This window comes from Triticum aestivum, chromosome 7D (genome assembly GCF_018294505.1).
Source record: "Triticum aestivum cultivar Chinese Spring chromosome 7D, IWGSC CS RefSeq v2.1, whole genome shotgun sequence".
Taxonomy (NCBI): domain Eukaryota; kingdom Viridiplantae; phylum Streptophyta; class Magnoliopsida; order Poales; family Poaceae; genus Triticum; species Triticum aestivum.
The window spans coordinates 633,916,263-633,988,351 of record NC_057814.1 but is presented as its reverse complement, the minus strand read 5'-3'; the positions used below and the strand labels follow the sequence as shown (position 1 = coordinate 633,988,351).

General features: G+C 49.0%; 1 protein-coding gene and 1 pseudogene across 1 annotated transcript; one reads left to right on the top strand and one right to left on the bottom strand.

Annotated features, from left to right (window-relative positions):
• Positions 1 to 35,129: 35,129 nt before the first annotated feature.
• LOC123171486 (histidine-containing phosphotransfer protein 2-like) lies at positions 35,130 to 37,727 on the top strand (annotated as a pseudogene).
• A 15,547-nt stretch (positions 37,728 to 53,274) lies between these two features.
• LOC123168309 (transcriptional regulatory protein AlgP) lies at positions 53,275 to 56,564 on the bottom strand. The gene is made up of 5 exons (XM_044586179.1): positions 55,988 to 56,564; positions 55,781 to 55,876; positions 55,638 to 55,686; positions 55,397 to 55,520; positions 53,275 to 53,559 (listed from the first exon to the last, which is right to left on the bottom strand). The coding sequence occupies exons 1-4, from the start codon at positions 56,489 to 56,491 to the stop codon at positions 55,426 to 55,428; spliced, it is 744 nt and encodes a 247-aa protein (XP_044442114.1). The 5' UTR covers positions 56,492 to 56,564; the 3' UTR covers positions 53,275 to 53,559; positions 55,397 to 55,425.
• Positions 56,565 to 72,089: the final 15,525 nt, after the last annotated feature.

Below are 72,089 nucleotides of genomic sequence, written 5' to 3'. Positions count from 1 at the left end.
ACACAAGAGTATTCCGGCGCACGTACGCCACCCGCCGCACCAACGGTGTTCTCTTTTTCTCCTGAGCACGTACTCAGCACACCAGACTACAACATGCGGGGTCAATACTTACACACGGGCACACGCACACGCACTAAGCTAGATGACCTTCCATCTAACAAACTTATGCATGCATGCAGCTGGACGCAGCTAGCGCCCACGCAACGCCCGCCCGCCGAGCTCCACGCGCGCATACACGATCTCCTGGTGACTCGGCGCGAGCCGCTGCTCTTCCGCTGCTTTCGCCCAGTCCTGACACCCACTGCGCCACGCCCCGTGCTCCTCAGCTCCTGCGCCCGTCGCGCACGCACGCCAACGGGACGCAACTGGTTCCAGCGCCCGGCACGGCCACACCCCGCGTGTCCGTCTTAGCAACCCACACACCAGGTCACGTACGCACGCGACCCAGGCTGCCACGGGCCGAGCCCGACGCGTTCACCACGCGCACCGCGTCCTGGGCTCGCCAACACTCCCCCTAAGGCGTGGCCTAGAGGAGTCCGTCGTCGTCGACGTAGCCGTTCACCAGCAGCGCCTGCTCCGCCACTGGCGCCTTCCTCAGCTTGGGGCAGTCCCTCTTGAAGTGGCCGCGCTCGCCACACTTGTACCAGCGCCCACGCTGGTTCCCGCCGCTGCTCGACGCCACGCTCTTGTTGTCATCGTCGTCCCGAGCACCGCCGTGTCAACGCTCGCGCGCTGCCCACTGTGCCGCCGTCATGAGGAGCTGCTCACCCCCATGCTCACCGCCGTCTTGTCCACGGCGCCGAACCCGCTCCTTGAACGCGCGCAGCCGCCCGAGCGCCTCGTCGAACGCCATCGTCGTCACGTCGTGGAACTGCTCGATGCCGGCGACAACGGGGAACAGCCGATCCGAAATGGTGTCCAGCAGCTTCTTCACGAGCGCCGCGTCGCCCAGCGTCTCCCCTAGGTTCGCGTACCTCGCCGTCATCCCGGCAAGCCTCCCGGCGTACGCGTCTAGCGCCTCGCCGTCCGCCATCTTCAGGCGGTCGAACTCCCCACGCAGCGTCGCCAGCCTCGCCGCGCGGACCCGATCGGCGCCGACGAACCTCACCTTCAGGGAGTCCCATACCTCCCTGGCGGTGGGCTTTGTCGCCACCGAGAGCAGCACGTCCTCCGGCAACGCTCCGAGCAGCAACGCGCGCTCCGTCTTGTCCTTCCTCGCGTTCACCGCCGCATCGCCCGGCGCCACCTCCTCCCACACGGTGTGCACGTCGAGGATGGTCTGCGCCTTGATCGCCCAGACGGTGTAGTTGTCCACCGTGAGCATCGGCATCACCATCGACGCTGATCCGCCCGCGCCTCCGCCATGAGGGACGAGCGCCATGGTCGCCGGTGATCGCCCGAACCGAAGCTCTGTATACCAATTGTTGTTGCCGCGCCCTTCTCCCTCCCTCACCGGAGCACTACTTCTCTCTCTCTCTCTCTCTATGCACTCGGGGAAGAAGAGGACTGGAGGAAGAAGAAGGATACAGGGACACAAGAGTATTCCGGCGCACGTACGCCACCCGCCGCACCAACGGCGTTCTCTTTTTCTCCTGAGCACGTACTCAGCACACCAGACTACAACATGCTGGGTCAATACTTATACAGGGGCACACACACACGCACTAAGCTAGCTGACCTAATCCATCTAACAAACTCATGCATGCATGGAGCTGGACGCAGCTAGCGCCCACGCAACGCCCGCCCGCCGAGCTCCACGCGCGCATACACGATCTCCTGGTGACTCGGCGCGAGCCGCTGCTCTTCCGCTGCTTTCGCCCAGCCCTGACACCCACTGCGCCACGCCCCGTGCTCCTCAGCTCCTGCGCCCGTCGCGCACGCACGCCAACGGGATGCAACTGGTTCCAGCGCCCGGCACGGCCACACCCCGCGTGTCCGTCTTAGCAACCCACACACCAGGTCACGTACGCACGCGACCCAGGCTGCCACGGGCCGAGCCCGACGCGTTCACCACGCGCACCGCGTCCCGGGCTCGCCGACACTCCCCCTAAGCCGTGGCCTAGAGGAGTCCGTCGTCGTCGACGTTGCCGTTCACCAGCAGCGCCTGCTCCGCCACTGGCGCCTTCCTCAGCTTGGGGCAGTCCCTCTTGAAGTGGCCGCGCTCGCCAAACTTGTACAAGCGCCCGCGCCAGTTCCCGCCGCTGCTCGACGCCACGCTCTTGTTGTCGTCGTCGTCCCGAGCACCGCCGTGTCGACGCTCGCGCGCTGCCCACTGTGCCGCCGTCATGAGGAGCTGCTCACCCCCGTGCTCGCCGCCGTCTTGTCCACGGCGCCGAACCCGCTCGTCGAACGCGCGCAGCCGCCCGAGCGCCTCGTCGAACGCCATCGTCGTCACGTCGTGGAACTGCTCGATGCCGGCGACGACGGGGAACAGCCAATCCGAGACGGTGTCCAGCAGCTTCTTCACGAGCGCCGCGTCGCCCAGCGTCTCCCCGAGGTTCGCGTACCTCGCCGTCATCCCGGCCAGCCTCCCGGCGTACGCGTCCAGCGCCTCGCCGTCCGCCATCTTCAGGCGGTTGAACTCCCCACGCAGTGTCGCCAGCCTCGCCGCGCGGACCCGATCGGCGCCGACGAACCTCACCTTCAGGGAGTCCCATACCTCCCTGGCGGTGGGCTTTGTCGCAACAGAGAGCAGCATGTCCTCCGGCAACGCTCCGAGCAGCATCGCGCGCGCCGTCTTGTCCTTCCTCGCGTTCACCGCCGCATCGCCCGGCGCCACCTCCTCCCACACGATGTGGACGTCGAGGATGGCCTGCGCCTTGATCGCCCGGACGGTATAGTTGTCCACCGTGAGCATCGGCACCACAATCAACGCTGATCCGCCCGCGCCTCCGCCATGAGGGACGAGCGCTATGGTCGCCGGTGATCGCCCGAACCGAAGCTCTGTATACCAATTGTTGTTGCCGCGCCCTTCTCCCTCCCTCACTTCAGCACTACCTCTCTCTCTCTATGCACTCGAGGAAGAAGAGGACTGGAGGAAGAAGAAGGACACAGGGACACAAGAGTATTCTGGCGCACGTACGCCACCCGCCGCACCAACGGCGTTCTCTTTTTCTCCAGAGCACGTACTCAGCACACAAGACTACAACATGCGGGGTCAATACTTATACACGGCACACACAGACGCACTAAGCTTGCTGACCTGATCCATCTAACAAACTCATGCATGCATGCAGCTGGACGCAGCTAGCGCCCACGCAACGCCCGCCCGCCGAGCTCCACGCGCGCGTACACGATCTCCTGGAGAATCGGCGCGAGCCGCTGCTCTTCCGCTGCTTTCGCCCAGCCCTGACACCCACTGCGCCACGCCCCGCGCTCCTCAGCTCATGCGCTCGTCGCGCACGCACGCCAACGGGACGCAACTGGTTCCAGCGCCCGGCACGGCCACACCCCGCGTGTCCATCTTAGCAACCCACACACCAGGTCACGTACGCACGCGACCCATGCTGGCACGGCCGAGCGCAATGCGTTCACCACGCGCACCGAGTCCCGGGCTCGCCAACACTCCCCCTAAACCGTGGCCTAGAAGAGTCCGTCGTCGTCGACGTTGCCGTTCACCAGCAGCGCCTACTCCGCCACTGGCGCCTTCCTCAGCTTGGGGCAGTCCCTCTTGAAGTGGCCGCGCTCGCCACACTTGTACCAGCGCCCGTGCCGGTTACCGCCGCTGCTCGACGCCACGCTCTTGTTGTCATCGTCATCCCGAGCACCGCCGTGTCGACGCTCGTGTGCTGCCCACCGTGCCGCCGTCATGAGGAGCTGCTCACCACCGCGCTCACCGCCGTCTTGTCCACGGCGCCGAACCCGCTCCTCGAACGCGCGCAGCCGCCCGAGCGCCTCGTCGAACGCCATCGTCGTCACGTCGTGGAACTGCTCGATGCCGGCGACGACGGGGAACAGCCGATCCGGAATGGTGTCCAGCAGCTTCTTCACGAGCGCCGCGTCGCCCAGCGTCTCCCCGAGGTTCGCGTACCTCGCCGTCATCCCGGCAAGCCTCCCGGCATACGCGTCTAGCGACTCGCCGTCCGCCGTCTTCAGGCGGTCAAACTCCCCACGCAGCGTCGCCAGCCTCGCCGCGCGGACCCGATCGGCGCCGATGAACCTCACCTTCAGGGAGTCCCATACCTCCCTGGCGGTGGGCTTTGTCGCCACCGAGAGCAGCACGTCCTCCGGCAACGCTCCGAGCAGCAACGCGCGCGCCGTCTTGTCCTTCCTCGCGTTCACCGCCGCATCGCCCGGCGCCACCTCCTCCCAGACGGTGTGCACATCGAGGATGGTCTGCGCCTTGATCGCCCAGACGGTGTAGTTGTCCACCGTGAGCATCGGCATCACCATCGACGCTGATCCGCCCGCGCCTCCGCCATGAGGGACGAGCGCCATGGTCGGCGGTGATCGCCCGAACCGAAGCTCTGTATACCAATTGTTGTTGCCGCGCCCTTCTCCCTCCCTCACCGGAGCACTACCTCTCTCTCTCTATGCACTCGAGGAACAAGAGGACTGGAGGAAGAAGAAGGACACAGGGACACAAGAGTATTCCGGCGCACGTACGCCACCCGCTGCACCAACGGTGTTCTCTCTTTCTCCTGAGCACGTACTCAGCACACCAGACTACAACATGCGGGGCTTACACACGGGCACACGCACATGCACTATGCTAGCTGACCTGATCCATCTAACAAACTCATGCATGCATGCAGCTGGACGCAGTTAGCGCCCAGGCAACGCCCGCCCGCCGAACTCCACGCGCGCATACACGATCTCCTGGTGACTCGGCGCGAGCCGCTTTTCTTCCGCTGCTTTCGCCCAGCCCTGACACCCACTGCGCCACGCCCCGCGCTCCTCAGCTCCTGCGCCCGTCGCGCACGCACGCCAACGGGACGCAACTGGTTCCAGCGCCCGGCACGGCCACACCCCGCGTGTCCCTCTTAGCAACCCACACACCAAGTCACGTACGCACACGACCCAGGCTACCACGGGCCGAGCCCGACGCGTTCACCACGCGCACCGCGTCCCGGGCTCACCAACACTCCCCCTAAGCCGTGGCCTAGAGGAGTCCGTCGTCGTCGGCGTTGCCGTTCACCAGCAGCGCCTGCTCCGCCACTGGCGCCTTCCTCAGCTTGGGGCAGTCCCTCTTGAAGTGGCCGCGCTCGCCACACTTGTACCAGCGCCCGCGCCGGTTCCCGCCGCTGCTCGACGCCACGCTCTTGTTGTCATCGTCGTCCCGAGCACCGTTGTGTCAACGCTCGCGCGCTGCCCACTGTGCCGCCGTCATGAGGAGCTGCTCACCCCCGCGCTCACCGCCATCTTGTCCACGGCGCCGAACCCGCTCCTCGAACGCGCGCAGCCGCCCGAGCGCCTCGTCGAACGCCATCGTCGTCACGTCGTGGAACTGCTCGATGCCGGCGACAACGGGGAACAGCCGATCCGGAATGGTGTCCAGCAGCTTCTTCACGAGCGCCGCGTCGCCCAGCGTCTCCCCGAGGTTCGCGTACCTCGCCGTCATCCCGGCAAGCCTCCCGGCGTTCGCATCTAGCGCCTCGCCGTCCGCCATCTTCAGGCGGTCGAACTCCCCACGCAGCGTCGCCAGCCTCGCCGCGCGGACCCGATCGGCGCCGACGAACCTCACCTTCAGGGAGTCCCATACCTCCCTGGCGGTGGGCTTTGTCGCCACCAAGAGCAGCACGTCCTCCGGCAACGCTCCGAGCAACAACGCGCGCGCCGTCTTGTCCTTCCTCGCGTTCACCGCCGCATCGCCCGGTGCCACCTCCTCCCACACGGTGTGCACGTCGAGGATGGTCTGCGCCTTGATCGCCCAGACGGTGTAGTTGTCCACCGTGAGCATCGGCATCACCATCGACACTGATCCGCCTGCGCCTCCGCCATGAGGGACGAGCGCCATGGTCGTCGGTGATCGCCCGAACCGAATCTCTGTATACCAATTGTTGTTGCCGCGCCCTTCTCCCTCCCTCACCAGAGCACTACCTCTCTCTCTCTGTATGCACTCGAGGAAGAAGAGGACTGGAGGAAGAAGAAGGACACAGGGACACAAGAGTATTCCGGCGCACGTACGCCACCCGCCGCACCAACGGTGTTCTCTTTTTCTCCTGAGCACGTACTCAGCACACCAGACTACAACATGCGGGGTCAATACTTACACACGGGCACACGCACACGCACTAAGCTAGATGACCTAATCCATCTAACAAACTTATGCATGCATGCAGCTGGACGCAGCTAGCGCACACATAACGCCCGCCCGCCGAGCTCCACGCGCGCATACACGATCTCCTGGTGACTCAGCGCGAGCCGCTGCTCTTCCGCTGCTTTCGCCCAGCCCTGACACCCACTGCGCCACGCCCCGCGCTCCTCAGCTCCTGCGCCCGTCGCGCACGCACGCCAACGGGACGCAACTGGTTCCAGCGCCCGGCACGGCCACACCCCGCGTGTCCGTCTTAGCAACCCACACACCAGGTCACGTACGCACGCGACCCAGGCTGCCACGGGCCGAGCCCGACGCGTTCACCACGCGCACCGCGTCCCGGGCTCGCCGACACTCCCCCTAAGCCGTGGCCTAGAGGAGTCCGTCGTCGTCGACGTTGCCGTTCACCAGCAGCGCCTGCTCCGCCACTGGTGCCTTCCTCAGCTTGGGGCAGTCCCTCTTGAAGTGGCCGCGCTCGCCAAACTTGTACCAGCGCCCGCGCCAGTTCCCGCCGCTGCTCGACGCCACGCTCTTGTTGTCGTCGTCGTCCCGAGCACCGCCGTGTCGACGCTCGCGCGCTGCCCACTGTGCCGCCGTCATGAGGAGCTGCTCACCCCCGTGCTCGCCGCCGTCTTGTCCACGGAGCCGAACCCACTCGTCGAACGCGCGCAGCCGCCCGAGCGCCTCGTCGAACGCCATCGTCGTCACGTCGTGGAACTGCTCGATGCCGGCGACGACGGGGAACAGCCAATCCGGGACGGTGTCCAGCAGCTTCTTCACGAGCGCCGCGTCGCCCAGCGTCTCCCCGAGGTTCGCGTACCTCGCCGTCATCCCGGCCAGCCTACCGGCGTACGCGTCCAGCGCCTCGCCGTCCGCCATCTTCAGGCGGTCGAACTCCCCACGCAGCGTCGCCAGCCTCGCCGCGCGGACCCGATCGGCGCCGGCGAACCTCACCTTCGGGAGTCCCATACCTCCCTGGCGGTGGGCTTTGTCGCCACAGAGAGCAGCATGTCCTCCGGCAACGCTCCGAGCAGCAACGCGCGCGCCGTCTTGTCCTTCCTCGCGTTCACCGCCGCATCACCCGACGCCACCTCCTCCCACACGGTGTGCACGTCGAGGATGGCCTGCGCCTTGATCGCCCAGACGGTGTAGTTGTCCACCGTGAGCATCGGCATCACCATCAACGCTGATCCGCCCGCGCCTCCGCCATGAGGGACGAGCGCCATGGTCGCCGGTGATCGCCCGAACCGAAGCTCTGTATACCAATTGTTGTTGCCGCGCCCTTCTCCCTCCCTCACTGCAGCACTACCTCTCTCTCTCTATGCACTCGAGGAAGAAGTGGACTGGAGGAAGAAGAAGGACACGGGGACACAAGAGTATTCTGGCGCACGTACGCCACCCGCCGCACCAACGGCGTTCTCTTTTTCTCCTGAGCACGGACTCAGCACACCAGACTACAACATGCGGGGTCAATACTTATACACGGGCACACACACACGCACTAAGTTTGCTGACCTGATCCATCTAACAAACTCATGCATGCATGCAGCTGGACGCAGCTAGCGCCCACGCAACGCCCGCCCGCCAAGCTCCACGCGCGCGTACACGATCTCCTGGAGACTCGGCGCGAGCCGCTGCTTTTGCCCAGCCCTGACACCCACTGCGCCACGCCCCGCGCTCCTGAGCTCCTGCGCTCGTCGCGCACGCACGCCAACGGGACGCAACTGGTTCCAGCGCCCGGCATGGCCACACCCCGCGTGTCCATCTTAGCAACCCACACACCAGGTCACGTACGCACGCGACCCATGCTGGCACGGCCGAGCCCGATGCGTTCACCACGCGCACCGCGTCCCGGGCTCGCCAACACTCCCCCTAAACCGTGGCCTAGAGGAGTCCGTCGTCGTCGACGTTGCCGTTCACCAGCAGCGCCTGCTCCGCCACTGGCGCCTTCCTCAGCTTGGGGCAGTCCCTCTTGAAGTGGCCGCGCTCGCCACACTTGTACCAGCGCCCGCGCCGGTTCCCGCCGCTGCTCGACGCCACGCTCTTGTTGTCATCGTCGTCCCGAGCACCGCCGTGTCGACGCTTGCGCGCTGCCCACTGTGCCGCCGTCATGAGGAGCTGCTCACCCCCGCGTCGCCGCCGTCTTGTCCACGGCGCCGAACCCGCTCCTCGAACGCGCGCAGCCGCCCGAGCGCCTCGTCGAACGCCATCGTCGTCACGTCGTGGAACTGCTCGATGCCGGCGATGACGAGGAACACCCGATCTGGAACGGTGTCCAGCAGCTTCTTCACGAGCGTCGCGTCGCCCAGCGTCTCCCCGAGGTTCGCGTACCTCGCCGTCAGCCCGGCCAGCCTCCCGGCGTATGCGTCCAGCGCCTCGCCGTCCGCCATATTCAGGCGGTCGAACTCCCCACGCAGCGTCGCCAGCCTCGCCGCGCGGACCCGATCGGCGCCGACGAACCTCACCCTCAGGAAGTCCCATACCTCCCTGGCGGTGGGCTTTGTCGCCACCGAGAGCAGCACGTCCTCCGGCAACGCTCCGAGCAGCAACGCGCGCGCAGTCTTGTCCTTCCTCGCGTTCACCGCCGCATCACCCGGCGCCACCTCCTCCCACACGGTGTGCACGTCGAGGATGGCCTGCGCCTTGATCGCCCAGACGGTGTAGTTGTCCACCGTGAGCATCGGCATCACCATCAACGCTGATCCACCCGCGCCTCCGCCATGAGGGACGAGCGCCATGGTCGCCGGTGATCGCCCGAACCGAAGCTCTGTATACCAATTGTTGTTGCCGCGCCCTTCTCCCTCCCTCACCGGAGCACTACTTCTCTCTCTCTCTCTCTATGCACTCGAGGAAGAAGAGGACTGGAGGAAGAAGAAGGATACAGGGACACAAGAGTATTCCGGCGCACGTACGCCACCCGCCGCACCAACGGTGTTCTCTTTTTCTCCTGAGCACGTACTCAGCACACCAGACTACAACATGCGGGGTCAATACTTACACACGGGCACACGCACACGCACTAAGCTAGATGACGTGATCCATCTAACAAACTTATGCATGCATGCAGCTGGACGCAGCTAGCGCCCACGCAACGCCCGCCCGCCGAGCTCCACGCGCGCGTACACGATCTCCTGGAGACTCGGCGCGAGCCGCTGCTCTTCCGCTGCTTTCGCCCAGCCCTGACACCCACTGCGCCACGCCCCGCGCTCCTAAGCTCCTGCGCTCGTCGCGCACGCACGCCAACGGGACGCAACTGGTTCTAGCGCCCGGCACGGCCACACCCCGCGTGTTCATCTTAGCAACCCACACGCCAGGTCACGTACGCACGCGACCCAGGCTGCCACGGGCCGAGCCCGACGCGTTCACCACGCGCACCGCGTCCTGGGCTCGCCGACACTCCCCCTAAGCCGTGGCCTAGAGGAGTCCGTCGTCGTCGACGCTGCCGTTGACCAGCAGCGCCTGCTCCGGCACTGGCGCCTTCTTCAGCTTGGGGCAGTCCCTCTTGAAGTGGCCGCGCTCGCCACACTTGTACCAGCGCCCGCGCCAGTTCCCGCCGCTGCTCGATGCCATGATCTTCTTGTCGTCGTCGTCCCGAGCACCGCCGTGTCACGTTCGCGCGCTGCCCACTGTGTCGCCGTCATGAGGAGCTGCTCACCCCCGCGCTCGCCGCCGTCTTGTCCACGGCGCCGAACCCTCTCGTCGAACGCGCGCAGCCGCCCGAGCGCCTCGTCGAACGCCATCGTTGTCACGTCGTGGAACTGCTCGATGCCGGCGACGACGGGGAACAGCCGATCCGGGACGGTGTCCAGCAGCTTCTTCACGAGCGCCGCGTCGCCCAGCGTCTCCCTGAGGTTCGCGTACCTCGCCGTCATCCCGGCCAGCCTCCCGGCGTACGCGTCCAGCGTCGCCAGCCTCGCCGTCGGACCCAATCGGCGCCGACGAACCTCACCTTCAGGGAGTCCCATACCTCCCTGGCGGTCGCCACAGAGAGCAGCATGTCCTCCGGCAACGCTGCGAGCAGCAACGCGCGCGCCGTCTTGTCCTTCCTCGCGTTCACTGCCACATCGCCCGGCGCCACCTCCTCCCACACGGTGTGCACGTCGAGGATGGCCTGCGCCTTGATCGCCCAGACGGTGTAGTTGTCCACCGTGAGCATCGGCAACACCATCGACGCTGATCCACCCGCGCCTCCGCCATGAGGGACGAGCGCCCTGGTCGCCGGTGATCGCCCGAACCGAAGCTCTGTATACCAATTGTTGTTGCCGCGCCCTGCTCCCTCCCTCACTGGAGCACTACCTCTCTCTCTATGCACTCGAGGAAGAAGAGGACTGGAGGAAGAAGAAGGACACAGGGACACAAGAGTATTCTGGCGCACGTACGCCACCCGCCGCACCAACGGCGTTCTCTTTTTCTCCTGAGCACGTACTCAGCACACCAGACTACAACATGATGGGTCAATACTTATACAGGGGCACACACACACGCACTAAGCTAGCTGACCTGATCCATCTAACAAACTCATGCATGCATGGAGCTGGACGCAGCTAGCGCCCACGCAACGCCCGCCCGCCGAGCTCCACGCGCGCGTACACGATCTCCTGGAGACTCGGCGCGAGCCGGTGCTCTTCCGCTGCTTTCGCCCAGCCCTGACACCCACTGCGCCACGCCCCGCGCTCCTCAGCTCCTGCGCCCGTCGCGCACGCACGCCAACGGGATGCAACTGGTTCCAGCGCCCGGCACGGCCACACCCCGCGTGTCCATCTTAGCAACCCACACACCAGGTCAGGTACGCACGCGACCCAGGCTGCCACGGGCCGAGCCCGACGCGTTCACCATTCGCACCGCGTCCCGGGCTCGCCAACACTCCCCCTAAGCCGTGGCCTACAGGAGTCCGTCGTCGTCCACGTTGCCGTTGACCAGCAGCGCATGCTCCGCCACTGGCGCCTTCCTCAGCTTGGGGCAGTCCCTCATGAAGTGGCCGCGCTCGCCACACTGTACCAGCGCCCGCGCCGGTTCCCGCCGCTGCTCGACGCCACGCTCTTGTTGTCATCGTCGTCCCGAGCACCGCCGTGTCGACGCTCGCGCGCTGCCCACTGTGCCGCCGTCATGAGGAGCTGCTCACCCCCGCGCTCGCCGCCGTCTTGTCCACGGCGCCGAACCCGCTCCTCGAACGCGCGCAGCCGCCCGAGCGCCTCGTCGAACGCCATCGTCGTCACGTCGTGGAACTGCTCGATGCCGGCGACGACGGGGAACAGCCGATCCGGAACGGTGTCCAGCAGCTTCTTCACGAGCACCGCGTCGCCCAGCGTCTCCCCGAGGTTCGCGTACCTCGCCGTCATCCCGGCCAGCCTCCCGGCGTACGCGTCCAGCGCCTTGCCATCCGCCATCTTTAGGCGGTCGAACTCCCCACGCAGCGTCGCCAGCCTCGCCGCGCGGACCCGATCGGCGCCGACGAACCTCACCTTCAGGGAGTCCCATACCTCCCTGGCGGTGGGCTTTGTCGCCACCGAGAGCAGCGCGTCCTCCGGCAACGCTCCGAGCAGCAACGCGCGCGCCGTCGTGTCCTTCCTCGCGTTCACCACTGCATCGCCCGGCGCCACCTCCTCCCACACGGTGTGCACGTCGAGGATGGTCTGCGCCTTGATCGCCCAGACGGTGTAGTTGTCCACCGTGAGCATCGGCATCACCATCGATGCTGATCCGCCCGTGCCTCCGCCATGAGGGACGAGCGCCATGGTCGCCGGTCATCGCCCGAACCGAAGCTCTGTATACCAATTGTTGTTGCCGCGCCCTTCTCCCTCCCTCACCGGAGCACTACCTCTCTCTCTCTCTCTATGCACTCGAGGAACAAGAGGACTGGAGGAAGTAGAAGGACACAGGGACACAAGAGTATTCCGGCGCACGTACGCCACCCGCCGCACCAACGGGGTTCTCTTTTTCTCCTGAGCACGTACTCAGCACACCAGACTACAACATGAGGGGTCAATACTTATACACGGGCAAACGCACACGCACTAAGCTAGCTGACCTGATCCATCTAACAAACTCATGCATGCATGCAGCTGGACGCAGCTAGCGCCCACGCAACGCCCGCCCGCCGAGCTCCACGCGTGCATACACGATCTCCTGGAGACTCGGCGCGAGCCGCTGCTCTTCCGCTGCTTTCGCCCAGCCCTGACACCCACTGCGCCACGCCCCGCGCTCCTCAGCTCCTGCGCCCGTCGCGCACGCACGCCAACGGGACGCAACTGGTTCCAGCGCCCGGCACGGCCACACCCCGCGTGTCCGTCTTAGCAACCCACACACCAGGTCACGTACGCACGCGACCCAGGCTGCCACGGGCCGAGCCCGACGCGTTGACCACGCGCACCGCGTCCCGGGCTCGCCGACACTCCCCCTAAGCCGTGGCCTAGAGGAGTCCGTCGTCGTCGACGTTGCCGTTCACCAGCAGCGCCTGCTCCGCCACCGGCCCTTCCTCAGCTTGGGGCAGTCCCTCTTGAAGTGGCCGCGCTCGCCACACTTGTACCAGCGCCCGCGCCAGTTCCCGCCGCTGCTCGACGGCACGCTCTTGTTGTCGTCGTCGTCCCGAGCACCGCCGTGTCGACGCTCGCACGCTGCCCACTGTGCCGCCGTCATGAGGAGCTGCTCACCCCCGCGCTCGCCGCCGTCTTGTCCACGTCGCCGAACCCGCTCGTCAAACGCACACAGCCGCCCGAGCGCCTCATCGAACGCCATCGTCGTCACGTCGTGGAACTGCTCGATGCCGGAGACGACGGGGAACAACCGATCCGGGATGGTGTCCAGCAACTTCTTCACGAGCGCCGCGTCGCCCAGCGTCTCCCCGAGGTTCGCGTACCTCGCCGTCATCCCGGCCAGCCTCCCGACGTACGCGTCCAGCGCCTCGCCGTCCGCCATCTTCAGGCGGTCAAACTCCCCATGCAGCGTCGCCAGCCTCGCCGCGCGGTCCCGATCGGCGCCGATGAACCTCACCTACAGGGAGTCCCATACCTCCCTGGCGGTGGGCTTTGTCGCCACCGAGAGCAGCAAGTCCTCCGGCAACGCTCCGAGCAGCAACGCGCGCGCCGTCTTGTCCTTCCTCGCGTTCACCGCCGCATCGCCCGGCGCCACCTCCTCCCACACGGTGTGCACGTCGAGGATGGTCTGCGCCTTGATCGCCCAGACGGTGTAGTTGTCCACCGTGAGCATCGGCATCACCATCGATGCTGATCCGCCCGTGCCTCCGCCATGAGGGACGAGCGCCATGGTCGCCGGTCATCGCCCGAACCGAAGCTCTGTATACCAATTGTTGTTGCCACGCCCTTCTCCCTCCCTCACCGGAGCACTACCTCTCTCTCTCTCTATGCACTCGAGGAAGAAGAGGACTGCAGGAAGAAGGACACAGGGACACAACAGTATTCCGGTGCACGTACGCCACCCGCCGCACCAACGGCGTTCTCTTTTTCTCCTGAGCACGTACTCAGCACACCAGACTACAACATGCGGGGTCAATACTTATACACGGGCACACACACACGCACTAAGCTAGCTGACCTGATCCATCTAACAAACTCATGCATGCATGCAGCTGGACGCAGCTCGCGCCCACGCAACGCCCGCCCGCCGAGCTCCACGCGCGCGTACACGATCTCCCGGAGACTCGGCGCGAGCCGCTGCTCTTCCGCTGCTTTCGCCCAGCCCTGACGCCCACTGCGCCACGCCCCGTGATCCTCAGCTCCTGCGCCCGTCGCGCACGCACGCCAACGGGACGCAACTGGTTCCAGCGCCCGGCACGGCCACACCCCGCGTGTCCGTCTTAGCAACCCACACACCAGGTCACGTACGCACGCGGCCCAGGCTGCCACAGGCCGAGCCCGACGCGTTCACCACGCGCACGCACGCGCACCGCGTCCCGGGCTTGCCACGGCTTATTCCCAACAGAGATGACGGCGACTGAACTGGATAGAGATCGCCGGGACTGTCACAGCGGTGAAGAATCATCCTCGTGCCATTAACAGAAAAGCCAACTTCGTCAAATTCCACGGTTACAGAATTATCACGAGAAATGTTACGAACAGAAACAAGGTTCTGAATTAGATCAGGAGAGACAAATGCCATTATTAAGAGAAAGAGGTCGAGAGGTAGAGGGAAAACTAGCAGAGCCAACATGCGATATAGGAAGACCAACACCGTTGCCGATGATGATGCGGGAGGAAGTAGAAGTAGTATAGATAGAGGAGAGGTTACCCTAATGAGCGGACATATGAGCTGTGGCACCGGAGTCCATGAACCAATCGCCGTCACCACCGGAGTAGGGTGGCGGCTGCTGCAGTACTGCTAAGAGCGCCGGGTCCCATGCGCCAGGAGAAGGCTGCGGGGCACTGTACGCGCCGTAGCCAGGGGCGCTGTACGCGGCACCGTACGCGCCGTATGGAGAGGCAGCGGGCGGGGCGGGTGGCCCGCCGTAGGCGCCTAGAGCGCCCGGCTGGGGCGCGGCCAGAAGGGCCTGGTGAGAGGCGGGGCGCGGGCCAAGGATCCCCGGGGCGGGGGGTCGCGGCACGGGCATGCTGTACGCATGCACGACCCCCGTCCAGGGATTGTAGCCGCTGGCCCAGGGGGGCGGGGGCTACTGCTGTCCGCGGGGCTGGCCACCACCTCCACCGCCTTGTCGTTGACCGCCGCCGCCTTGACGCTGACCACCGCGACTGCGGCGCTAGTTCCCACCGGTGCGCGCCGGTTGGGGTGGCTGCGGTGCCGGGGGGGCGTAGCGGGTGAGGCGCGGCAAGTTGAGGACGAGGCGCCGATGGTGGTGTAGGGGCACTGTTGGAGAGACCGGCGGCGAGGGCGGTGTGTGCAGCGCGGGTGCGGAGATGCTTCATCCGCCGCTCCTCAAGGCGAAGATAGGCCACCGCCCGCTCATAGGAGGGGTTGGCCATGAGAGTGAGGTTGGAGGCGGCGTTGCCGAAGTCCTCGTTGAGGCCGGTGGTGAGCGTCGAGATAAGAAGCTCGTCGCCCACCCTGAACCCGACGTCGTTGAGCTCGTCGAAGAGGGTCTTGAGCCGGAGACAGTAGGCGTCGATGGTGGAGTCGTTCTGATGACACCCAAAAAATTCCTGCTGCAAGAAAACAATCCGTTGGAGCTTATTTTCGGTGAAGAGGCCATTGATCTTGGTCCACACCGTGTAGGCATCGTCCCCATCGCGAACGACAATGTGGAAGATGTCCGGGGAGACGGTGAGGAAGAACCACCGGATGAGGGTGGCGTCGATGGCCAGCCAGTTGGCGTCGTGGTTGCCGGCGAAGAAGTTGGCGAGACCGTCCACGTGATCACGGAGATTGTACTCACGGAAGAGGAGATTGAAGTAGGTTTTCCAGGCATGGTAGTTGGCGGAGGTGTGGGAGAGGATAATGGGGACATGCTCGGAGAGGGAGATGTTGCGGATGTCGCCAGCGAGGGGCTCGTCGGGTTCGGTGCCATAGGAGGAGTCGAAGGGGTTGCTAGGGCCGGTGGAGGTGGAGCGGGCCGACATGGCAGCAAGGTGGAGCGGTGGTGGTGCGGTGTAGGCGGCGGGGCGAGTGGTGCGGTGCGGCGCGGGAGGGTTAGGGTTTAGATGGCGGCGCACGGGGTTTAGGGTTTTGGGAGGGGCGGCGGGTGGATCGCGGGTGGGGTGGGAGGGAGGAGAGATGGAGGGACGCGGCAGCAGGAGTGCAGCGGTGGGGCGCGGCGGCAAGGGTGCCGCGGCGCGAGGCAGGGCTAGCGGCGGCGGCCAGAAGGCAACGGCGGCGCGGCTAGTAGAGGATCGGGGTTTAGGCATATCATGTAAAGGAATAGGATGCAAACCACAATGTATTGATGGGTGCATATGCACAAGTATATATAGTACATAGGGCAAATCATATCCTCGACTATATACAAGGAGGAGACTTGGAGTACAAGAATACATGTGCTAAATACATATCCCAACACCCTTGATCTCAGACCACCGGCCCTTCTGCAAGTCAGCCTCAAACACCTGCAGATCCATCATCTGATGGTCAAACTTGGTCCAATCCGCCTTTAAAGGGATTCTCCACCGCACCATTAGTAGTTGTTGCTTCTCAAAGACGAGACCAGGTGGTAGTGGTAATCTACCGTGGCCCCTGCTGTCGTAGTTGGCCCTTCCTTGATGGCATGCTCGACGCGACTTCATGTTTGAGATAGCGGCATCTCTTCGATGGCTAAATCACATGCAAAGAGATTCTCTGTACAACTCAAAGCAAAGATCTTTCCACGGTGAAAGGCTATGTCCATGTAGATTAAGTCACAGCCATGGCGCTGATGACCGCACGTGTAAGCTCCACTCGACCATGAACGTGTCACCAGCACCAGCTTGGTGGTCATCGCGTGGCTTTGCCGAAAACATGCAATTTTGTATGGACCATTAAAGGCGGATATGGCGACGGTGAGATGAGATTGAGAGGTGCACAAATGCTGCTTTCGCCCCATCGATCGTCATAGCAGCTGTCGCGCTCAGGGCCCATTTGAAAACCCTTGTCACATCCATGTTCGCCACGGTCAGTCCACCTTCTCCCCCCTACTAGACCCGTGTGGTTGCTGGCCAACTATGCCTTTAGCTTCTCATGAAGTGATCCAGTCAGGGTATGGTGGACGAGTATTTCCAGTACTTGCAGTCGATGGACGAGGATGGCAGCTCAGCCCAGGCTTGGTTGCTGAGGTCATCAACCTCTTCATTGCCAACGCCCCCCCGATCCCCCCCCCCCCCCCCCCCCCCCCCCATCTTGGGTACTGATTTCGTCTACTCTGCTTTGCAATTCATAGGAAACAGCCCCTGGACTTCAACAACGTGGACGATCTGGTGCATCAGCTCATGGGGTGCAGCTGCAGGTGATGATCCTATGCCAATTTCTTTCTCCCACCCATTTATAAATGTATGTTGTTTTCAGGCCGCATCCAAAGAAAGTGCGAGCGGGCTGGGGATACCACTATTATTCTAACCATCCAACAAAATTTTGGTTCGCGTATACATGTTCTAATATAGTGCTATGGTGATTGATCACTAGACTAAGTGTAGTGAGGCGCAAACCAAAATGTTAAAATGGAAATTTGATTCATAACTGTATGTTTGTTAACTTACAATCATATCTAATGGCTACAAATATTTGGTTTATTAATTTGGCGTTCATATGTTTCTAATTATGGTGGTAATTGTTAGTCTTATCTTTTTTTGGTAAACCCGTCAAATACTTTTAGTATATAATAGATAGATATATGTGGCTCCTTTCAACCCAAATCAATGTGTAGCCTTTTTTAGGGGTGTCAATGTGTTGCCTTGCTAATAATTCTTGCCTACAGCGAGGCTCTACTGGGCCGACCCAATATTGTAGCCACACGCCAGTTTTTTTTGTAATGTTTAAACTTTTTCACCATTTTGCATCGGTTTTCTTCTGTATTTCCTTGGTTTTCTTTTCTCCTCTTTCCATACCTTTATTTTCTTCATTTTTTTTGTTTTTCTTCTCTTTTTCTGGGGTCTTCTTATTTTATTTTCTACTATTTTTTCTATGCACATCGTACACTTTTCATGTACATTATGAACATTTTATAAACATGTTTAACATTTTGCAAATATATGTTTTGTTGCCTACTGTTTTTCATTAGCATTGTATATTTTTTATACATCTAAAATATATTTTCAATATATATTGAAGGTTTTCAATACTTGACTAATAGTTTTCCAAGTACATGTGAACGTTTTCGAATATGTGATTAACTTATTTTCGTGTAGACGTTTAGATGTCTACTCTTTTCTTGCACATTGTATATTTTTATACATTCAAAATACTTTTATATATATGTGTGTGTGTGTGTGTGTGTGTGTGTGTGTGTGTGTGTGTGTGTGTGTGTGTGTGTGTGTGTGTGTGTGTGTGTGTGTGTGAGAGAGAGAGAGAGAGAGAGAGAGAGAGAGTGTTAAAGCATTAATATATGATTAGCCTTTCCCCGAAATACATGTTCTGAACATATTTTCAAACATGTGAACATTCTTTTAAGTGTAACGTGCATTGTTTTTGAATGGTGCTAAACGTTTTGTTTTGAATTACACAAGAAAAATATAATGTCAAACATTTTCCAAAAATGTCACGTACATTTTCTTGAGATGCATGAAAAAAAAGGTTGCTTACATTTTTCTGAATGGTACAAATATTTTCTAAAAGTTGAGCAAACTAAATTTATTGACCCATCACTACTAGGAAAAGGCTTGCTAGTGGCGCACCTGCCACTAGCATCACGCCATTAGAATTACTAATGGTCAAACTTCCTGAAAGGCCACCCATCCTCACACTACTCCAGCCCAAGCACGCTTAACTTCAGAGTTCTATCCAACCCCAGCACCAGCTCACTTCACAGGCACTTGTTGATATATCTATCATATCAATCCTATTAAACCTTGTTGATGTCTAGGACTTTGTTCATGTTCATGTTCATGTTCATGAGTGTGATGAAATTTTGAAAAAATATTTCAAACTTCCCGGTCATATTACGTATCATATTTTGAAAAAAAATCCAAAAAAAAGTTTTTTTGAAACCAATTTTTTTCTGTTACTAGTGGCGCACCTAGCAAATGGTGCGCCACTAGTAAGTTTGAATTTTTTTCATTTTCCCCCCTCTAGATCTTAAAAGCCCCGTATCTTTCGTTCTGTTAGGTTGTTGGGGATTTTTGAAGATGTTGAACCGGGTTCCCCCATTTCAATTCGTATGTAACTTTTCGAGTAGATGATTTTTCATATATAAAACTTTTTAATCCGAGTTCGTATGCAAAAGTTATCCCTATTTTACAAATTTCAGAGAGATTTTGCAAATAAAGTCGAAATTCATATTTGTAAATTTTCCCAACAACTAGACCACATATCACATGGGAAACTTATTTTATTTTATCTTTTTTGACATTTCCATCATTTTCTTTTAATTTTTTAAAACTGAAAAGGCGGTCGGGGGTGCATTGGGTGGAATTTTTGGGCAAATTTAGTAATGGCGCACCGTGGGTGTGGTGCGCCATTACTAAAAATTGTTAGTAGTGGCGCACCGAGGGTGTGGTGCGCCATTACTAGTTAAAACTAGTAATGCCTGGTGCGCCATTACTAGTTTTGAAAAAAAATAAAAAAAATTGTTAGTAGTGGCGCACCGAGGGTGTGGTGCGCCATTACTAGTTTTGAAAAAAAATAAAAAAAAATTGTTAGTAGTGGCGCACCGTGGATGTGGTGCGCCATTAGTATTTGGACACTAATGGTGTACCAACACATGGTGCGCCATTAGTATATATAGTAGTGACGCACCACATGTGTGATGCGTCATTAGTGTTCATATTATCTATAGCCCTTTTCCTAGTAGTGAATTTTTAAATGTGAGATGAACACTTTCTAAATATTAACCAAATTATATTTTTACAATACAAGTATTTACTATTAATTAAATATAAACAAATTAAGAAGGAAAAAAGCACATGTGTGATGTCACGTCTACTTGCTCCCTTTAGCTGAGCTCGGCTACCGTCTCGACATGCCCATCCACCTTGCTGACGCAGCTCCTGCTCTGCCTCCTTCATACCGGATTCTGCTTGCTCGCCTCCCGCCACACACGGGAACTTCGTGCGATGGCCTCCAGCTCCAGTTCTCTTCCTAGCCTAGTCGAGGATGAGCACGACCACGGCACGGCTAGACCCTCCGCCCTGGCGTCGCCTCACTCACTCAACCGAGCTGCTGCTCTGCCTTGCTCTGGCAAGCGCCATCTCCACCACCTTCAACCCCAATGGAGGTGAGCACTGTCGCAGCCCGAATTGGCCGCTGATGTCTCTCTCCTCTGGTGCGTCCTCTTGATTTTCTCTCCCCACCTGCAGCTAGCGGTCAAGCTAGTTAATTACAAGCGAAAGAACATGCTCATGACGCACACATAGCTCGCTGCCATCACATAACCCCTCAGGGTCTTGCCTTCCGAGTCCAGTTTATGTTAAGCTAGACTTGTATGTAGCTTTAGTTTAGCCGTCACTCTATCTTCACTAGTGTGTTTGGCTTTGGTTCAGTGTATAATTTGGTTTAGTAGTCACTTCCGTTTTCACTAGTGAATACCAAGCCTAGATTTGGTTGCATCCACTCTGTCCACGTCCTACACACGTTCATCATTTGAGATTTTCAATGTATAATAAACACCCATGTAAATGTACTTTTCATTACTTTACTTGCTTCTCTTCTTGATTAAAGTTGTTATTGGACTAAAGCTTGATGTGTCTTTTCAATCAACCGGAGTTGTCGACGCACTATGAAGTTGGGCAAGAGAGGCGTGACCCTGCTCGAGGACCTACCCGAGGAGATCATTGACAAGATACTCATCAGGTTGCCGCCCAAGGAGGTCGGCCGCAGCCGTGCCGCCGCCTTGTCAGTGCGCAACGTGACATCCACACCCGCATTCTTTCTTGAGCACCGCCACTGCCAGTCATCACTCCCTATCGTCGACTGCCACACGGGGCCCGCCAACCTTATCGTCTTGCGTGACGTCGGTGCCCATCAGCAGCTCTGGCCTTTCCTACAATGGTTTCGCCGCCTTCCACGCAACAGAAGTTACTCAACAAGCTGCGCTATTCATCTAACTATTTACCACATGTCTACCACCATGGCAGACTGCGCTGCCGTCTTTATGGAGCAAGTTGCATTATGGGAGATGGTGGAGACATTATTGTATTCGACATATAATCAAAGTCATTCCGATGGATGCACGGTCCTCCCTAGCCGTGACATCGTGGGAAGTTGTTCGACACGAAAGGGGACACTTGCTTTATGGGGTGGCTCGGCTCCAAGCCAACTTCTATCAATGTCTGGGTGATGCAGGATTACGAGACTAAAATATGGGCCTTCAAGTACCGGATTGACCTGTCGACTGTGGAGGTATCATAGACAACTTTATTGAGCTTCCTCCTAAAAGAGGATAAGATCGATGGAGCCCACGGCGCATAGCTGTTGAACAACATGGTTGTGCTAAACCAGCAGTCGTTTTCAACAAAAAACACGTGCTACCCTACGGTATTATTTACAATGGAATGAGTCAGTATTGCATGTTGGTTACTCACCACACCCTCTGAGAAATCATCGTTCCAATTCTAGGCCATGAGATGCACAAAACATCATGTTTCTGCTCGCGAGTTCATATGCATCTGCATGAACAGTAAAATAAAAAAAATCCCTCCATCTCATAATGTAAGACGCTTTTTTACACTAGTGTAGTGTCAAAAAACGTCTTACATTATGGAACAGAGGGAGTAGTATACAAAATTTAAAAATCTGTTTTTTGCGAACAAACATTAACGATTCTGAACATGCGTGCGAATTTCCATGAAGAAAAAACATGTTAAAATGCTTCCGTAAAAAAATTGTTGCTCCAAGTGTTTTTTAATTAAATTTGCACACATGTGGAGAATTCGTCAGTGTTTGTTCCAAAATAATCAGTTTTTATTCCATTTACTCTTTTACTGTTCATGAGTGTGCATTCGAACTCGCGAGTAGACTCCACAGCCTCCAATCTTGACAGGGCATGTGTGAATCTTCGTGACTTCTGTTCTGCTTTTCCCTTGACACGCCTTTTGTTCGTTGCTCTTTTTGTAAGTGCAATATACATTTTTATAAACTGCATGAATTTTTTTCTGAATTATACAAACATTGTTTTCATTGTATAACAATTTTCAAAAGGCCACGTACAGTTTTTCTCAAACGAGTGAATAGCTTGGAAATGACACATACTTCTTGTTGAATGGTATAAACATTTCCGAAATATTGAGCAATCGTTTCTTACACAGTATGAACATTTTTTAAATGTGGGATGGACTCTTTTAAAAAATCAAATAAATTATCTTTTCATAATAATGTATATACTCTTTTTAAAATAGAAACAAAATTAAAAAGGAAAAAACACATGTGTGACATCAGGTCTACTGGCTCCCTATAGGCGAGCTATGCTTCCGTCTCACCTTGCCCATCCACCAGCCCGTGGCGGCTCCTGCTGCTCTTCCTCCTACACTCCAGGTCGAGATTGCTCGCCTCCGTCTAGACAGAACCTCGCACTATGGCCTCTAGGTCCAATTCTCCTCCTGACCTGGTCGCGATGAGCATGCGTTCGCATGGCTTGAACCTCCTCCCTGGCGTCGCCTCGCTTACTCAACTGAGCACCTTCTACTCCGCCTACTTCCATAACACAGGTGTGAACCCTCGCTGCCTAAACTGGCCGCCACCGTTTCTCTCTCATCAGGCGTGTCTTCTTGATTTTCTCTCGCCATCTGCAGCTGGCGCTCAAGCTTGTTAATCATAGGTGACAGAACACGCTCGCGATGCGCATATAGCTCGCCGCCGCCGCTGGACCCTCCGAGGGTCTCGCCTTCGGCGTCTAGTTTCCGTACAACTAATATTGTATGTGGCTTCAGTTTCGTCATCATTCTGTCTTTACTAGTGTATTTGTCTTCAGTTTAGTGTATAATTTGGTTTAGCCGTCGCTCTGATTTCACTAGCAAACACCAAGTCTTGAGTTGGTTGCGTCTACACTCTTCACGTCCTACACACATTCATCACTTGCACTTGTCAATGTATAATAAAGACCCATGCATGTAAACCTACTTTTCATTTACGCTTAGGAAAATAGCTAATGCCTAAACGCATATGAAGCAAAACATGACGGAGTTGCAGAAATCTAACAATAGATATTTGTTACCATCTCGTGTTGGAAATCACTCAACATAAGCACCATGAAATGTCTACTTTGGTCCTCCAAATTTTTGTACTTGTCTTCATTGTGCAGTGTGCATCTTCCACGAGACCGAGACATCATCTTAGCCTGGCCACCTACCACAATTAAAAGTGGAATGTGAAGACATGAAGAGATTTCATATACGACAAGATGGATCAAGAGAGGAAGAGAGCAAAGCAGCACATTAGTGGCAAAGATCACACCGAAATCTGAGGGTGGGGAAGTCCAAGATAAAACTATGGCCGAGATCACACTAAAAATGAAGACTTGGAAATATTCCTTTTTGAATGGTTGTATTTGTAACATCACTAAGAATAGTGATTAATGTACAACTTATGCTTTCTATCACCTTACTGACCTCTCTTCTTGTTTCAAGCTCCTGTTGGACTAAATCTTGTCGTGTCTATCCAACTGACCGGAGTCAAGAGAGCACTATTATGCCGGAAGGAGTGGCGTGGCTCTGCCCGAGAAGATCTTTGAAAAAAATACTGATCAGGTTTCCGCCGAAGGACGTTGGCCGCTGTCGTGCCATCACCATGTCATGACAAAGTGTCACATCCACACCCGCATTCTTGCGTGAGCACCGCTGGCGCCAGCCATCGCTAACCATTGTTAATGGCCACGGGAAGCCCACCACCATCGAATGGTGCAAATATCTTATAAGAGTAGAGCAAACTTTGTTTATGGAACAAATTTTATAAGCACAATGAACACATTGAAAAATTTGACCAAATTATATTTTCATACTAGAAGTATTTAGTATTTTTCTGAAATATAAACAAAATAAAAAGGAAAAAACCACATGTGTGACACCACGTCTACGTGCTCCCTACAGGTGAGCTCAGCTTCCATCTCGACATGCCCATCCACCTGGCCGACGTGGCTCCTGCCCTGCTTCCCGCATACCTTATTGAGCTTTCTTGCCTCCCTCCACACACTGGAACTTCGTGCTATGGCCTTCATCTCGAGCTCTCCTCCTGGCCTAGTCGAGGAAGATCACGGCCCCGACACGGCTTGTCCCTCCGCTTTGGCTTTGCCTCACTCACTGAACCGAGCCGCTGCTCTGATGAACGCCTTCTGCACCACCTTCTCCCCCAATGGAGACGAGCACTATCACCGCCAGAACTGGTCGTTGTTGTCTCCCTGTCTCCTCAGGTGCGTTCTCTTGATTTACTCTCTCCACCTTCGGCTACCGCCTAGGCTAGTTAATTACAATCGACAGAACATGCTCATGATGCGCACATAGCTCGCTTCCGTCGCAGGAACCTCCGAGGGTCTCGCTTTCCAAGTCTTTTTGTTAAGCTAGCACTATATGTGGCTTTAGTTTAGCCGTCACTCTAACTTCACTAGTGTATTTGGCTTCAGTTCACCGTATAATTCGGTTTTGCTATCAGTTCTGTTTTCACTAGTGAACACCAAGTCTTGAGTTGGTTGCATCCACTCTCTCGACATCCTAAACACATTCATCAGTTGAACTTTTCAATGTATAATCAAGACCCATATAAATTTACTTGCCATTAATGATCAATGCAAAACTTATGCTTTCTATCACATTACTTGCTTCTCTTCTTGATTCAAGTTGTTATTGGAGTAAATCTTGCGGTGTCTTTCTAACGCACGGAGTCGACGCTGCACTATGATGTCGGGCAGGAGAGGCGTGTCCTTGCTCAAGGATCTGCTCAAGGAGATCATTGACAAGATGCTCATCAGGTTGCCGCACAAGGACGGCCGCTGTCATGTCGTCGCCATATCATGGCGCCAAGTAACATCCAAGCCTGCACATGAGCTTTCTTCCATAGGATCAGTACCATATACCTTTCTGAGTAGCTTACTTTCCGTACTTCTTATATCGAGAAGCATTGCACACTGGACAACTAATTTTCTCCGTGTGATCGTTTCGATAAATGATGCAATCGTTGATGCATGCATGACATCTAAAACATGTGAACGTTATGTAGATACTTCATTTTTTAAGAGAAAAGTATGGTTTTAGTCCCTCAAAATTACAAGAAGTCGATATTCAGTTCTTCATCTTTTTGTCGTTGACATTTCGTCCCTCATGTTTTAAAACCAGACATCTTTAATCCAAAACCAGAAATGAAGTGGTATTGGGAAGTCGTGTCCCGGTTTTTGACTAGAAAAATCATAAGTTGACAGCCACCTCATCTTATCTTTTTGTGGGATGTATAAGCAACATTTCGTCAAGCACCTCGCATAGACACAAGTTGTGAATATTGTTCTAAACATGTGAAGATTTTTTTGAAGTGTAACGTGCATTGCTTCTTAATGGTACGAAACATTATGTTTTGAATGACACGAAAAAAATTATAATGTCGAACACTTTCCGAAAATCTTATGTACATTTTCATGAAATAATGCGTGAAAAAAATTAGATGCCACTTACTGTTTTCTTGAATGGTGCAAACATTTTCTAAGAGTTGAGAAAACTTTGTTTATTGAACATTTTTTAAATGTGCGATGAACACTTTTAACAAATTAAGCAAATTATATTTTCATAATACAAGTATTTAGTATTTTTAATACATGTGTGACGTCACGTCTACTTGCTCCCACCCTTAGACTTGTATATATTCCTACAAGAACTCGTGTATAAACTAGTACGTGATGGCAACTGCCTCTTCTTAATGTGCATGTGATACAAACTCATAATTAATTAATCGTTGATAATTTTTCACACGACAATCTCATACAGCCGCCACTAAACTTGTTCTTCGTAAACACACATCTCCAGATTTTTAGAGATGTCGGCCGTCAATGGCCAGTGGAGGACCCATCGAACTAGTGGTCAGAGCCTTGGCGGGAAGCTCATCTGGCTGCATCCGGCCTCGTGAACCTTTAGGTGTTAATGGCTCCCGGCTGAGCCAGCACGTCTCCACAGGGCTGAATTAGGCGCGAGAAAACAATCCAAAGAACTACTCCTTCGTATAGGGAAGCAACCGAATGGAAGGTCACTGGCTTGAGAGCGAGCATTGTGGAGTTTTATCTTCTGTTTTTAGCCAGAACAATTCATTCGGTTACTAAACTGAACTCGCTTGTTGTAGAGCGAAGCAAACATGAGTTGGATATATACAATTACGTTCCATCTCTTCTTTGTCCTCCTGTCCTCAAACAAGAACGCGGCGCATCGAGACGAAACGAGCGACACAAACACGGAATCATTTCCGTCATCCTTCTCGATGCCCTCGATCAATCCTTAAGACAATCTCAGTCAGCCACCACTATACTTCTTGTTCGTATTCCCACATCTCCTGATTTTTTCTATTTAGAGAGATGCCGACCGTCAATGGCCAGTGGAGGACCCATCCAACGACCCTTGACCGGGCGCCCATCTGGCTGCATCCGGTGTCGAAAACGTCTAGCTCCTTAATGGCTCCCGGCCGAGCCACTAGTAGACTGTTAAAGGGGGCACTCCCGGCCGCACTTCTTCGCGCGGACAGCCTCGTGTGTCCCGGCATATAAGGGGCTATGTCCCTAAGCCTCCTCCACTCTTCCTCGACAACTCCGCCACAGCCACCACAGCTTCGGATCAGTTCAGCACCTGCTCCCCCCCCCCCCCCCCCCCCCCCATCGATCACCATGGCGGCTGTCGCGCTTAGGGGCCAGCTGAACACCCTTGTCGCATCCATATTCGCCATGGTCAGTCCACCCTCACCCACCCCCCCCCCCCCCCCCCCTACTAGACCCGTGTGGTCGCTGGCTGACTATGCTTTTAGCTTCTCGTGAAGTGATCCATCTAGGGTATGCTGGACGAGTATTTCCAGTACTTGCAGTCGATGGATGAGGATGGTAGCTCAGCACAAGGCTTGGTCGCCGAGGTCATCAACCTCTTCATCGCCAACGCCAACAGGATCCTCAACGACATCGGCCTGCTGTTCGGCCCTAAGACCCCCTTCTTTCCATTTGCTTTCGTCATCTCATCATGGGTACTGATTTCGTCCGCTCTACTTTACCAGGAACCAGCCCGTGATAGATAGACTTCAACAAGGTGGACGACCTAGTGCATCAGCTCGAGTGGTGCATCAGTTCAGTAATGTGTTCTGTTTTAATAAAAATTTGCAAGCATGTTAAGAATTCGCCAATGCTTGTTCAATAAAATTCTGTTTTTTTATTTCTTTCACTATTGTTTTCGATTTCCCCATTCATGAGGGTGCATATGAGCTCGCGAGTAGACTCTAGAGGCTCCATTGCCCACGGGGTATATCTGAATGGTCGTGACTTCTGTTTTGCTTTTCCCTTGACAGTCCTTTTGTTCATAGCTTTTTTAACTATAATGCACATTGATATTGAAGTGCACAAAACATTTATAATATATTTTTAAATGCATCATAAATTTTCTTGAAAAGTGAATAGCCTGGAAATGTCACATAATTCTTTTGGAATGGTACAACCTTTAAACTTGAGCAAACTTGTTTACACAGCATGAACATTTTCTAATTGTGGGATGAACACTTTTAAAAAGTAAATATATTATGTTTTCACAATAAGGAGTGTGGCTTCAGTTTAGCCATCACTCTATCTTCACTAGTGTATTTGGCTTCCGTCTAGTGTATAATTCGACTTAGCCATCACTCCATTTCACTAGCGAACACCAAATCTTGAGTTGGTTGCATCAACTCTCTTCACGACCTACACACTTTCATCACTTGCACTTGTCATTGTATAATAAAGACACATGTAAATGTACTTGTCATTAACGCTTAGGAAAGTAGCTAATGCCCACATGCATAAGAAAGAAAACATGACGGAGTGGCACTAAATCTATGAATAGGAATTAGTTTCCATTTTGTGTTGGAAATCACCCAACATAGCACCAAGAAATGTTTACTTTCATCCTCCGAATTTTGGTTGTTATATTCATCGCGCAATGTGCATCTTCCACAAGACGGAGACGTCATCTTAGCCTGGCCACCTGCAGCAATAAAAAGTGGAATTTGAAGAAATGAAGAGATTTCTTATACGATCTGATGCATCATGAGAGGGGGAGAGCATAGCAGCACACCAACCAATCGACGGAGGATTACTGGCCAATATCACACTGGAATCGGAGGGTGGGGAAGTCCAAGACAAAACTATGGCCGAGATCACACTAAAAAATTAAGACTAGGAACTCTGATGTTATTTGAAAATACACCCGTTTGAATAATAGTATTTATAACCTCAGCAGTAATAATGATTAATAAGCTTTCTATCATTGCCTCTCTTCTTGAGTCAAGCTGTTGTTGGACTAAAGTCTTGTTGTGTCTTTCCAGCTGACCGGAGTCGTCGGAGCACTACGATGCCGAGAAAGAGAGGCCCGACCCTGCCCGAGGTCCTCCCCGAGAAGTTCATTGAAAAAAAATACACATAGGTTGCCGCCGAAGGCCATGCCATGACGCAGTGTGACATCCACACCCGGATTCTTGCGTGAGCACCATGGCTGCTAGCCATCGCAGTGTGACATCCACACCTAGATTCTTGCGCGAGCACCATGGCTGCTAGCCATTGCTCCCCATTGTCGATGGCCACAGGTGGCCCACCACCCTCGTCGATGTTCGTGGCGCCGTTGCCCAGCAGCTCGGAACTTCCCTCCATTGCTCCGAACACCATTGTCAAGATGGTCGCAAAGGCTCCTGCGATGGACTCCTTATCTTCTCTCGGGGTAACAAGTTGTACATCTATAACACGGTTATTCGCGCGCATGTTCTCCTGTTTACCACAAGTCCACCACCATGGAGACTGAACTAGCATATTTATGGTGCCAGACACATTACGGGAGGCGGTGGAGACATTATTGTATTCGACATAGAATCAGGGTCATTCCGATAGATGCGTGGTCCACCCCATTCGTTCCATGATGGGAAGTTGTTCGACAAGGAGGGTACACTTGCTTTATTAGATGGCTTGACTCCCCAGCCAACTTCTATCAATGTCTGGGTGATACAGGATTACGAGGCTAAAATATGGGCCTTCAAGTACTGGAATTAACTGTCAACGATGGAGGCATCAAAGACAACTTTATTCAACTTTCTCCAAAAAGAAATGGAATGAGTCAGTATTGAATATTGCTTACTCACCACACCCTCCAAGAGAGTATTGTTCCAATTCTAGGCCATGAGATGCAAAAAGACGAGGGACATTAAGTTTCTGCCCGCCAGCTCAGACTCATCCTCATGAATGGTAAAATAAAAAAATTCAACTAAATTGTAAAAATCTGAATTTTTTTACAAATGGACATTAACGAATTCTAACATGCGTGCGAATTTTCTTGAAGAAAAAACGTGTCAATATGCTTTCATAGAAAAAACAAAATTGATGCTCCGTGTGTTGTTTTAATGAAAATTTGCACGCATGTTGATATTTCGTCAATGTTTGTTCCAAAACAATTCAGTTTTTTTATTTCTGTTACTATTGTTTTTTATTTTTACTGTTCACGAGGGTACATATGAGCTCACAAGTAAACTCTATAGCCTTCATTCTCCACGGGACACATCTGAATGGTCATGACTTCTGTTTTGCTTTTCCCTTGACATTCGTTTTGTTCATGGCTCTTTTAACTGTAAGGTACATTCATTTGAAGTGTGTGAAACATATTGTTTTAATCGTACAAACATTTTTTACATTATATAACATCTTTCAAAATGCAACATAAATTTTCTTGAAACGAGTGAATAGCTTGGAAATGTCACATAATTCTTTTTGAATTGTACAAACATTTTCTAAAACTAGAGAAAACTTTTTTACACAGCATGAACATTTGCGAAATGTGATGAACACTTTTAAAATATTAAATAAATTATTTTTCACAATAACGTATGTGGCTTCAGTTTAGCCATCACTTTATCTTCACTAGTGTATTTGGCTTCAGTTTATTGTATAATTCTATTTAGCCATCACCATGTTTTCACTAGCGAATGTCGAGCCTTGAGTTAGTTGCACCACTCTCTCCACGTCCTACACACGATTCATCACTTGCACTTGTCAATGTATAATAAAGACCAATGTGAATGTACTTGTCATTAATGCTTAAGAAAGTAGCTAATGCCTAAATGCATAAGAAACAAAACATGACGGATTGGCACTAAATCTAACAATAGGAATTAGTTACCATCTCATGTTGGAAATCACCCATCATAAGCACCAAGAAATGTTTACTTTCATCCTCTGAATTTTCTAGTTGTATTCACCCCGCAGTGTGCATCTTCCACAAGACGGAGACATCATCTTAGCCTGGCCACATGCAGTAATAAATAGTGGAATTTGAAGAAATAAAGAGACTTCATATACGACCTGATGGATCAAGAGAGGGACAGAGCAAAGCCGCACAACAACCAATCGACGGAGGATTACTGGCAAAGATCGCACTGAAATGGAGGGTGAGGAAGTCCAAGATAAAACTATGGCCGAGATGACACTCAAAAATAAGACATGGAATTCTCTCGTTGTTTGAAAATATAACCGTCTGAATAATTGTATTTATAAACAAATTAAGAATAATGATCAATGTAAAACTTAAGCTTCCTGTCACCTTATTTGCCACTCTTCTAGATTCAAGATGTTGTTGGACTAAATCTTGTCTTCTCTTTCTAGCCGACCGGAGTCGACAGAGCATTACGATGCCGGGAAAGAGAGGCGTGACCCAGCCCGAGGTCCTGCACGAGAAGACAATTGAAAAAAATACTCATAAGTTGGCACTGAAGGACGTTGTCCACTGTCGTGCCATCACCATGTCATGATGGATTGTGACATCCACACCCGCATTCTTGCATGAGCACCATGGCCGCCAGCCGTCGTTCAGCATTGTCGGTGGCCACATGCGGACCACCACCCTCATCATCGTTCCTGATGTTGTAGCCCATCAACAGCTCTGACCTTTTCTCCCGGGCTCTAAACATGATTCTCAAGATTGTCGGAAAGGCTCCTCTGATGGCTTCCTTTTCTTGTCTCGGGGTAACTAGTTGTACACCTGTTACCCGGTTATCTGCACGCATGTTCTCCTGTTTACCACCAGTCCACCACCATGGAGACTGCACTAGCGTATTTATGCTGCCAGTGACATTATGGGAGGAGGTGGAGACATTATTCTGCTTGATATAGAATTAGAGTCTTTCCAACGGATGCGTGGTTCACCCCAGTCGTGCCATGACGGGAAATTGTTCGACAAGGAGGGTACACTTGCTTTATTGGGTGGCTTCACTCCCAGGCCAACTTCTATCAATCTCTGGGTGATGCAGGATTACGAGGCTATAGAATGGGCCTTCAAGTACTGGATTGACCTGTCAACAGTGGAGGCATCAAAGATAACTTTATTCAACTTCCACCAAAAAGAAAAGGATAATATTGTTATAGTCCACGGTGCAGCTGTTGAACAACATGGCTATGCTAAACTAGCAGTCTTTTTCAACAAAAAGCACGTGCTACCCTACGGGTTTTGAACAATGGAATGAGTCAGTATTGCATGCTTCTTACCCACCACAACCTCCAAGAGAGTATCGTTCCAATTCTAGGCCATGAGATGCAAAAAAGACAGGGGGCATTAAGTTTCCGCTCACGAGTTCATACGCATCCTCGTGAATAGTAAAATCTAAAAAAATTGTTAACAAAATGTAAAAAATCTGATTTTTTTTACGAATAAACATTGACGAATTTTCAACATGCGTGCAAATTTCCATGAAGAAAAAACATGTCAATATGCTTCCATAGGAAAAACAAAATTGATTCTCCATGTTTTGTTCTTTCATGAACAAGAGAGGGAGAGAGCAAAGCAGCACACCAACCGATCGACGGAGGATTAGTGGCCAAGATCACACTCAAATCTAAGGGTGGGGAAGTCGAAGAAAAAACTATGGCTGAGATCACACTAAAAATGAAGACTTGGAACTCTCTCGCTGTTTGAAAATATTCCTGTTTGAATAATTGTATTTATAACATCGTGAAGAATACTAATTAATGTAAAACTTATGCTTTCTACCACCTTACTTGCCTCTCTTCTTGATTCAAGCCAATGTTGGACTAAATCTTGTCATGTCTTTCCAACTGACCGGAGTGGACGGAGCACTATGATGCCAGCAAGGAATGTCACGGCCCTACCTGAGGGGGTCATTGAAAACATACCCATCAGGTTTCCGCTGAAGGACGTTGGCCACTACTGTGCCATCACCATGTCATGACTAAGTGTGACATCGACACCCGCACTCTTGCGTGAGCACCGCTGGCGCCAGCCGTCGCTAACCATTGTGGATGGCCACAGGCGGCCCACCACCCTTGGATGGTGCAAACATCTTCTAAGAGTAGAGCAAACTTCGTTTTTTGAATAATTTTTAAATGTGCAACGAACACTTTTAAAAAATTAACCAAATTATATTTTCGTAATACAAGTATTTAGTATTTTTCTAAAATTTACACAAAATAAAAAGGAAAAAACACATGTGTGACATCACGTCTACTTGCTCCCTATAGGTGAGCTTAGCTTCCGTCTCGACATGCCCATCCATCCTGCCGACGCGGCTCCTGCCCTGCCTCCCGCATACCGGATTGTGCTTGCTTGCCTGCCTCCACACACTGGAAGTTCGTGCTATGGCCTCCAGCTCCAGCTCTCCTCCTAGCCTAGTCGCGGACGAGCACGGCCCGACACGGTTTGACCCTTCGCCCTGGCGTTGCCTCACTCACTCAACTGAGCCCGCTCCTTTGACGAGCGCCTTCTCCACCACCTTCTCCCCCAATTGAGGTGAGCAATCCCCGCCCGAACTGGCCGTTGTTGTCTCCCTCTCTCCTCGGGTGTGTTCTCTTGATTTACTCTCCCCATCTTCAGCTAGCGCTCAAGCTAGTTAATTACAAGCGACACAACATCCTCATGATGCGCACATAGCTCGTTGTCGTCGCAGGACTCTCTGAGGGTCTCACTTTCCAAGTCTATTTTCTGTTAAGCTAGCACTGTGTGTGGCTTTAGTTTAGTCGTCACTTTATCCTCACTAGTGTATTTGCCTTCAGTTCCGTGTGTAATTCGGTTTAGCCGTCACTTCTGTTCACTAGTGAACACCAAGTCTTTAGTTGGTTGCGTCCACTCTCTCCACGTCCTACACACATCCATCATTTGAACTTTTCAATGTATAATCAAGACCCATGTAAAATTTGCCATTATTGATCAATGCAAAACTTAAGCTTTCTATCACTTTACTTGCTTCTCTTCTTGATTCAAGTAGTTATTGGAGTAAATATTGCCGCTTCTTTCTAACCGACGGAGTCGACGGAACACTACGATGCCGGGCAGGAGAGCTCGAGGACCTGGTCAAGGAGATCATTGACAAGATACACTCATCAGGTTGCCGCCCAAGGAGGTTGGCCGCTGTCGTGCCGTCACCATGTCATGGTGCAAAGTGACATCCAAGCTGACGCATGAGCTTTCTTCCTTAGGAATAGTACCATATAACTTTCTGAGAAGTTTTCTTTCCGTACTTCTTGTATAGAGAAGCATTGCACACTGAACACCTAGTTTTCTCCACGTGCTCGTTTCTGATAAAAGATGCAATCGTTGATGTGTGCGTAGTACCGAATGGCCGGCAAATCAAGAGGGCACACGATTTTCTTGGCCTCCACAATACTAATAGGACATACGTTCGCAGCGTATGAACTTTCTGTAGATACTTAATTTTTTTTAAACATGTGAACATTTTTTAAAATATGTGAACTTTCTGTAGATACTTCATTTTTAGAAAAAACATGTGAACTTTCTGTAGATACTTCTTTTTTCTAAACATGTGAACTTTCTGTAGACACAAGTTCTGAACATTTTTTTAAAACATGTGAACATGTTTTTAAGTGTAACGTGCATTCTTTTTGTGTGGTACGAAACATTTTGTTTTGGATTACATAAAAAGAGTTATAATGTTGAACATTTTCTGAAAATGTCACGTGCATTTTCTTGAAATGCGTGAAAAAAATTTAATGTCACTTACAGTTTTCTTCGGTGGTGCAAACCTTTTCTAAGAGTTGAGAAAACTTTGTTTATTGAACAAGTTTTTAAATGTGCGATGAACACTTTTAACAAATTAACCAAATTATACTTTCATTATACAAGTATTGAGTATTCTTAGCACATGAGTGACGTCACGTCTACTTGCCCCACCCTTGGACTTATATATATTCCTAGAAGAACTCGTGTATAAACTAGCACGTGATGACAATCGCATCTTCTTAATGTGCATGTGATACAAACTCATAATTAATTAATTGTTCATGATTTTCCATACGGCAATCTCATCTGGCTACATTCCGCGGCGTCAACCTTTAGCTGTTAGACTAGCTAGCCACAATGGGTAGTAACATAGATTAGTAACATGCATATATTACTAGTCTATGTTACTACCTCTACAGTGGGAAGTAACATATGTGTGGTAACATGCAATACTTCATTTATTAGTTTATAGACTCATCTTGCCTTGATATGGGTGATATTACGCATACTACTAGTAGCTATGTTACCACTTTTCTCTCTTTCTTCATTTATTACTTGCCACATCATCTATTTTATTTAGATATGTGTGATGTTACTACCTATGTTATTTCCACTGTGGGTAGTCTTAATGGCTCCCGGCTGAGCCAGCACGTCTCCGCATGGGCTGACTTAGGCGCGAGAAAACAATGCAACGAACTACTCATTCGTATACGGAAGCAATCGAATGGAAGGTCGCTGGCTCGAGAGCGAGCATTGTGGAGTTTTATCTTCTGTTTTTAGCTAGAACAATTCATTCCATTACTGAACTGAACTCGCTTGTTGTAGAGCGAAGTGAACATGAGTTGGATATACAATTACGTTCCGTCTCTTCTTTGTCATGTTGTCCTCAAACACGAGCGCGTCGCGTCGAGACGAGACGAGCAACACAAACACAGTATCATTTTCGTCATTCTTCTGGATGCCCTCGATCAATCCTTAAGACAATCTCAGTCAGCCACCACTATACTTCTTGTTCGTATTTCCACATCTCCAGGTTGTTTCTTTTTAGAGAGATGCCGACCATCAATGGCCAGGGGAGGACCCATCCAACGAGCCTTGACCGGGTGCCCATCTCGCTGCATCCGGTGTCGACAACGTCTAGCTCCTTAATGGCTCCCGGCCGAGCCACTAGTATACAGTTAAAGGGAGCACTCCCGGCCACATGTCTTCGCGCGGATAGCATCGTGCGTCCGGGCATGTAAGGGGCTCTGTCCGCAAGCTTCCTCCACTCTTCCTCGACAACTCCGCCGCAGCCACCACAACTTCAGATCACTTCAGCACCTTCTCCTCAACCCCCATCGATCGCCATGGCAGCTGTCGCACTCAGGGCCCAGCTGAACACCCTTGTCACATCCATGTTCGCCATGGTCAGTCCACTCTCACCCCCTACTAGACCCGTGTGGTTGCTGGCCGACTATGCCTTTAGCTTCTCGTGAAGTGATCCATCTAGGGTATGGTGGACGAGTATTACCAGTACTTGCAGTCGATTGACGAGGATGGTAGCTCAGCACCAGGCTTCGTCGCCAAGGTCATCAATCTCTTCATCACCAATGCCAACAGGATCCTCAACGACATCGCCGGCCTGCTGTCCGCCCCTAGGACCCCCTTCTTTCCATCCGCTTTCGTCATCTCATCTTGGGTACTGATTTCGTCGGCTCTGCTTTGCGATACCCAGGAACCAGCCCGTGGTAGACTTCAACAAGGTGGACGATCTGGTGCATCAGCTCAAGGGGGGCATGAGTTCAGTAATGTGTTGTTTTTTAATAAAAAATTGCTCGCATGTTAAGAATTCATCAATGCTTGTTTAAAAAATCAGTTTTTTATTTCTTTCACTATTGTTTTCTACTTTTCCGTTCACGAGGGTGCATATGAGGTCGCGCGTAGACTCTAAAGCCTCCATTCTGCACGGCCTATATCTAAATGGTCGTTACTTCTGTTTTGCTTTTCCCTTGACATGCCTTTTGTTCGTAGCTCTTTTAACTGGGCGGAGAAGCAGCGTGGCTTCCACGGAGCTAGTTCAGCCTGAATTCACGGCTCGTCGCTACCCCGTGGATACTATCACAGAGGCTCAACATTGCGAGCTAATGACGAAATGCAAGAACCTCACTTTGAAGGCAGTTGTCAGCTCTGTTGCACCTCCTCACGCTGACGGAACTTTTCACTGTTGTCCGATTCCATATGGCTATGTTGTTGTGATGGTGGATGAAATAATGGAGGGATTTGAGGAGCTGGAACTTGACCACCCTACAGGTGAAAGGGAGAATCAGCTTCCCTATGCTTTGAGGAGTACATGTCTATGGAGGAAGGAGTAGATCAAGCTTCCAAACTGGACGCCTCCTCCTCCTCCTCCTCCTCCTCCTCCGGCGAATTAGGGCACTCCACCTCCTACTCCTCCTCCTCCTCCGGCGAGTGATCAGGGCACTCCGCCTCCTCCAGCGCGTGAGGGCACTCCGCCTCCTCCGGCATGTCTGAGCACTTCGCCTCCTCCGCCTCGTCAGCAACGGTGCAAGAGAGCCGCCGCCGTTCCGACTCCTCCGGCGCGTCGGAGCACTCCGCCTCCTTCTCCGCCTCTTCAGCAATGACGAAAGAGAGACGCCGCCGCTTCGGCGGCTAGCAGTACAAGCAGAGGCGGAAGGCAATTCAGATACAGTCCCTCTCTCAAGCCTCTGGAAAATTTACCATATGAGAGGACCGACAAGGAAAACGACAAAATCTGTGCTGCCGAAGTGAGTGACTTTTTTGCAAAGAAACCTCCACCTCAAAAGGAGACGATAGATCCAGTGAAACTGAAGCGCACTATCGATGCCCTGAAGCGACCACCACTGCCTCCGTCGCAATCCAACTATGAGCGCATTATTGAAAGGACATATAAAGAAGCGGAGCGGTCGGGAAGTACTTGCAGTGATGCAAGGTTAGCAGAATGAAGAACTGGGAAAAAAATTCCCCAGCTCGGCGAACTGGCGAACCAATCGTGCCCCCCGCTCAAGGTATCTAGCAATATAGTCGCTAATCATCCGGGGATGGTGTCCGGTGCCAATCCCGCTGATTACCTGAGCGATGATGGAGAGTTTGAAACAATGGAGGTGGACGAATTCAGATACCTGTACGGGCAGCCTCTCGTCAAACCTGATCATCCTCCTCTAACAACGATGATGCGAAGATTCCATCAATGGTACATGAAAACCTGCAGCGAGTCTGGTAAGGATACTTTGACGCTGAGAATTAAAGAGGAGCATGACCTTGTTGGAACTGATCTGTTGTCTGTTGAATTTGACGAGTTATTCTAGTTATAGAATCAAAAGGCCCTCGACAAAACACTCCTGACTTGCTACTGTCTGTAAGTACTACTTTAGTTAAGTCTCTATATATAGCTTAGCTCTTTCATTGCATGTATATATTAATATCCTCACTATATTATGCAGATTGAAGATCGTCGAATGGAGAAAAGCACAAATCTATGACATTGGGTTGATTAACCCAAATATCATACATGAATGGACGGTTAAACACAGAGTCACAGATACCGAGGACAACTTGCTACAGTCGTTGCTTAAAAATCAAACAAAGAGAAAATACTCTTTCCTTACAACTTCAAGTGAGTGTTACTATCTTGTGCATATTCGGTTTCCCTTACTCGAGGTTATAGTAGTGTAACTGATGAGTTATGCATGCGTGCGCAGCTTCCACTTTATTCTGCTAGAGACTAAGGTTGAGTGGGGAGTAGTACTTGTCTTGTTCTCCAGACAAAAAGATCCCCAGGACTATGTGGACATGAATGAAATGCTCCAGAAGTAAGTTCAATCGATCATTATCGCACCATATCGGCAACTTTGTTCATTTCCTGATATCAAGTAATTATTTTTTTTGTCTGGCAGGGTTTGGAAAGATTTCACCGCAATTGTTCCAGGACTGCCGAGGGAGCTGCAATTTGCACACCCGAAAGTAAGAACTACTAGCTAGTTTCGCGCATCTCCCATTGATTATAGTTTCATCAATACCATTTATCATGCTTGATTATCAGTTTGATTGAACTCTATTTCTCGTAAAGTGCATGTGGCAGGAAGCCGGGAATGATTTTTGTGGATACTACGTTTGCGAGTTTGTCTACAACGCGATGGCCTCTAAGCGGGGATACTCTAAAAAACAATATGAAGGGCGTAAGAAATAATATTCACAATTTTATTTTATTACAATCTTTTGTGTTGAGTTTCATTCTGAAGGAAATATGCCCTAGAGGCAATAATAAACTTATTATTTATTTCCTTATTTCATGATAAATGTTTATTATTCATGCTAGAATTGTATTAACCGGAAACTTAGTACATGTGTGAATACATAGACAAACAGAGTGTCACTAGTATGCCTCTACTTGACTAGCTCGTTGAATCAAAGATGGTTAAGCTTCCTAGCAATAGACATGAGTTGTCATTTGATTAACGGGATCACATCATTAGGAGAATGATGTGATTGACTTGACCCATTCCGTTAGCTTAGCACTTGATCGTTTTAGTTTACTGCTATTGCTTTCTTCATGACTTATACATGTTCCTATGACTATGAGATTATGCAACTCCCGATTACCGGAGGAACACTTTCTGTGCTACCAAACGTCACAACGTAACTGGGTGATTATAAAGGTGCTCTACAGGTGTCTCCGATGGTGTTTGTTGAGTTGGCATAGATCGAGATTAGGATTTGTCACTCCGATTGTCGGAGAGTATCTCTGGGCCCTCTCGGTAATGCACATCACTATAAGCCTTGCAAGCAATGTGACTAATGAGTTAGTTACGGGATGATGCATTACGGAACGAGTAAAGAGACTTGTCGGTAACGAGATTGAACTAGGTATTGAGATACCGACGATCGAATCTCGGGCAAGTAACATACCGATGACAAAGGAAACAACGTATGTTGTTATGCGGTTTGACCGATAAAGATCTTCGTAGAATATGTAGGAGCCAATATGAGCATCCAGGTTCCGCTATTGGTTATTGACCGGAGACGTGTCTCGGTCATGTCTACATAGTTCTCGAACCCGTAGGGTCCGCACGCTTAACGTTCGGTGACGATTTGTATTATGAATTTATGTGTTTTGATGTACCGAAGGTAGTTCGGAGTCCCGGATGAGATCGGGGACATGACGAGGAGTCTCGAAATGGTCGAGTCGTAAAGATCGATATATTGGACGACTATATTCGGACATCGGAAAGGTTCCGAGTGATTCGGGTATTTTTCGGAGTACCGGAGAGTTACGGGAATTCGCCGGGGAGTATATGGGCCTTATTGGGCTTTAGGGGAAAGAGAGAGGGGAGGCTGCGCGCCCCCCAAGGCTTAGTCCGAATTGGACTAGGGGGAGGGACGGTGCCCCCTCCTTCCTTCTCTTCTCTTTTCCCTTTCCTTCTCTCCTACTCCTACTACTTGGAAGGGCTCCTAGTTCTACTAGGAAAGGGGGAATCCTACTCCCGGTGGGAGTAGGACTCCCCTAGGGCGCACCATAGAGAGAGCCGGCCCTCCCCCTCCTCCACTCCTTTATATACGGGGAGGGGGCACCCCTTGGAGACACAACAATTGATCATTGATCTCTTAGCCGTGTGCGGTGCCCCCCTCCACCATATTCCACCTCGGTAATATTGTAGCGGTGCTTAGGCGAAGCCCTGCGTCGGTAGCATCATCATACGAGGGTACATAGACGACACTCTCCCCTCTCGTTGCTATGCATCACCATGATCTTGCGTGTGCGTAGGAATTTTTTTGAAATTACTACGTTCCCCAACAGTGGCATCCGAGCCAGGTTTATGCGTAGATGTTATGTGTACGAGTAGAACACAAGTGAGTTATGGGCGATACTAGTCATACTGCTTACCAGCATGTCATACTTTGATTTGGCGGTATTGTTGGATTAAGCGGCCCGGACCGACATTACGCGTACGCTTACGCGAGACTGGTTCTACCGACGTGCTTCGCACACAGGTGGCTGGCGGGTGTCAGTTTCTCCAACTTTAGTTGAATCGAGTGTGGCTACGCCCGGTCCTTGTTGAAGGTTAAAACAGCACATACTTGACGAAAAATTGGTGTGGTTTTGATGCGTAGGTAAGAACGGTTCTTGCTAAGCCTGTAGCAGCCACGTAAAACTTGCAACAACAAAGTAGAGGACGTCTAACTTGTTTTTGCAGGGCATGTTGTGATGTGATATGGTCAAGGCATGATGCTATATTTATTGTATGAGATGATCATGTTTTTTTGAAGTTATCGGCAACTGGCAGAAGCCTTATGGCTGTCTCTTTATTGCATAAGAAGCAAGCGCCAAATAATTGCTTTACTTTATCGCTATGCGATAGCAATAGTTGCAAGAGCAATAGTTGGCGAGACGACCATGTGACGACACATTGATATAGATCAAGATGATGGAGATCATGGTGTCATGCCGGTGACGATGGAGATCATGACGATGCTTTGGAGATGGAGATCAAAGACACAAGATGATGATGGCCATATCATGTCACATATTTTGACCGCATGTGATGTTTATCTTTTATACATCTTATTTTTCTTAGTTCGGCGGTAGCTTTATAAGATGATCACTTACTAAAATTTCAAGGTATAAGTGTTCTCCCTGAGTATGCATCGTTGCGACAGTTCTTCGTGCCGAGACACCACGTGATGATCGGGTGTGATAAGCTCTACGTTCACATACAACGGGTGTAAGCCAGTTTTGCACATGCAGGAATACTCGGGTTAAACTTGACGAGCCTAGCATATGCAGATATGGCCTCGGAACACTGGAGACCAAAAGGTCGAGCATGAATCATATAGTAGATATGATCAACATAGTGATGTTCACCATTGAAAACTACTCCATCTCACGTGATGATCGGACATGGTTTAGTTGATTTGGATCGCGTGATCACTTAGATGATTAGAGGGATGTCTATCTAAGTGGGAGTTCTTAAGTAATATGATTAATTGAACTTTAATTTATCATGAACTTAGTCCTGATAATTTTTTGCAAATAATGTTATAGATCAATAGCTCGCGTTGTTGCTTCCCTATGTTTTATATATGTTCCTAGAGAAAACTAAATTGAAAGATAATAGTAGCAATGATGCGGACCGGGTCCGTGATCTGAGGTTTATCCTCATTTCTGCACAGAAGAATTATGTCCTTGATGCACCGCTAGGTGACAGACCGATTCCAGGAGCAGATACAGACGTTATGAACGTTTGGCTAGCTCAATATGATGACTACTTGATAGTTTAGTGCACCATGCTTAACGGCTTAGAATTGGGACTTCAAAGACGTTTTGAACGTCATGGACCATATGAGATGTTCCAGGAGTTGAAGTTAATATTTCAAGCAAATACCCGAGTTGAGAGATATGAAGTCTCCAACAAGTTCTATAGCTAAAAGATGGAGGAGAATAGCTCAACCAGTGAGCATGTGCACAGATATTCTGGGTACTACAATTGCTTGAATCAAGTGGGAGTTAATCTTCCAGATAAGATAGTAATTGACAAAGTTCTCTAGTCACTATCATCAAGTTAATAGAACTTCGTGATGAACTATAATATGCAAGGGATGACGAAAACAATTCCCAAGCTCTTCGCGATGCTAAAATCGGCGAAGGTAGAAATCTAGAAAAACATCAAGTGTTGATGGTTGACAAGACCACTAGTTTCAAGAAAAGGGGCAAAGGGAAGAAGGGGAACTTCAAGAAGAACGGCAAGCAAGTTGCTGCTCAAGTGAAGAAGCCCAAGTCTGGACCTAAGCCTGAGACTAAGTGCTTCTACTGCAAAGGAACTGGTCACTGGAAGCGGAACTACCCCAAGTAATTGGCGGATAAGAAGGATGGCAAAGTGAACAAAGGTATATTTGATATACATGTTATTGATGTATACTTTAGTAGTGTTTATAGCAACCCCTCGGTATTTGATACTGGTTCAGTTGCTAAAAGTAGTAACTCGAAACGGGAGTTGCAGAATGAACAGAAACTAGTTAAGGGTGAAGTGATGATGTGTGTTGGAATTAGTTCCAAGATTGATGATCATCATCGCACACTCCCTATACTTTCGGGATTAGTGTTGAACCTAAATAAATGTTATTTGGTGTTTGCGTTGAGCATGAATATGATTTGATCATGTTTATTGCAATACGGTTATTCATTTAAGTTAGAGAATAATTGTTGTTTTATTTACATGAATAAAACCTTCTATGGTCATACACCCAATGAAAATGGTTTGTTGGATCTCGATTGCAGTGATACACATATTCATAATATTGAAGCCAAAAGATGCAAAGTTAATAATGATAGTGCAACTTATTTGTGGCACTGCCGTTTAGGTCATATTGGTGTAAAGCGCATGAAGAAAATCCATGTTGATGGGCTTTTGGAATCAATTGATTATGAATCAGTTGATGCTTGCGAACCATGCCTCATGGGCAAGATGACTAAGACTCCGTTCTCCGGAACAATGGAGCGAGCAACAGACTTGTTGGAAATAATACATACTGATGTATGCAGTCCGATGAGTATTGAGGCCCGCGGCAGGTATCGTTATTTTCTGACCTTCACACATGATCTGAGCAGATATGGGTATATCTACTTGATGAAACATAAATCTGAAACATTTGAAAAGTTCAAATAATTTCAGAGTGAAGTGGAAAATCGTCGTAACAAGAAAATAAAGTTTCTACGATCTGATCGTGGAGGAGAATATTTGAGTTACGAGTTTGGTCTTCATTTGAAACAATGCGGAATAGTTTCGCAACTGACTCCACCTGGAACACCACAGCATAATGGTGTGTCCGAACATCGTAACCGTACTTTATTAGATATGGTGCAATCTATGATGTCTCTTACCGATTTATAACTATCATTTTGGGGTTATGCATTAGAGACAGCTGCATTCACGTTAAATAGGGCACCATCTAAATCCGTTGAGACGATACTACATGAATTGTGGTTTGGCAAGAAACCAAAGTTGTCGTTTCTTAAAGTTTGGAGTTGCAATGCTTATGTGAAAAGGTTTCAACCTGATAAGCTCGAACCCAAATTGGAGAAATGCGTCTTCATAGGATACCCAAAGGAGACTGTTGGGTACACCTTGTAATCACATATCCAAAGGAAAAATATTCGTTGCTATGGATGAATCCTTTCTAGAGAAGGAGTTTCTCTCGAAAGAAGTGAGTGGGAGGAAAGTAGAACTTGATGAGGTAATTGTACCTTCTCCCGAATTGGAAAATAGTTCATCACAGAAATCAGTTCCAGTGATGCCTACACCAATTAGTGAGGAAGATTAATGATGATGATCATGAAACTTCAGATCAAGTTACTACCGAACCTCGTAGGTCAACCAGAGTACGGTCCGCACCAGAGTGGTACAGTAATCCTGTTCTGGAGGTCATGTTACTTGACCATGACGAACCTACGAATTATGAGGAAGCGATGATGAGCCCAGATTCCGCAAAATGGTTTAAGGCCATGAAATCTGAAATGGGATCCATGTAGGGAACAAAGTATGGACTTTGGTTGACTTGCCCGATGATCGGCAAGCCATTGAGAATAAATGGATCTACAAGAGGAATACGTACGCTGATAGTAGTGTTACTATCTACAAAGCTCGACTTGTTGCAAAAGGTTTTCGACAAGTTCAAGGAGTTGACTACGATGAGATTTTCTCACTCGTAGCGATGCTTAAGTCTGTCCGAATCATGTTAGCAATTGCCATATTTGATGAAATCTGGCAAATGGATGTCAAAACTGCATTCCTTAATGGATTTCTTAAAGAAGAGTTGTATATGATGCAACCAGAAGGTTTTGTCGATCCTAAAGGTGCTAACAAAGTGTGTAAAGCTCCAACGATCCATCTATGGACTGGTGCAAGCATCTCGGAGTTGGAATATACGCTTTGATGAGTTGATCAAAGCATATAATTTTATACAGACTTGTGGTGAAGCTTGTATTTACAAGAAAGTGAGTGGGAGCACTACAGCATTTCTAATAAGTATATGTGAATGACATATTGTTGATCGGAAATAATGTAGAATTTTCTGGAAAGCATAAAGGAGTGTTTGAAAGGAGTTTTTCAAGAAAGACCTCGGTGAAGCTGCTTACATATTGAGCATCAAGATCTATAGAGATAGATCAAGACGCTTGATAAGTTTTTTCAATGAGTACATACCTTGACAAGATTTTGAAATAGTTCAAAATGGAACAGTCAAAGAAAGAGTTCTTGCTTGTATTACAAGGTGTGAAATTGAGTAAGACTCAAATCCCGACTCGGCAGAAGATAGAAAGAGAATGAAAGTCATTCCCTATGCCTCAGCCATAGGTTCTATAAAGTATGCCATGTTGTGTACCAGATCTATTGTATACCCTACACTGAATTTAGGGAGTACAATAGTCATCTAGGAGTAGATCACTGAACAGCGGTCAAAATTATCCTTAGTGGAATAAGATTATGTTTCTCGATTATGGAGGTGACAAAAGGTTCGTCGTAAAGGGTTACGTCGATGCAAGTTTTGACACTGATCCAGATGACTCTAAGTCTCCATCTGGATACATATTGAAAGTGGGAACAATTAGCTAGAGTAGCTCCGTGCAGAGCATTGTTGACATAGAAATTTGCAAAATACATACGGATCTGAATGTGGCAGACCCGTTGACTAAACTTCTCTCACAAGAAAAACATGATCACACCTTAGTACTCTTTGGGTGTTAATCACATAGCAATATGAACTAGATTATTGACTCTAGTAAACCCTTTGGGTGTTGGTCACATGATGATGTGAACTATGGGTGTTAATCACATGGTGATGTGAACTATTGGTGTTTAATCACATGGCGATGTGAACTAGATTATTGACTCTAGTGCAAGTGGGAGACTGAAGGATATATGCCCTAGAGGCACTAATAAAGTTATTATTTATTTCCTTATTTCATGATAAATGTTTATTATTCATGCTAGAATTGTATTAACCGGAAACTTAGTACATGTGTGAATACATAGACAAACAGAGTGTCACTAGTATGCCTCTACTTGACTAGCTCGTTGAATCAAAGATGGTTAAGTTTCCTAGCCATAGACATGAGTTGTCATTTGATTAACGGGATCACATCATTAGGAGAATGATGTGATTGACTTGACCCATTCCGTTAGCTTAGCACTTGATCGTTTAGTTTACTGCTATTGCTTTCTTCATGACTTATACATGTTCCTATGACTATGAGATTATGCAACTCCCGATTACCGGAGGAACACTTTGTGTGCTACCAAACGTCACAACGTAACTGGGTGATTATAAAGGTGCTCTACAGGTGTCTCCGATGGTACTTGTTGAGTTGGCATAGATCGAGATTAGGATTTGTCACTCCGATTGTCGGAGAGGTATCTCTGGGCCCTCTCGGTAATGCACATCACTATAAGCCTTGCAAGCAATGTGACTAATGAGTTAGTTGCGGGATGATGCATTACGGAATGAGTAAAGAGACTTGCCGGTAACGAGATTGAACTAGGTATTGAGATACCGACGATCGAATCTCGGGCAAGTAACATACCGATGACAAAGGGAACAACGTATGTTGTTATGCGGTTTGACCGATAAAGATCTTCGTAGAATATGTAGGAGCCAATATGAGCATCCAGGTTCCGCTATTGGTCATTGACCGGAGACGTGTCTCGGTCATGTCTACATAGTTCTCGAACCCGTAGGGTCCGCACGCTTAACGTTCGGTGACGATTTGTATTATGAGTTTATGTGTTTTGATGTACCAAAGGTAGTTCGGAGTCCCGGATGAGATCGGGGACATGACGAGGAGTCTCGAAATGGTCGAGACGTAAAAATCGATATATTGGACGACTATATTCGGACATCGGAAAGGTTCCGAGTGATTCGGGTATTTTTCGGAGTACCGGAGAGTTACGGGAATTCGCCGGGGAGTATATGGGCCTTATTGGGCTTTAGGGGAAGGAGAGAGGGGAGGCTCCGCGCCCCCCGAAGGCTTAGTTCGAATTGGACTAGGGGAGGGGCGGCGCCCCCTCCTTCCTTCTCTTCTCTTTTCCCTTTCTTTCTCTCCTACTCCTACTACTTGGAAGGGCTCCTAGTTCTACTAGGAAAGGGGGAATCCTACTCCCGGTGGGAGTAGGACTCCCCTAGGGCGCGCCATAGAGAGAACCGGCCCTCCCCCTCCTCCACTCCTTTATATACGGGGAGGGGGGCACCCCTTGGAGACACAACAATTGATCATTGATCTCTTAGCCGTGTGTGGTGCCCCCCTCCACCATATTCCACCTCGGTAATATCGTAGCGGTGCTTAGGCGACGCCCTGCGTCGGTAGCATCATCAACACCGTCATCACGCCGTCGTGCTGACGGAACTCTCCCGCAAAGCTCTGCTGGATCGGAGTTCGTGGGACGTCATCGAGCTGAACGTGTGCAGAACTCAGAGGTGCCGTGTGTTCGGTACTTGGATCGGTCAGATCGTGAAGACGTACGACTACATCAACCACGTTGTCATAACGCTTCCGCTTATGGTCTACGAGGGTACGTAGACGACACTCTCCCCTCTCGTTGCTATGCATCACCATGATCTTGCGTGTGCGTAGGAAATTTTTGAAATTACTATGTTCCCCAACACATTCATATATATGTATTGACCCCCTTCTTCAAATTAGATCTGGCAGATGCGGGATGAACTCCTACCACATGATCGCATACGAGCAATTCAAGAGGAATTGGCGGGATTCTTTCTTGACCACGTCATACATAAAGCCGGAGAATACAATGTGGAAATTGATATAGACATGAGATGTTTGGGATTGTAAGAGATCTTATATTGTATATATGTAGCTAGCAGCGTCGGATAGATATACAAAAACTAGTTGTTCGACCAATATCTCGGAGAAAGAGAGGTCACTCCTCTTTGTATATGTTCATGACGATCTTGTGTAATTAATGGTTCCTTAATTTGCTTACTAGCTAGCGTGACGAGTTTTCTCTATATGTATAGTATCTAGCGTCGACCAAGCATGAAGAAAGAGAGGACACTTCTCTCTATTAGCTAGCTAACATAATATGAAACCCTTAAATTAACCCTCCAACCCCCCCCCCCCCCCCGAGATGTTGACGCGTGGATTCCTTTTGGTCCCGGTTGGTACCACCAACCGGGACTAAAGGTCCTCCTGCCTGGGCACCCCGCAGAGGCCACGAGGAGCCCCTTCTGTCCCGGTTCGTAAGTGAACCGGAACTAAAGGTTTTGGGCTTTAGTCCTGACCCTTTAGTCCCGGTTTCAGAACTGGGGCTAAAGGGCCTCTGGAACCGGGGCTAATGGCCCGTTTTCTACTAGTGGGGTCTCGCCTTCCGAGTCTAGTTTCTGTTAAGCTAGCATTGTATGTGGCTTTAGTTTAGCCGGCACTCTGTTTTCACTAGAGTATTTGGCTTTGGTTCAGTGTATAATTCGGTTTAGCAGTCGCTTCTGTTTTCACTAGTGAACTAGCAGTGCAGCCCGCGCATTTGCGCGGCTAGATTTATATGTTTTAAGTTTGTGCTATCGCAAATTTATTGTATTATTATATTGGTCTATAAACATTTTATTGTTTTATAAAAAACTTGTAGCCTAAATATACCATGTGAATATTTTGTTATATCTTAGCAAAATATTTGCGCAAGACAAATAATTTTAATTTGATTTGATTATATAACACCATTGATATATCGTCCAATATATAATAATAGTTTTAGCAATATGTATATCTTGTGAAACATTTATTGAGCTCTAGTTAAAAAATCATTATTTGGATGGGTTTCCAGGTAACGATTACGATATTTTAATGTCAAAGGAAACGTTGTGGATAGTATCTTAGCTCATCATTGTATAATAAATAAATAAATATGAAGTTTCGTTCTACTTTAGCTTTCACTTGCGGTTTTCAATCATTCTTTTGTGCCTATCTTTCCATCAGAAACTAAATTAAAAGACAGTGGCTAGCTGCTATGTAAATATTGAGCGCGTGTGTTTTTTATTTCCGAGAAACAACATCCCACAAATTTTTTTCATGCATTATTATCTTCTAGTGTCCAGTGCAGTTTGATCGTCTCTCTCTCTCTCTCTGTCTTTCTCTCTCTCTCTCTCTCTCTCTCTCTCTCTCTCTCTCTCTCTCTCTCTCTCTCTCTCTCTCTCTCTCATAGTTTTGTTATCAGTCACATTGTTCTACACATGTGAAAAACCTTTTTTATGGGTATGTAAAAACCTTATTACAGTTGACATGGGTTTCTCTGTAATGCATGGATAAAACGCATCTTAACATGTCCATACGTAATCTATTCTTGCTGCATAATTTTATAATACTTTTGATTTATATCTTCTATATTCTGCTATAATTTGGTTTGCTTGCATGGTGTGGGCCTTTTTTAGTATTAATCTTCTATATTTAACAATCATGTTTTTGCTTGTGTCGAGCAGCATGCTTCTCTTTTGTACGGACTTTCCAACTCCTTTTTCGTTACAATTTTGGATTATCGAAATTTCCTAATAATTCACTTTACATTTCGAAGATACATTTCCATCTGTTTCCTAAGATTAAGCATTTTGGGAATACATAATATATTCTTGCTATGGAAGTTTGATCAGAAATTTTCGCTAACATCTAACTTTATGTTTCAAATATAACTTTACATCCAACAATAAATTCATGAAAATAAATTGTCAATTGGATGCGTTGCATCTTTTTTTACAAATTCAACCATTTAGAATACGTTTGAAATTAAATTTTCTTTACGTTTCAAATATAACCATATAGAATTTGAGTTGATATCAAATTGTAGTTCTTTGCTTTTCCGCTTATTAATTATATTAGTAATGCAAGTTAAAAGAGGCCCTAATTTCTGCAATATGTATGTTTGTATCCTGCACATATTAAGTTCTATGTGCATTGATCTCAGTCTGATTGATATGATAAGAAAATATGCTTCATGCATCGGGTGATTGGGGTGGACGTGCTTATGATGCATGTATTTATTTAAGCCCGGTCCCATCAGTGTGTATTCAAAAGAAAAAGAAAACATACACGAAGTCCCTCCGGACTCCTTTTTTTTTCAGCGTGTGTTCCTTATTCCACTTAGGCTGTTGCCCACAGCGATTTATTGGATGCATGATATACAGTGGCTTCAAGAAAATTAGAAGCAACAGACATGACTGCCGGGTAATATTTGTTCAGTGGCATCAGCATGATGTCATGCATGCAATATGTATATCCGTGTGGACTTAGTTGCCGGATTGGATTCCATGTACGTATAGGCACCCACATGTGCGTAGGTTAGCTTTTTATATTTAGACACATAACATATATATATCTTTGTTGTCTGTCTTAAATATCCACCAAACCTATAGGTCTCCCTCTCCTACACGTCTGTATCTCTTATATGTGAATGTGACCGTGATTGCACCTTTTTATATCTAATATAATATATGTACCACGTGACAGCCTGCCTACACGCCTCCTTCTCTTATGAGACTCTGATTGCACCTTTCCATCTAATATATGTCCTATGTGACATAATTTTTATATGTCTGACATATATAGACATATAGACTATTTTTGTATGTAACGTTTGCATCATTAAATCTTGGCCGTTTAGATCTAATATTGACGGTTGATATAATTTAACATATGTGGACGAACATGATGGCTTGTTTGACTCTTGTTTTAAGTATATAATAGATAGATAGATAGATAGAAGTCTAGATCTCGTTGCATCCACTCTGTCCACACCTTCATCACTTGCACTTGTCAATGTATAATAAAGATCCATGCATGTAAACGTACTTTTCATTTGTGCTTAGGAAAATAGCTAATTCCTAAACGCATATGAAGCAAAACATGACAGACTTGCACAAAATCTAACAATAGATATTAGTTACCATCTCGTGTTGGAAATCGCCCAACATAAGGACCAAGAAATGTTTAGTTTCATCCTCCCAATTTTTGTACTTGTATTCATCGTGCGGTGTGGACCTTCCACAAGACCTGAGACATCATTTTAGCCTGGTCAACTACAACAATTAGAAGTGGAATGTGAAGACATGAAGAGATTTCATATACGACATGATGGCTCAAGAGAGTAAGAGAGAAAAGCAACACACCAACCAATCGACGGAGATTAGTGGCCAAGATCACACTGAAATCTGAGGGTGGGGAAGTCCTAGATGAAACTATGCCCGAGATCACACAATAAAATGAAGACTTGGAACTCTCTCATTGTTTGAAAATATTCCTGTTTGAATAATTGTATTTATAGCATAATTAAAAATACGCATTAATGTAAAACTTACGCTTTCTTTCACCTTACTTGCCTCTCTTCTTGATTCAAGCCGTTGTTGGACTAAATCTTGTCGTGTCTTTCCAACTGAGCGGAGTCGACGGAGCACTATGATGCCAGCAAGGAGTGGCGCGGCCCTGACCGAGGAGATCGTTGAAAAAATACTCATCAGGTTTCTACCGAAGGACGTTGGCCGCTGCCGTGCCATCACCATGTCATGACGAAGTGTGACATCCATACCCGCATTCTTGCGTGAGCACCGCTGGCGCCAGCCGTCGCTCACCATTGTCGATGGCCACGGGCAGCACACCACCCTGGAATGGTGCAAACATCTTCTAAGAGTAGAGCAAACTTTGTTTATTGAACAATTTTTAAATGTGCAATGAGCACTTTTAAAAAATTGACCAAAATATATTTTCATAATACAAGTATCTAGTATTTTTCTAGAATATAAACAAAATTTAAAAAACACAAGCGTGACGTCATATCTACTTGCTCCCTACAGGTGAGCTCAGCTTCCGTCTCGACATGCCCATCCAGCTTCACGATACTGCTCCTGCCCTGCCTCCCGCATACCGGATTGAGCTTGCTTACCTCCCTCCACACACTAGAACTTTGTTGTATAGCCTCCAGCTCTAGCTCTCCTCCTAGCCTAATCGCGGAAGAGCACGGCCCCGACATGCCTTGACCCTCCGCCCTGGCGTTGCCTCACTCACTCAACCGAGCCGCTGCTCTGACAAGCGCCTTCTCCACCACATTCTCCCCCAATGGTGGTGAGCACTATCGCCGCCTGAACTGGCCATCGTTGTCTCTCTCTCTCCCTCTCCTAGGGTGCGTTCTCTTGATTTACTCTCTCCACCTTCAGCTAGCGCTCAAGCTAGTTAATTACAAGCGATAGAACATGCTCATGATGCGCACATAGCTCGCTACCATCGCAGGACCTTCCGAGGGTCTCGCTTTCCAAGTCTATTTTTTGTTACACTAGCACTGTATATGGCTTTAGTTTAGCCGTCACTCTATCTTCACTAGTGTATTTGGCTTCAGTTCAGTGTATAATTCGGTTTACCCGTCAGTTCTGTTTTCACTAGCGAACACCAAGTCTTGAGTTGGTTGCATCCACTCTCTTCACGTCCTACACACATTCATCATTTCAAATTTTCAATCTATAATCAAGACCCATGTAAATTTACTTGACATTGCTGATCAATGCAAATCTTATGCTTTCTGTCAATTTACTTGCTTCTCTTCTTGATACAAGTTGTTATTGGAGTAAATCTTGGTGTGTCTTTCTAACCGACGGAGTCGACGGCGCACTACAATGCCATGCAGGAGAGGCATGACCTTGCTCGAGGACCTGCTCAAGGACATCATTGACAAGATACTCATCAGGTTTCCACCCAAGGAGGTCGGTTGCTGTCGTGCCGTCGCCATGTCACGGCGCAAATTGACATCCAAGTCTGCGCTTGAGCTTTCTTCCTTAGGATCAGTAGAAGATAACTTTCTGAGGAGCTTTCTATCCGTACTTCTTGTATCGAGAAGCATCGCACACTGGACAAGTAATTTTCTCCGCGTGCTCGTTCCGATAAATGATGCAATCGTTGGTGCATGCATTGTATCTAATGTGCGGCAAATCAAAAGGGCACACGATTTTCTTTGCCTGGATACTACTAGGACACAAGTCCCCGTGGAAGAACTTTCTCTAGCTACTTCATTTTTTTAAACGTATGAGTTTTCTGTAGATACTTCATTTTTTAAACATGTGAACTTTCTGTAGACATACGTTCTGGACATTTTTTTTTTAACATGTGAACGATATTTTTAAGTGGAACGTGTACTGTTTTTAATGGTACGAAACTTTTTTTTGGATTACACAAAAATTAATGTAATGTCGAACATTTTCTGAAAAAAGTCACGTACATTTCCTTGAAATGCATGGAAAAAAATTAAATGTCACTGTTTTTTTGAATGGTGCAAACATTTTCTAAGAGTTGAGCAAACTTTGTTTATTGAACAATTTTCAAATGTGCGATGAACACTTTTAACAAATTAACCAAATTATATTTCCATAATACAAGTATTAGTATTTTTAACGCACGTGTAACGTCACGTCTACTTGCTCCCACCATTGGACTTATAAATATTCCTATAAGAACTCGTGTATAAACTAGTACGTGATGGCAACTCCATCTTCTTAATGTGCATGCGCTACAAACTCATAATTAATTAATCATTGATGATTTTCCATGCACAATCTAAGCCAGCCGTCACTAAACTTGAATCATCATTGTTCTTGTCAAACACTCCTCTAGCTTCACACAAGTATGCGGCAAATCCATATCAAATAAGCAACTCTACGAAGATTCGGTGTACCAGGATTGTATCATAGAACCATATCAGTACTGTCTATACTGACACTCATAGCCAGAAGGAACATATCCTGTAGATGCCACAGAAACAACGACGCTACTCCCTCCGTCTTTCAAAGAGTGTACTTCCAACTTTATTAGAGGGTCAAACTATCTTAAAGTTTGACCAAGTTTGTGCAAAAATATATTAATATTTGTGAAATCAAATAGGTACATAATGAAAATATATTTTATCATGAATCTAATGCTACTAATTTGATGGCATAAATGTTGGTGTATAATTGTAGAAATACGGTCAAACATTAAAAAGTTTGACTTTCGAAGAAAGTTGGAAGTACATTCTTTAAAGGACGGAGGGAGTAAGCCATAAGAGGATTCTTGGAGCTGAGGGTACACCCAGTTCTAAACGAATCCTTGCAAAAATGTCCAGAACATCTGAAAAAGTGATCTCACAAGCTTCTCTAGATGAATCAGATTAAACGGTGACTAGTCCCTGGCCAGATACTTCAGTTCACAGCAACCAGCAAGAAAGAAACAAGGAAGAAAGAAAGATGCTAAGACACGACAGAACAAACTCAGCAAACTTCCGATATCCAATGGATTAATCGACCAACTGACGACAATTCATATAATACAAGGTGTAAAGAATGTTCATAGCATGATCCAACCCTAGGTACCAACAGAAGTTTTGACATAGCTTACGAGCCCCATATATTGGACTGAACGTAACGAGTTTTGACGTAGCTGACGAAGAGACTGTAGCAAGAAGTGTAACAGTAGTTATTGACAAATGCGCGAGTTTTCTGCTGCCATGAGTCCAGGAATTCAGCAGCCAGGTTGATCTGGAGAAGGGCATGTACCTGTTACAGATAATACAGAAAAGATTCAGCTACGTAAAGGTTACCACAAGCAAGAGGGACAACTGTGTAAAGAAAGCGAAACAAGAAGATGGGTATGGGCATATATAGAAGTAAACATAAATAGCACATGATTTCTATACATATGCTCCAGATTTGATAAGGTAAAAGGAGAACATGAGAAACAATCAATGTTGAAGAAAGAATGCAAACAATACAAACACACTGGAATCAGAGGAAGATTTCCTAACTGAATGCGTGATGGAGATAGCTTACTTGTTTAGCAATAGTATTCGCATGACAGAATTTCTTGGAATGGCAGCAATTATCATGTAATTACACCCAAATAATTTAAGATGGAAAGAAGTAGCACAAACAAGTACTACATCAAGAACACACAGAGGAACAGATTTTGGAAGTATAACCAACTCATACAAGTCTAATACATACTAAAACGTGTGCATTTAGACCCCCAGTTTATGGATACTAGTTTGAAACCCATGATGCTTCTAATTCGAACAGAAACAAGTGTCTGGAATATCCAAGCCAGCATCTACGACATTGTGAATGTTTGCGTGGATTGGAAACACCCATTATACAATGAACAGTTCTACACACACTAATCAACCAATCAAGTAAAGTCCTTGATATCATGACTGCTACTAGAACTGCATATACAATGAACTGCAACACTTGGTAACCTGTAAACAACAATTACTATCTCTGGTATATTATTATGACAGGCATTAGTGATCTCTGCTCCGTCCTTGATGTTATGACTGATACTAGTTGCTGAAGAAAGAATGTAAACAACACAAACACAATGGAATCAGAGGAAGATTTCCTATCTATATGTGTGATGTAGATAGCTTATTTGTTCAGACACATAACATAATTTCTTGGAATACAGCAATTATTATGTAATTACACGCAAGTAATTTAAGATGGAAATAAGTACCATAAAAAAGTACAGCTAGCACACACAGAGGAACAGATTTTGGAAGTATCACTAACTCATACAAGTCTAATACATACTAAAACCTGTGCATTTAAACCACTAATTTCTGGATATTACTTTGAACCCATGCTTCTAATTCCAACTGAAATAAATGTCTGGAATATCCAAGCCAACATCTACAACATTGTTGATGCTCACGTGGATTAGATATACCTATTGCCAAGCAAGCAAAACCTTCTGAAAGGATAGGATCATGTAGGCTCTAGTGATCTCTTATCTGTCCTTGATATATTATGACTGCTACTAGTAGAACTGCATATACAGTAAACTACAACACTTTGCTAACCTGTAATCAACAATTACGATCCAGCGAATTTTCATGGAAAAACACTCATACGTTCATGAAAATTTACTGAACATTTTTCCAACAGGGTGAACCCCTTTCCATTAATTTCTCAATGGTGAACATTGTACCTTACACAGAAATTTACAGAACATGACCAACTTGTATATTAATTTCAAAACGGGAGAAGTGATTATCAACTCAGAAACGTAGCAGAAACTGTATGCTAAGTATGACTAACTGATACGAGTCTAATGCATACTAAAACCTAGGCATCTAGTAGACCACAAATTTCTGGATATTAGTTTGGAACCCATGATCGATGCTTCTAATTAATCTGGATATTTCAGGCTCCAAATCCACACGAAATAAGCATCTGGAATATCCAAGCCAACATGTACAACACATTGTTCACTTCTGGATTTTCATGGACAAACACTCATACATTCATGAAATTTACTGAACCCATATGTCAATTTCGAAACAGAAGAAGTGATACCAACTCATATGTCAATTTTCGAAACAGGAGAAGTGATTACCAAGTCAGAGATGTAGCAGAAACTGTATGCTAAGCTGTTGTAGCTGGGATGTTGTAGCGACTGCGCAAGCCGTCGATAGCTCTGGCCACAGACTTTGCCATCTCAGGGAGGGTCACCTTGCACACTAACCAGTGCCAACCAAGTCAGTACTAAACGATAGACCACTGCCATAGTGGCTTGAATTGAAGACTGAAATGAAGTAAAATTCAGAAGAGATGTCTCTGGTCAGTGGCTGCAGTACCACGAGACGAAGACGACTGCACCTCTGTCATCAACTTCTTGTACGATGCCTGCAAGGAATCCACACGGACAGTAGGATCGCAATTTCAGGCTCCAAATCCACACGAAATTCAGGATCAAACATGGATCAAACACCGACAGTACCTTGATCTCGTCGGCTTGCTGGGAGTAGTTGTCGATCATCTTCTTATGCTCCTTCTCCGCCTCCTCCGCCATCTGCACGCAGCTCTGCGTCTGCATCTGAAGTGAAGAGCACACATGGAAGGGGATCCATCACAATCACATCTCAGGATCGATCGATCGACGCGCTAAGGAAGGATGGCAAAGGGGGTGAGAGAGGTGGTCAGTCACCTTGATGCGCTTGGAGATCCGGGAGTGGGAGGCCTCGAGGTCACGGGCGTTGTCGGCGTGGAGCGCGTCGAGGCGGCGCTTGAGCGAGTCGAGGCCCGAGGCGGCGAGGCCCCTCAGGTCGCCGACGGTGGACACGGAGGCCGGCGCGGAGAGGGGGGATCTGGCCTTGGGCGTCACCAGCGAGGCGGGCGAGAGGAAGCCGCGGCGGACTCCGACGACGGGGGAGGGGGAGGGGGACCCGGCGCTGGCGTCGGACGGCGAGGAGGCGCCGGAGAGGGAGTCGGGGCTGGGCTTCGGCTTGGGCTTGGCCCTCGGCCTCGCCCTGACCCTGGGCTTGGGCTTGGAGGCGGAGGGGAGGGCGACGGGAGAGGGGGAGGGGGACCCGTCGCTGGCGTCGGACGGGGACGAGGCGGCGGAGAGAGAGTCGGGGCTGGGCTTCGCCTTCGGCTTGGGCTTGGCCTTCCCCCTCGCCCTCGGCTTGGGCTTGGCGGCCGCCTTCCTCATGGCTCTGACTGAGTCCGCGTGGGTGGATGAAGAGGAAGAAGAATGGTCTGCTTCTGCTCTCAGATTTTGAATTTTGAACGCGAAGTAGCACTGTGGGTAGAGGGGAGGAAAGCTTTATATGGCTGGAATTTGAAAATTTCGTCGCTCGGGTGGCTAGCAGAGCAGGTGAAATCGCTGCCCACTATAGTGGCCAAACGGGCCAGCCTAAACCGGCCAGCCCGCAAGCACGCCGGCACGGCACGGGCTAAACGGGCCGTGCCCGGCACACAGCACGCCTTGGGCCGTGCCTGGGCACGTGTGCCGGCACGGCACGGCCCGTTTATTTTTATATATAATTTTCAGAACATATATATATATACCAACAGGCTGAAAAAATGCGGCCCAACGTGCTAAACGGGCCAACATGCCTGCCCGTTTACTAACTGGGTCGTGCCTGGGTCTGGAGGCGTAGCACGCGGGCCGGCACGGCACGGCCCGTATAGTAATCGTGCCCTGGCGGGTCGTGCCGGGCCAGGCACGATTACGATCGGCCGGGCTGGCCCGTTTGGCCAGGTCTGCTGCCCACCAACGTAGACCTGATCAAGTGGGCCGGCCCGGCCAGGATTATACGGGCCTGGCATGGCAAGTACATGGGCCATGCCGGGCCGGTACGCGTGCTGCCCTCCCTTGCCCAGGCAGAGCCCCTATGTTACACGGGCCGGCACAGCAGCCCGTTTGGTACGTGTGGCACGAATACATGGCAATTCCGAAAGTTTTTATAGCAAGTTTAGTGACGTGGTCGAGGATAACAATTTTAGTTGCCAAGCATGACAACTTCCTTTTCGGCTGGCAAGTTTTTTTTTGTTTTTTCTTTTCAAATGACAACTTTAGTTCTAAAAAAAGACAGGGCCAGAGTGCTTCGTGCCACACGTGCGGCACTTATCATTTGGATAAAAATAAGCCACTAAAGACCATAGGTCTCATTTTTAAATATTAAATCAAGTATTTTTGCACTGGTGCTTAGAGCATCTACAACCGGGGCCCCCATATGCTCCCCCTCCCAAAAGTCTAGGCAGCCTACCCAGTCACCGCCAGGTAGAAAATTGCACCCGGCGGTCCAATAGACGCCTCCTCCAGTTTAGGTGAGGACGCATTCATGGCGGACGAAGTCTGGTTATTTAAGCCCAATGACAACCCTGGCCTGTCCCATTCCCATCCCTCCTGTCTGCACTACCGCTTCCCCCTACTCTTCCTATTCCACTTTGAATCTAAGGTCCGCCAGCTCCATATTACCTATCTGCCATCAAATTTATCAGTCCCTTCGCCAAACTAGTGCATTATACAATTGACAACTATACTAGGTGTGTTAAGGGCACATGAGACTTCTTGTATCTTAGTGCATTATACAATTGACAACTATACAACAGAAGAAAAACATGAACTGACACTAGGCACTGAATTAATATGTTAGTCAAACAAAAATCAATGCCAAACGTGTTCAAAAGTGATAGCAATATAACATGAATCATGCAAAAACTATCGATACATTATCAGTAAGCCACCGAGGAGCAAGACGTCGTAGACAAGATGGTTGTCATAGAGTTCCTAGAGGACAAATGGCAAGGATTATGTCATCCAACACGTGCTCACAATGTCCTATGACATGGACATCATGGATGTTGCCCGTCACCATGCCAACGGTGTGCCGCAGTTGCGCCAGTCCAAGCTACTACGCTCATTTTGTTTTGGTATTTAGGCCTATATGTGTTTTGACCCATTTTTTGGATGTGTCAGTTTTGGCCCACTAGGCCTATATCAATCTTGGCTCATTAGGTATGTATCACTTTTTGCCCATTGGACCGGGACCTATTTTGGCCCATTGGACCAATATCTATTTCCAATTCATTGGTGATCATACTGTTTCGACCTATTGGGTCGATGTTGTATTAGGACCACTAGACCCTTGTTGTTTTCTCCTCATTGGGCTTGTTTTGCTCATGTCAATCGGTGACCCATGTCATACCAGTGTTAGCTTCTAGGAGGCCAATCTATTGGAATAAATTATATCAGAGAATGTAGTTTGATTATTACATAATCTCAAAAATTAATAGTTTCTTTTACATCCTTTGGGTCTACAACAACAAGTTCATGCACACACAACCCAGAGTTCACGATATAATCATCAATATAATCACCATTTCATCTAGGATTTGGCAAGTGGGATTACCTTGGGTTTTCATGGCAATTAGTTAACAATCCAGTCAGTTTTTGTTTGCTTTTTTTCAATTCATCCCCCTTTTGATGGGTTTGGTGAGTACCATGTCTGGTTGCGTTGTTTGCTTCCTCAAGATGTCAACTTCATCTCGAAGAACAACATCACCCTCTCTTTCAGCCATTAGTTGACCTCAATAACATCAACATTTGTCAAGTCACGATACAACATTGTGCTTGTGGCACTACTTTGGGAGGATCCTGTGTTCGGAAAGACCTCGGTATTTGATCTTGAGGCCACCTGTTATGTCATTGGAGCTTTGATTGGATCATGAATAGTTGAATTTAGCAAATGACCAGCTCAGGCAAGAAGTTGCAACAATAAAGCAGTTCAACAAATAAGTTTTTACAAGGTAAATTACACATGAACTGTGTTGCATCCTACAATTAGACACAATCAGGATATTTATGTACTTTCAGTAGTTAGCAGATATGACTAGCTTGTTGGGAAACGTAGCATGCAATTTCAAAAAAGTTCCTACGCTCACGCAAGATCTATCTAGGAGATGCATAGCAACGAGAGGGGGAGATTGTGTCTACGTACCCTCGTAGACCGAAAGCGTAAGCGTTTGACAACGCGGTTGATGTAGTCGAACTTCTTCTCGTTCCGACCGATCAAGTACTGGTATGTCTCCGTCGTATCTATAATTTTTGATTGTTTCATGCCAATATTATACAACTTTTATACACTTTTGGCAACATTTTATATGATTTATTTGGACTAATCTATTGATCCAGTGCCCAGTGCCAGTTCCTGTTTGTTGCATGTTTTTTGTTGCGCAGAAAATCCATATCAAACGAAGTCCAAACGCGATAAAAATTTACGGAGAATTATTTTGGAATATATGTGATTTTTGGGACTTGGAATCAACGCAAACGGGGGCCCATAGTGACCACAACCCACTAGGGCATGCCAGGGGGTGCCCGGCGCGCCCAGGTGTCTTGTGCTCTCCTTGAACGTCGGTTGGGGCCCTTCTTCTAGCGCAAGAAAGGTAGTTTATGGAAAAAATCGTGTAAAAATTTCAGCGCAATCGGAGTTACGGATCTCCGGGAATTTAAGAAACCGTGAAGGGCCAGATCTGGGGAACGCGAAATAGAAGAGAACAGAGATGGAGATCCAATCTCGGAGGGGCTCCCGCCCCACCGCCGCCATGGAGGCCATGGACCAGAGGGGGAACTATCCTCCCATCTAGGGGGAAGGCCAAGGAAGAAGAAGGAGGAGGGGGCTCTCTCCCCCTCTCTCTCCCGGTGGCGCCGGAGCACTAGTAGGAAAAGGGGCTTTTACCCCGGTTCATAAGGGCCTTTAGTCCCGGTTCTGGAACCGGGACTAAAGGGTCGTTACTAATGCCCTAGCCCTTTAGTCCCGGTTCTTACACGAACCGGGACTAAAGGCCGTCCACGTGGCCGGTGCGGGGAGCCCAGGCAGGAGGGCCTTTGGTCCCGGTTGGTGCCACCAACCGGGACCAATAGGCAGGGCCTTTTGTCCCGGTTGGTGTCACCAACGGGACCAATAGGCATCCACGCGTCAGCAGTTGGCAGGAGCTGAGGTTTTTGTTTTTTTTGAAAGGGGGTGGTTTAGGGGTTTTGGGGGGTTAATTTAGGTGTTTCATATATTATGTTAGCTAGCTAATTAATAGAGAGAAGTGTCCTCTCTTATCTCCGTGCTTGGTCGACGCTACGTACTATATACGTATGGAGAGGAGTAGAGACGCTAGCTAGTAATCAAATGAAGGAAACAGAAGATCGTCATGAACATATGCATACAGAGAGAAGTGATATCGACCACCTCTCCTTCTCCGAGATATTGGTCGAACAACAAGTTCTCGTATATCTATCCGACACTACTGGCTACATATATACAATAATTATCTCTTACAATACAATCTCCTAATTAAATTGTAGGAACACAGGGTCCACATAGTATTCTCCGTTTTCAGCGATCACGTGGTCAAGGAAGAATGCCGCCAATTCCTCTTGAATTCCTCGCATACGATCTTCTGCTAGGAGTTCATCCCGCTTCCGAAACATCTAATTTGAAGAAGGGGGTCAATACATATATATATATATATATATATATATATATATGAATAAATGAAACTCAACACAAATGATGGTAAAAAATAAAATTGTGAATATTATTGCTTATGCACTTCATATTGTTCTTCAGTGTAGCCCCGCTCACAGGTCGTGTAGCGGATGGACTCGCAAACGTAGTATCCACAGTAATTATTCCCGGGTTCCTGCCACAACCACTTTACAAGAAATAGAGTTCAATCAAACTGATAAGCAAGCATGCTAAATGGTATTGATGAAACTAGCGCTTGAATCACTAGGAGATGCGCGGAACATGCTACTATAGTACTTACTTTCGGGTGATTAAATTGCAGCTTCTTCGGCAGTCCCGGAGCTTTTGAGGTGAATTTTCTCCAAACCCTGTCAGACAAAGAAAACAATTACTTGATATCAGGAAATGAACAAAGTTGCTGATATGGTGGATAATGATCGATTTAACTTACTTCTCGAGCATTTGAGTCATGTTCGCATAGTCCTGGGGATCTTTTCGTCTCGAGTCTAAGACGGTTACTACTCCCTGCTCAAGCTTAATCTCTAGGAGAATATAGTGGAAGCTGCGCATGCATGCATAAGTCATCAATTACATTACCATAACCTGGACTAATAAGGGAAACCGAATATGCACAAGACAGTAACACTCACTTGAAGTTGTAAGGAAAGAGTATTATATCTTTGTTTTGATTTAATACCAACGATTGTAGCAAGTTGGCCTCGGCTTCTTTGGGATGTTTTTCAACCGTATATGCATCTATGAGATTTGTGTTAATGAACCCAATATCACCGATTTGTTTTTTCTTCAATTCGGCGATCTTCAATCTGCATAATATAGTGAGGATAAGTATAAATACATGCAATGAAAGAGCTGACCTATATAGAGAGACTTAATGACAGAAGTAGTACTACTTACAGACAGTAGCAAGTGATCGTTGTTTTATCGAGGGCCTTTTGATTGTAAAACTGGAAGAAATCCTCAAATGGAACAATCAGCAGATCAATTCCAACAAGGTCATGCTCCAGTTTAACTCTCAGCGTCAAAGTATCCATCCCATCAGACTCTCTGCAGGTTTTCATGTACCAATCATGTAGTCTTCGCATCATCGTGCTTAGAGATCTTTCATCTTTGATGAGAGGCTTCCCGTAATGGTATTTGTGTTCGTCCACCTCCATGATTTCATAATGTACATCGTCGGGCAGGTAATCTCCAAGATTGCTATAACCGGGCACCATACTCGGATCATTAGCGACGATGTCTTTTGACACCTTGAGCGGGGGGCACAATTGGTTCGCTTGTTCGCCGAGCTGGGCAATTTTTTTCCCAGCTCGTCGTTCTTTCATCCTTTTATCACTGACAGTACTTCCCAACCGCTCCGCTTCGGCATATGTCTTTGCAAGAACGCGCTCATAGTTGCCTCTCGGCGGAGACTTTGGTGGTTTTGTCAGGGCAGCCAGAGTGCGCTTTGCTTTCACCGGATCTACCTTCTCCTTCGGAGGTGGATGTTTCTTTGCTTTCACCCCTTCAAAGAAGTTCTTCACTTCGGCTCGCACGATCTTCGCGTTCTCCTCCTCGGTCCTCTCGTATGGTAACTTCTCTGGAGTCTTCAGAGAAGGACCGAATCTGTATTGCCTCCCGGCCTCTGGCAGCTGTACTGCTAGACGCCGGCAGAGCAGACGGAGCGGCTGCGGCTGTCTTCTTTCCTTGCTTACGAGGCGGAGGAGAAGGACTACGACGCGCCGGAGCAGCCGCAGCGGCGGCGGGTCTCTTCCGCCCTTGCTGACGAGGCGGAGAAGGAGGAGGCTGGCTGCTCTGGCGCGCCGGCGCTGGCGGAGAAGGAGGCGGAGTGCCGCCACGCGCCGGAGAAGGAGGCTGAGTGCCCTGATCACTCGCCGGAGGAGGAGGCGGAGTGCCCTTACTCGCCGGAGCCGTCCAGTTCGGAAGCTTGATGAGCTCCTTCCGCCATAGGCACGGAGTCTTCAGAGCTAAACCCAGCCGAGTCTCCCCTTCACCGGTAGGGTGGTCAAGCTGGAGGTCCTCAAATCCCTCTGTTATTTCATCCACCATCACCCTAGCATATCCTTCTGGAATCGGCCGGCAGTCGTAGGTTGCACCGGGTTCAGTAGGTAAAACAGAGCCAACAGCCGCCTTGACTTTGAAGTTCTGCCATTCCGCCATAAGGTGGCAATGTTGAGACTCCGTGATAGCATCCACGGGGTAGCTAGCAGGAGCCGCATGCTCCAGCTGAGGCAGCTCGGTGGAAGCCACGCTGCTTCTCCGCTGAGATGGCGGTGTAGCTTCGGGGGTAGTTCCGGCATCTCGATTGCCGTCTCGTTCCTCTAGCGCTTGAACCCTTTCGTGCAGCTTCTGAATTTGGATCTGCTCCACTTTTTTCCTCCTCTCCTGGGTTTTGTAACCGCCCGCGTCCGGAAAACCAGCCTTCCACGAACGGAGCCTGGCGTGCCTCGTGTCCGTCCAGGGTGCTCAGGATTCCCGAGGGCCATTGTGAGCTCGTCGTTCTCTCTGTCTGGAACGAACGTCCCTTGCTGCGCTGCATTGATATAGTGCTTAAGCTTCTTGACGGGTATTGCAAGTTGCTCGTCCGTCCAACGACACCTCCCTGATACAGGGTCCAAGGTTCCGCCAGCCCCGAAGAACCAAGTCCGACAACGGTCTGGCCAGTTCATTGTCTCTGGTTCGATCCCTTTATCAAGTAGACCCCTCTCAGACTTGGCCCACTTAGGCCGGGCTTTGAGGTAGCCACCTGACCCCGTGCGATGGTGAAGCTTCTTCTTCGCAGCATTCTTCTTGTTTGTCGCTGACATCTTCTTACTCTTTTTCGATGTCTTGTGGGCCACAAATGCGGGCCAGTGATCTCTGATCTTCTCATACCGGCCGACGAATTCTGGTGTCTCTTCTTTGTCGACAAACGTTTTCAGCTCATTCTTCCACCTCCTGAATAGGTCTGCCATCTTCTTAAGAGCATGAGACTTGATTAATTGCTCTATAACTGGCTTCTCCGGATCCTCCTCTGGCGGTAGGGTGAAATTTGCCTTCAGCTCAGTCCAAAGATCATCTTTCTGCATATCATTGACATAAGACACCTCAGGGTCTTCCTTCTTAGGCTTATACCATTGGTGGATGCTGATCGGGATCTTGTCCCTAACTAGAACCCCGCACTGAGCAGCAAAAGCATCCTTTGTCCGGAGGGGTTCAATCGGTTGGCCGTCGCGCGCGATTGCTGTGATCTCAAACCTTTCATCCGAGCGCAACTTTCTCTTCGGGCCTCGTCTCTTTACCGAAGTTGTGCTCGATCCGGAGGGCTAGAAAAAAGAAGAAAGACGAGTGTTAAATAATATGTGTACATACCAAAACAATGAATGCATCAATTAGCTAGTCAGCACAGGCTTAACTAATATATTTACCTGGCCGGACTCTGTTCGGTCACCGGAGCCGTCACCACGGGCTCCTTCTTGCACCAGCATTGGGTCACCGGAGCCATCATAATCATGTCTTTCCTCCTCCACTCTTCGATCACCGTAGCCTGCTTCTTCCAGACCATCATTGTCGTTAAGATACGACAAGATATCACCTCCAGCTAAGATTATGTCCCCCAACACCTCTTCTGCTTGCTCATCTCGTCCGTGCACCATTGTTTCTGCAAATATTACAACATGGCAATTATTACACAAACATGACAGCAGGTGGATATATTAGTGCAAACGTAGACCTAGCTTATTCCGGGTTTGGGGTGGCCTAGGCAACGCTTCAAGGGTAGGGGCGCGGCGGGAGGGGGTAGGAGACCGACATCGTTTTTTCTAGGGTTTGGGTGTCCTCGAGAGTTTTGGTCGAGCGAGAGGGCCGGGGGGTGCTCCCGTGGTATAAGTTATCACGGTCGAGAGGGGGTATACATATCGACCGTCTATCATGTCGAAGTTATCTGGGAGGGAGTTATATATATCGACAACGACGACATACATACACGGGAAAATAATGTTATCGGGGAGGGGGTATATCGACCCCCCCCCACGTGTTGAAGTTATCGGGAGGGGGTTATATCGACAACGACGACATACATACACGGGAAAATAATGTTATCGAGGAGGGGGTATATCGACCCCCCTCGTGTTGAAGTTATCCCCCCTTGTGTTGAAGTTATCGGGAGGGGGTAATATCGACAACGACCACATACATACCACGTGTTGAAGTTATCAGGAGGGGGCTATATCGACAACGACGACATATATACACGGGAAAATAATGTTATCGGGGAGGGGGTATATCGACCCCCCCCCTCGTGTTGAAGTTATCAGGAGGGGTATATATCGACGACGACAGACCCGATAAAACATAAGAAAACGAAGAAGAAATAAAAAGAGGAGAAGAAGAAAGGAATAGAGGAGAGGATTGAAGAAAAAAAAGAAGAAAAAAAAAGAGGAGAAGAAGAAAGGAATAGAGGAGAAGAAGAAAAAATAGAATATTTTCTATTTCTTCTTCTTCTCCTCTATTCCTTTCTTCTTCTCCTCTTCTTTTTCTTCTTTTTTCCTCTTCTTATTTATTTCTCCTCTTCTTCCTCTCCTCTTCTTCTTTCTTTCCTCTTCTTATTTTCTTCTTTCCTATCCTTCTTTTTCTTCTTCTTCCCTTCCTAGCTAGATATATAAAACTTTTGTAAAATTGTAACTTTTGCATATATAAAACTTTTCCATGGATCATCATTTCTCATATATATCGAATATATATCCATTGTCATATATAAAAACTTTCTATATATGAACAAAAAACTTTCTATGAACAAAAAAAACATTTTTGACATATATATTCATACATTTTGAACATCTACATACATACAAAAAAAATTTTGTTCACATATACATTATAGCCACATACACATATACATTATAGCCACATACACATATACATCGCATATGAACAAAAAAATTAAACTAATAAAAAAAGATATAGCCACATATGAACAAAAACATATAGCCACATACATACACATATACACTATATATATGATCAAAAAAAATAAACTAATAAAAAACAGAGCCGGGGCGGCGGCTCTAACAGCGGGGGCGGCTAGGACGATGGCGACGGCGGGGGCGGCGAGGGCGCCGGCGAGCACGCGCGGGCCGGGCAGGGGGCTCGGGGCGCCGAGGCGGCGCGCGCGAGCAGGGGAGCACGAGGCGGGGCGGCGCGTGGGGGCAGGGCGACGGCGACGAGCACCGGGCAGCGACCCGTCGAGGCAAGGGCGCGGGGCGACGGCGACGAGGAGCGGGTGGCGACGGCGAGCACGGGCAGCCTGGCGGCGTCGGGGGCAACTGGCGAGGGATGATCTGAAAATTTCCCAAGTGTTGGCTTATATAGGCACACCTTTGGTCCCGGTTGGTGGCACCAACCGGGACCAATGCCACCCTTTAGTCCCGGTTGGTGCCACCAACCGGGACGAAAGGCCGCCGCTTCCCGCGGCCAAAAGTTTAGTCCCACCTCGCTAGTTGAGAGGGGCTCAGAGTGGTTTATAAGCCCCACTGCGGCTGCCCTCTCGAGCTCCTCTCAAATGCAGGCTTACGGGCCTAATGTCACACTGTGCTGTCTGTGGGCCTATTGGGCCTTCTGCGGGCCTGAATCCTGGCCCAGGTTGGGTTTCTAGTCGTATTCAGTCCCTGGTGGCCCAATAGGTGGCAGTTTTTTAATTTTATTTTTATTTATTTTACTGCTGCTATTTTTATTTATTTTACTGCTGCTATTTTTACTTAATTTATTAAGGTTTATTTATTGTAGTTACTATAGTTTATTTTTATTTTATTTTATTAAGGTTTACGAGCTGTGGGAGGGACGAGGGGTGGCGACGTGCTGTGGGACACGATGCAGGGGCCGAGGAGGGAATTTAGGGTTAAGTTTTTATACGGGAACGGTTAGACGGGCTTTAGCGGGCTTTCACCGGGCTTGTGGGGTTTTACCAGGTCATCGATGAGAGTTTCCAAAAATGTCATTAGAAATCCGTCATGGATTAACAGGTTTCTTGTAGTGATATGTCGAGCACAATGAGTGGTGATCCTCCGGCCTCCCACTCACACGCAGCCGCCGCCGCCCTCCCGCTCGCTCGCCGCCGCCGTCGTCACCAGTCCCGGCCATGGCGCCGCCGCTGCCGTCGTGCCCCTGAAGACCTATTCATCTTGCCTGAAGGTGATCCTGTGTCAGATCCTCCACTTAACCCGCGTGGACCGGCTCGTGGGTCACTGACAGTGGGTCCCTTGGGCCCACTGGTCAGGTTTGACCAGTCGCCCCCGCCTCCTTCCTCCTCTGGCCGAACAGAGGCGGGGCTCCAGCGATCAACGCCGGCGAACGGCGGCTCCTCGCGGGGTCCTGAGGGCGGGGATGGATCCGCCAGGCCGGGGCGGTCCTCCCGGTGGTCGAGGAGGTGGCGGGGATGGAGGGAGTCGCCGGCGGCGAGCTCCGCGGCGGACGGCAGCTTCGGGAGGTTTGGGGCTTTGGCCTACGGTGGTTCCCCGACGCAGCTGAGGGTTTGGGCGGCTCCGCACGGTCGAGGGGAGGAGGATGGTGGTGCTATACGGACGGGGGGGGGGGCTCTGGTTGCGACTGAATGGACCGGAGGGCGGCGGCGGCTATACTGGCCGGAGATGGGGAAGAAGACCCTCCCTGGTCGATTGCCTGCTATGGGGGTGCTAGGTGGGGTGGCTTGAGGTTGCCTGAGGGACTGGACGGACTCGGGGGCTCCTTATATAGGCGGCCGGAGTCGGTTCCAACGGCGGCCGTGGATAAGAACGGCGAACCGCCGTTCTCTAGCCTGCAGGACGTCATGGCGGCGACGGGCACTAGTGGACGAGCTCGCGGATAAGCTTGGACTGCTCCAGAGGCGAGCTGGCGAGCGGCTGTGGCTCGGGCGGCGCCGTCCATGGCAGGGGCCTGCTGTGGCCGGCCGTCGTGCCCCTGAAGACCTATTCATCTTGCCTGAAGGTGATCCTGTGTCAGATCCTGCACGATACCTCATCACTACAACACGTCGGCGGCGGTGTATGAGGCGTCCATTGCCCTGGTGGCGCCTTCAAGGGAGGACGCGTGATCTTCAAGGGAGGACAGGCCATCAGATTCATCCACTTGGTAGCGTCTTTGTTCATCCAGGTTTAACGATTCATCTTTTCATTATCTAGTCTCTCAGGGATGTCAAACGTACCCTCAACAACTAACGTCAGCATTTATTTTGTTCTGTAGTGAACCCCCTCGATGAATGCATGTCTGTTGCCATGGCTAGAGAAAATTCTACATATCCACATCCTAATAACCAACAAGATAAGTAGCAGCTTTGATATGGAGGTATTTTCCTTCACTGCGTGTTTTTTCTTTGTGCCCTTTACTGTACTGTATTAGCATTTGCTAAATTGCATTGAGAGAATAGGACGGCACAACAAGCTAGGGCTTCAAGAAAACCAACCAAATTCCTTTTTTTTGGATCAACCAACCAAATTACTGTAATAGCACGATCCGCAAGACCTAGAAGGGATCTACACATGACATCGGTGGCTTCTCCTCCGCCTGCTATTTGCCACTTTGACACTGTTGACAGATCCGAGTTCCACCTGCTAGGCTCGAATGGTAGATGTTACGGGCAACTGTATGTGAATCCCACTCCAAGGGATCGCCCTTCTCTATCCCAGATATGGCGGTTATGGAGTTGATGGCTCGTGTTTTTTTTCTCTTTTGCTTTATTTGTTTTGTTTTGTTTCTACTTACAACAAAAAACTTATTTATTTTATTTCTAATTACTTATGTATTTTACTTTAATTATTTTATTTTTATTTATTTTACTGCTGCTATTTTTATTTATTTTATTAAGGTTTATTTATTATAGTTACTATAGTTTATTTTATTTTATTTTATTAAGATTTATTTAGTTTTATTTATTTTATTAAGGTTTATTTATTTTATAAATATAAAAAAATGAACATAGATGCGCTTATAGAGAAAATTAAACCTAAATTCACAGTAAATTTCAATTTACTGTGAATTTAGGTGAAATTCCCTGTATAAGGGCATCTATTTTCACTTTAAGAGAAGCTCAACAAGGCATAGAGGGACGGGCTTATAAACTGGTGTGAGCACCCTTCGATTGGCGAGGTGGGACTAAACACTGGCCGCAACTAGGACCAGCCCTTTAGTCCCGGTTTGTGGTATGAACCGGGACTAAATGGTGGTGGGCCAGGAGCGTGGCCCATTGGTCCCGGTTTGTCCCACCAACCGGGACCAAAGGGTCCGGACGAACCGGGACCAATGCCCCCACGAGGCCCGGCAGGCCCCCGACCGCACGAACCGGGACCAATGCCCACATTAGTCCCGGTTCGTGACTGAACCGGGGCTAATGTGAAAACTGCCCTGTGACCTAAGCCCTGTTTTCTACTAGTGGAGTGCCGCCAGGGCAAGGATAATGACGACGATCTACATCAACATTCTTGCTACCATCTGTTGGAAATATGCCCTAGAGGCAATAATAAAATGGTTATTATTATATTTCCTTGTTCATGATAATTGTCTATTGTTCATGCTGTAATTGTGTTATCCGGAAATCGTAATACATGTGTGAATACATAGACCACAACATGTCCCTAGTGAGCCTCTAGTTGACTAGCTCGTTGATCAACAGATAGTCATGGTTTCCTGACTATGGACATTGGATGTCATTGATAACGGGATCACATCATTAGGAGAATGATGTGATGGACAAGACCCAATCCTAAGCATAGCACAAAAGATCGTGTAGTTCGTTTGCTAGAGCTTTTCCAATGTCAAGTATCATTTCCTTAGACCATGAGATCGTGCAACTCCCGGATGCCGTAGGAGTGATTTGGGTGTACCAAACGTTACAACGTAACTGGGTGACTATAAAGGTGCACTACGGGTATCTCCGAAAGTGTCTGTTGGGTTGGCACGGATCGAGACTGGGATTTGTCACTCCGTATGATGGAAAGGTATCTCTGGGCCCACTCGGTAATGCATCATCATAATGAGCTCAATGTGACCAAGTGTTTGGTCACGGGATCATGCATTACGGTACGAGTAAAGTGACTTGCCGGTAACGAGATTGAACGAGGTATTGGGATACCGACGATCGAATCTCGGGCAAGTAACGTACCGATTGACAAAGGGAATTGTATACGGGATTGATTGAATCCTTGACATCGTGGTTCATCCGATGAGATCATCGAGGAACATGTGGGAGCCAACATGGGTATCCAGATCCCGCTGTTGGTTATTGACCGGAGAGTCGTCTCGGTCATGTCTGCATGTCTCCCGAACCCGTAGGGTCTACACACTTAAGGTTCGGTGACGCTAGGGTTGTAGAGATATTAGTATGCGGTAACCCGTAAGTTGTTCGGAGTCCCGGATGAGTTCCCGGACGTCACGAGGAGTTCCGGAATGGTCCGGAGGTGAAGAATTATATATAGGAAGTCCAGTTTCGGCCACCGGGAAAGTTTCGGGGTTACCGGTATTGTACCGGGACCACCGGAAGGGTCCCGGGGGTCCACCGGGTGGGGCCACCTATCCCGGAGGGCCCCATGGGCTGAAGTGGGAGGGGAACCAGCCCCTGGTGGGCTGTTGCGCCCCCCCCTTGGGCCTCCCCTGTGCCTAGGGTTAGAAACCCTAGGGGTGGGGGCGCCCCCCACTTGGCTTAGGGGGGAAGCCACCCCTTGGCCGCCCCCCCTGGAGATTGGATCTCCCAGGGGCCGGCGCCCCCCCCCAGGGCCCCCATATATAGTGGAGGGGAGGGAGGGCAGCCGTACCACAGCGAGATCCCCGCTACTTCCACCACCACGCCGTCGTGCTGCTGGATCTCCATCAACCTCTCCTTCCCCCTTGCTGGATCAAGAAGGGGAGACGTCTTCCCAACCGTACGTGTGTTGAACGCGGAGGTGCCGTCCGTTCGGCGCTCGGTCATCGGTGATTTGAATCACGGCGAGTACGACTCCGTCAACAACGTTCATTGGAACGCTTCCGCTCGCGATCTACAAGGGTATGTAGATGCACTCCTTTCCCCTCGTTGCTAGTATACTCCATAGATGGATCTTGGTGAGCGTAGGAAAATTTTAAAATTATGCTACGATCCCCAAAAGTGGTATCAGAGCCAGGCCTATGCGTAGTTACTATGCACGAGTAGAACACAAAGCAGTTGTGGGCGTTGATGTTGCCAATTCTTCTTGCCGCTACTAGTCGTTTCTTGTTTCGGCGGCATTGTGGGATGAAGCGGCCCGGACCGACCTTACTCGTACGCTTACGTGAGACAGGTTCCACCGACTGACATGCACTAGTTGCATAAGGTGGCTAGCGGGTGTCTGTCTCTCCTACTTTAGTCGGAACGGATTCGATGAAAAGGGTCCTTATGAAGGGTAAATAGAAATTGGCAAATCACGTTGTGGTTTTACGTAGGTAAGAAACGTTCTTGCTAGAAACCTATTCAAGCCACGTAAAAACTTGCAACAACAATTAGAGGACGTCTAACTTGTTTTTGCAGCATGTGCCTTGTGATGTGATATGGCTAAAAGGATGTGATGAATGAGATATATGTGATGTATGAGATTGATCATGTTCTTGTAATAGGAATCACGACTTGCATGTCGATGAGTATGACAACCGGCAGGAGCCATAGGAGTTGTCTTTATTTTTTGTATGACCTGCGTGTCATTGAATAACGCCATGTAAATTACTTTACTTTATTGCTAAACATGTTAGCCATAGAAGTAGAAGTAATCGTTGGCGTGACAACTTCATGAAGACACGATGATGGAGATCATGATGATGGAGATCATGGTGTCATGCCGGTGACGAAGATGATCATGGCGCCCCGAAGATGGAGATCAAAGGAGCAAAATGATATTGGCCATATCATGTCACTATTTGATTGCATGTGATGTTTATCATGTTTTACATCTTATTTGCTTAGAACGACGGTAGCTTAAATAAGATGATCCCTCGCAATAATTTCAAGAAGGTGTTCCCCCTAACTATGCACCATTGCGAAGGTTCGTTGTTTCGAAGCACCACGTGATGATCGGGTGTGATAGATTCTAACGTTCGAATACAACGGGTGTAAGCCAAATTTACACACGCAATACACTTAGGTTGACTTGACGAGCCTAGCATGTACAGACATGGCCTCGGAACACGGAAGACTGAAAGGTCGAGCATGAGTCGTATAGAAGATACGATCAACATGAAGATGTTCACCGATGTTGACTAGTCCGTCTCACGTGGTGATCGGACACGGCCTAG

Bases quoted from the DNA above. Each gene is read 5' to 3' on its own strand.
- LOC123168309 (XM_044586179.1), bottom strand. From the start codon at position 56,491: ATGAGGAAGGCGGCCGCCAAGCCCAAGCCGAGGGCGAGGGGGAAGGCC. The intron at 55,877-55,987 runs GTGACTGACCAC...TCTTCACTTCAG, and splicing joins GGATCTCCAAGCGCATCAAG to ATGCAGACGCAGAGCTGCGT. The intron at 55,521-55,637 runs GTACTGCAGCCA...GGCACTGGTTAG, and splicing joins GCAGTCGTCTTCGTCTCGTG to TGTGCAAGGTGACCCTCCCT.